The following is a 70,803-nucleotide window of genomic DNA, read 5'->3' as shown; positions in this document are numbered from 1 at the left end:
CATCAGTCTTTTTATTTAAAAAAAAAAACAAAAAACTATTTAAAACAATACATAATAGTTCATTTGTATGGAATACATGTGATATTTTGGTACAAGCTTACAACATGTAATGATCAAGTTAGAGTTACTGGGATATCCATCACTTCAAGCAGTTGCCATGTTTTGTGTTAGGAACATTCCAATTTTACTCTTCTAGTTACTTTGAAATATATATATAAGATGTTATTGTTAACTACAGTTGTCCTCTTTTTTTTTTTTTTTTTTTTTTTGAGACTGAGTCTCACTCTGTCACCAGGCTGGAGTGCAGTGGCCTCTCAGCTCATTGCAACCTCCGCCTCTTGGATTCAAGCGATTCTCCTTCCTCAGCCTCCCGAGTAGCTGAGACTACAGGCACGCACCACCATGCCCAGCTAATTTCCTGTATTTTTAGTAGAGACTGGGTTTACCATGTTGATCAGAATGGTCTCAATTTCTTGACCTCATGATCCTCCTGCCTTGGCCTCCCAAAATGCTGGGATTACAGGTGTGAGCCACCACACCTGGCCCATTTGTCCTATTGTGCTACCAAATACTGGATCTTATTCCTTCTAATTAACTGTATTTTTATACTCATTAGCCAACCCTTCTTTATTTCCCTCTCCTCACTACCTGTCCCAGCGTCTGGTAACCCTCATTCTACTCTCTCTGTCCTGAGGTCGGTATTTTTTAGCTCTTATATATGAATGAGAACATGAGATATTTGGCTTTCTATACCTGACTGACTTCACTTAACGGAATGTCCTTCAGGTATATCCATTTACATCCATGTCATTACAAAGGAAGCATTTTTGTGGTTGAATAATAGTCCATTGTGTATATGTACCATAGTTTCTTTATTCATATTCGTTAATGGATGCTGACAAGGATGTGGAGAAAGGGAACCCTCGTACGCTGTTAGAGGGAAAGTAAATTAGTATAGTTGCTTTGGAGAATAGGATGGAGGTTCCTCAAGAAAACTAATAATAGAATTACCATATGATTGAGCAATCACATGGCTGGATAAATATCCAAAAGAAAGGAAATCAGTATATTTGAAGAGATACCTGCACTCATGTTTATTGCAGCAGTGTTCACAATAATCAAAGGTTTTATGAAGCCACATAACCTTGATAATAAGCTCAAGAGTACAGGAAAGGAAATTTACGTCAATCTCTTATCATAGAATTAAAAGTCTTAATTAAAATATTGGTAAATACCGTCCAGTACACGCTAAAAGAATAATACCATTAAAACCAGGTGGGCTGTGTTCTAAGACAACATGGGTGGTTTTAATGTAAGAAATGAGTATAGTCATCATACTGATGTTAAATAAGAGAAAGCTCTTATGGTCATCTACGTAGAGAAGAAGCACTTGCGATTATTTTTAAAAGGAACACTTACAAAAACTGCTAATCAAAGGGCATAACAACAGTATTTACACACACACAGCAAGCAACATTACTAATGGGGAACAATTGATAGCTTTCCCTGGAAGGGTGGGAAAGAGTTAAGGATATCAGCTATTCACTAATGCTCTTGAGGAAATAACTAATGTAATAAGGCCAGAAAAAAAGAGGGGGTGTTGAAAAGGAAGACATAAAGCTCTGTTACAGGTCGAGTATCCTTATCTGAAATCTTTGGGACCGGAAGTGTTTTGGTTTGGATTTTTTTGTATTTTGGAATGTTTGCATTACAACTACTGGTTGAACATCACAGATCTGAAAATATGAAATCCAAGGTGGTTTGATGAGTATTTCCTTTGAGTATCAGGTTGGTACTCAAAAAGTTTCAGATTTGGAGCTATTTGGATTTTTGGATTTGGGATGTTCAACTTGTACCCATAGTTGACAACATTAAGTACCATTGACCCTTGAACAGCACGGTGGTTAGGGAGACTGACTCCTCCTCAGTCAAAGATCTACACATAACTCCCTAGAACCGTAAGAACCTGCTGTTGAATGGAAGCCTTACTGATAGCAAAAATAGTTGAGTGAGCTGGGGATGGTGGCACCTATCTATAGTCCCAGCTACTCAGGATGCTCGAGGCAGAATGATCATGTGAGCTGTGATAGTGCCACTGCTTTCCAGCCAGGGTGACAGAGCAAGACCTTGTCTCTAAAAAAAAAAAGGAAAACGATCTATTAACATGTATTTCATATGTTAAATATATACTGTATTCTTAAAATAAGCTAATGAAAAAAAATGTTATTAAGAAAACCATGACCAGGTGCTGTGGCTCAGGCCGGTGTGGTGGCTCACACCTGTAATCCTAGCACTTTGGAAAGCACTGAATCCTAGCCACTAGACCACCAGGGAACCACAGTCCCAGCACTTTGGGAGGCTGAGGCGGGTAGATCACTTGAGATCAGGAGTTCGAGACCAGACTGGCTAACATGGTGAAACCCCATCTCTACTATTTTATTTATTTTTTTCTGAGATGGAGTCTCACTCTATCATCCAGTCTGGAGTGCAGTGGCACAATCTCGGCTCAATGCAACCTCCGCCTCCCCGGTTCAAGCAGTTCTCCCTATCTCAGCCTCCCAAGTAGCTGAGATTACAGGTGCTTGCCACCAAGCCCGGCTAAATTTTGTATTTATTTATTTATTTTTTTTAAGTAAAGATAGAGTTTTGCCATGGTGGCCAGGGTGGTCTCTAACTCATGACCTTAGGTGATCCGGTCACCTCGGCCTCCAAAAGTGCTGGGATTACAGGTGTGAGCCACCACTCCCGGTCCCCTCTCTACTGAAAATACAAAAATTATCTAGGCATGGGGGTGGGCACCTGTAATCCCAGCTGCTTGGGAGAATCGCTTGAACCTGGAAGGTGGAGGCGGCAGTGAGCCTAAATCACGCCCTTGCACCCTAGACTGGGTGATAGAGCGAGACGCTGTCTCCAAAGAAAAAAAAAAGAGAAAACCAAAAACAAAGAAAATCATAAGGAAGAGAAAATATATTTACTCTTCATTATGTGGAAGTGGTTCATATGTCTTCATCCTCGTAGTCTTCATGTTGAGTAGGCTGAGGAAGAAGGGGGATTGGTTTTGCTATGGCATGGGAAGAGGTGGAAGGCGAGGCAGGCACACTCAGTTTAACTTTTATACATTGTAATTTCTGTCTGACTTTTTAACAGTTTTATTTTCTTTCTTTTCTTTTTTTTTTTTTTTTTTTGAGACGGAGCCTCGTTCTGTTGTCCAGATCTCGGCTTGCTGCAACCTCCACCTGCCGGGTTCAAGCAATTCTTCTGCCTCAGCCTCCTGAGTAGCTAGGACTACAGGCATGCGCCACCACACCCAGCTAATTTTTGTATTTTTAGTAGAGATGGGGTTTCCCAATATTGGCCAGGCTGGTCTTGAACTCCTGACCTTGAGATCTGCCTGCCTCGGCCTCCCAAAGTGCTGGGATTGCAGGCGTGAGCCACCATGCCCAGTGCATTTTTATTTTCCTAAAAATATCTCTGTACAGTACCAATCCTTCTTCCACTGTCTGCTTCAGTTTCAGTGCCTGTATCATAGAAGTGTCCATGTTGTAAAAGAAGTCAAAAGCAGTCTTGAATAATTGGAACCCAACTGCTGGATTGTCTAATGTCAATTTGTTGTCTGGGCACTGCTTCTTCTGTCTTCTTCCTCACTGTCTAACACTGGTTCAGAAACACTCATCTCCATCAAGTCGGCTTCAGTTGATTTCCTCAGGTGTGGTGTCTGTTCGCTCTTGAATTCCTGCAATATCCATATCTTGAAACTTTTTGCCCTCTACCTTTTTTTTCCTGTATATCCACAATCTCTCTGATGATTTCCTCAGTTGGCTCTCTTGTAAATGCTGTGAAGTCGTGCACAACATGTGGACAGCAGGAATTTGTTTTGAGCTTGATTTCTTTCACAGCTTTTTCTGTACTAATAATAGCATCTTCAGTGGTGTCGTTACTCTAGACTTTCATGATGTTTTCTCTGTCGGAGTTGTCTTTCACAGCGTTAACAACCTTTTCCGTAGACTTGCTGTGTGTAGTGAGCCTTAAAGGTCTTATGACCCCCCCGTACACCCTCTTAGGATCTAGAGGCAGAATTAGAGACGTGTTTCAGGACAAGTAGACCACTTGAATGCCTTTGATGTTGAACTCATGGGGTTATGGGTGGCCAGGGTTCCTTGTCCAATATCAAGAGAACTGTAAAAGGCAGTCCTTTACTGGCAAGTTAATTCCTGACTTCAGGAACAAAGCATCAATGGAAGCAGTCAGAAAAAGGGTTTCTCATCTAGGCCTTCTGTTTGTGCAACCAAAAGACTGGCAGCTGGTGTTTGTCTTTTCTCTTCAAGGCTTGAGGGTTAGCATCTTTAAAGATAACGGCAGTCCTGATCATAAACCTGACTACATTTGCACAGAGCAGTAGGGTTAGCCTGTCCCTTCTTGGACTTAAATCCTGGTTTATGCTGCTCTTTTTTGCTAATAAGTGTTCTTTGTGGCATTTTTTCCCAGAATAGAGTACTTTTGTCTGCATTAAACACCTGTTCAAACAGGCTGGGCATGGTGGCTCATCCCTGTAATCCCAGCACTTTGGGAGGCTGAGACAAAAGAATAGCTTGAGGCCAGGAATTCGAGAGCAGCCTGGGCAAAAAAGTAAGACCCTGTCTCTACAAAAAAATAAAAAATAAAAAATTAGGTGAGGTGGCGAGTGCCTGTAGCCCCAGCTATTCAGGAGGCTCAACCTACATATCAAGCAATTTAGACTTCTTCTTGTATTATGACTTTGCTTCTTGGGAAAACAACTAGCATCACTAGTGGCAGTTTGTGTGGGTCCTGTGGTGTTATTCAAGGTTTACAGGATTCACTAAATGATTTTTACTGCAATACAAAATTTCTTGGAGATGCTTACATGGAGATAAGTATGTCCTAAGGCACTTGAAGCAAATAAAACACTTGAGCTCACCAAAATAGCAACAGGAGGTGGCTATGAAATTATTATAATAGTATTGTATGTACTATAATTAATCTTATGCAGTTATAATTTTAAGACTGCATCTTTGTTTACATTTCTGACTGCAAATGAAACCACCTACAGTCTGTATATGCTTAAGTCTTGATAAATTTTAACTTTTTAAATAGCTTTGTGTATATTTTATGGTAGTAAATTATAAAATAGACTAGTATTTGCATGTCTTATGCATTCATGACATATGTAACTTATTCTTAAGTTTTTGGATATTTCTGGGCAATGCAGTTCGTGCAAGTTTTTTTCAAATTGTTATAACTTTCTAAAAAATTTTCTAATTTATTGAAAGAAAATTTTATATTAGTGCAGTTCAAACCTGTGTTGTTCAAGGGTCACCTATACCTTGAATGTTCTTTATTAACTATATGTTTTGGAGTTTTTTTACTCATTACTAGATTATTTATGATTTATGTTTGAAGAGAAATTTTTCTTAAATTGATTTTATGATTTACTTTTTAAGACTTACAATAACAGCACTAGGAGAAAAGCTGAATGATTACTGGAATGAAATGAAAGTGAAGAAAAATACAGAATATCCTCTAAATTTGCCAGTTGAAGATATACAGTAAGTACATTTTCAAAAAATATCAATCAACTCACTTAGATATCAAGATGTGGTATTAGAGAGTAGAGGGATTGTACAATGTTTCACAAACTTAGGACTGTAACTTATAGTAAGGAATAAATTCTGCAACATGAATTAGCACACTGCAAAATCAGTGAATAGAATGTAAACATGTATACATGTACACAAAGCATTCATAAAGCAATGTTTACCCATATGTGATGCATGTTAATGTTACTTCATTTTAAGATGCTATGAATGGATTATATAATAGTTTGAAAAACACAGGTATAGTGTATCATTAGGATGATGAGACTGAAACCCATCTTGAGTTCATATTCTCATTCCACTTAAGTAGCCGTGTGACATTCAACATATTACTTGGCCTCTTGTAAGCCTCCATTTTCTTGTGTATAAAATGGGAACATTAAGAGCATTTGCCTTCTTGAATTATGTGAATTAAATAATATGCCTGACAGGCACTTAGTAACACATCATGTGATAATAGTCCTATAAATGAATGAACAATATCTATGTGTTCTTTATTTGTGTATTCTTTATACATTATTATACATAATTTATACATTATATATTACTCATAATTTATACATTATTACAAAGATAACCAAGATATATAATGAAAAACAAGAAAGATGCAGCTCAGTTTATAGGCTTCCCATTGTACTTTTCAATTTTTTTATATTTAAAAAAGTTTTAATTGGCCGGGCGCGGTGGCTCAAGCCTGTAATCCCAGCACTTTGGGAGGCCGAGACGGGCGGATCATGAGGTCAGGAGATCGAGACCATCCTGGCTAACACGGTGAAACTCCGTCTCTACTAAAAAAAATACAAAAAACTAGCCGGGCGAGGTGGCGGGCGCCTGTAGTCCCAGCTACTCAGGAGGCTGAGGCAGGAGAATGGCGTGAACCCGGGAGGCAGAGCTTGCAGTGAGCTGAGATCCGGCCACTGCACTCCAGCCTGGGCGACAGAGCGAGACTCCATCTCAAAAAAAAAAAAAAAGTTTTATACAGATGGGGTCTCACTATGTTGCCCAGGCTGGTCTCAATGTCCTGGGTTCAGGTGCCTCGCACCCAAAGTGCCGGGATTATAGGCATGAGCCGCCATGCCCAGCTTGTATTTTTTTAATGTGTCAATATACACATACATACTTTATAAGCATAGAAAATTTCTGTCAGTATTTTAAAAATTAACAGTGGTAATCTCCTGAGATAAGGAGTTTATAAAGTATAAAGTTATGCTTTATAAATCTGTGGATTGTTTTGAAGTTTTGGGGTTGGTTGGTTGGTTGGATTTTTTTTTTTGTTTTTTTGTTTTTTTTTTTTTGAAATGGAGCCTCACTCTGTCACCCAGGCTGAAGTGCAGTGGTATAATCTCAGCTCACTGCAACCTGCACCTCCTGGGTTCAAGCAATTCTGCTTCAGCTTCCTGAGGAGCTAGGACTACAGGCGTGCAACATCATGCCCGGCTAATTTTTGTATTTTTAGTAGAGATGGGGTTTCACCATGTTGTCCAGGCTGGTCTAGAATACCTGACCTCAGGTGATCTGCCTGCCTCGGCCTCCCAAAGTGCTGGGATTACAGGTGTGAGCCACTGCACTCAGCCTGTTTTGAAGTTTTTTATAAATATCTAAATACTTTTTTCAAAGCTAGATTTTAAAAAGCAGGCCAGGTGCGGTGGCTCACACCTGTAATCCCAGCACTTTGGGAGGCTGAGGTGGGCGGATCACTTGAGGTCTGGAGTTTGAGACCATCCTGACCAACATGGTGAAACCCCGCCTCTACTAAAAATACAAAAATTAGCCGGGCATGGTGGTGCACACCTGTAGTCCCAGCTACTTGGGAGGCTGAGGCAGGAGAATAGCTTGAACCTGGGAGGCAGAGCTTGCAATGAGCCGAGATTGCACCATTGCACTCCAGCCTGGGCGAAAAGAGTGAAACTCTGTCTCTAAAAATTAAAAAGCTATTGACATTAAGGTGAAGTTTTCATATGTAAAATAAGTCTACATAGGCTGGATACAGTGGGTCATGCCTGTAATCCTAAGGCAGAAGGATTGCTTGAACCCAGGAATTGGAGACCAGCCTGGGCAATGTGGTAAGACCCCTCTCTTAAAAAAAAAAAATAATAAAGTAGAAGCAAAAAAAAAAAAAAAAAAGAAGAAGAAGAATATATACAAGTTGTTTACAGGAATTATTTTAATTTTTTTTTTTTTTTTTTTGAGACGGAATCTCTCTCTTGTCGCCCAGGCTGGAGTGCAGTGGCGCGATCTCAGCTCACTGCAAGCTCCACCTCCTGGGTTCATGCCATTCTCATGCCTCAGCCTCTCCGAGTAGCTGGGACTACAGGCACCCCCCACCACGCCTGGCTAATTTTTTGTATTTTTAGGAGAGACGGAGTTTCACCGTGTTAGCCAGGATGGTCTCGATCTCCTGACCTTGTGATCCACCCGCCTTGGCCTCTCAAGGTGCTGGGATTACAGGCGTGAGCCACCGCGCCCAGCTGTGACTTTTAAATGAGAAAAATGTGAAAGCATTTTGTAAACTAGAAGTATACTAATTTTAGTTATTTAGAAATATAGAGGTCAAAAGTGTCTGGTTGAAAGTTACTTAACGGTGGCTCAAGCCTGTAATCCCAGCACTTTGGGAGGACGAGACGGGCAGATCACGAGGTCAGGAGATCGAGACCATCCTGGTGAACACGGTGAAACCCCGTCTCTACTAAAAAAAATACAAAAAACTAGCCGGGCGAGGTGGCGGGAACCTGTAGTCCCAGCTACTCAGGAGGCTGAGGCAGGAGAATGGTGTAAACCCAGGAGGCGGAGTTTGCAGTGAGCTGAGATCCGGCCACTGCACTCCAGCCTGGGCGACAGAGCGAGACTCCGTCTCAAAAAAAAAAAAAGTTACTTAAATTATAACAACAGAATTCTGTTTTCTGGACTTCAGTGATTTATTATGCTAATAAATACAGTATAATGTATACAGACATTGTAGACACTAAACAACAAAGTTCAGGGCAAGGCATTTGGAGTATTAAGTTATTATGAAAAAATGTAATGCTATTAAGACATTTAAGTCACATTGTTCAAGTTGGCTTGTGACTTTTAATCTTTTGAAGGTAACCAAAATGGTTGTGTTTTATTTTTTGAGAGATAGGGTCTTACTCTGTTGCCCAGGCTGACCTCATACTCCTGTGCTCAAGCAGTCCTCCTACCTCAGCCTCCTGAGTATCTGAGACTAAGGTGTGTGCCAGCACACCTGACTCATAATAGTTGTTTTTAAAATTTATTTCTAAAAAAAATCTTGTAGAGACAGGGTCTCACTGTGTTGCCCAGGCTGGTCCTAAATTCTTGGGCCCAAGCAACCCTCCTGCTTTGGCCTCCCAAATTACAAATTACAGGCGTGAGCCACCGTGCCTTGCTTTTTGTTTGTTTGTTTTTTTTTTTTTTGATCACCCTGTAGCCTACGCTGGAGCACAGTAGTGTGATTGCAAACTCTGCCTCCTGGGCTCAAGCAATCCTCCAACCTCAGCCTCTTGAGTAGTAGGTGCACATTACCACGCCCAGTTAATTTTTGTGTTTTTTTGTAGAGACAGGGTTTTACCATGTTGTCCAGGCTGGTCTCTAACTCCTGGGATTATAGGAATGAGCCATTGCACCCAGTGTAATTTTGAAAGAGTTAATGTCATAATTTTTAGGAAAGAAATTCAATAACGGCATCTTGTGGTAGAAATGACATGGAACATGTGATGCAGTATTTAAAGTCCATATTTCTGTGTTAATATTTTGTTCTTGTTTTGGGACAGGAAGCGTCCTGATCAGACATGGGTTCAGTGTGATGCCTGTTTAAAGTGGCGGAAATTACCTGATGGCATGGATCAGCTTCCTGAAAAATGGTATTGCTCCAATAACCCTGACCCACAGTTCAGGTACCATAGAGTTGGTAGTACCCTTTTTGGAAAGATGGAAAGTATTGTTCACAATGTATGAATAGGCGCTGGTGACATGTTATTCCTATGTGATTTTTCTGAATAGAAATTGTGAGGTTCCAGAAGAACCTGAAGATGAGGATTTGGTACATCCCACTTATGAAAAAACCTACAAAAAGACGTGAGTGTTGTAGTGATGTATGGTGGGTAATAATGCCCAGATCATGAACATTGATGCCTTGGCAACATTAGTGGATGCTTCTCCAAGGTCAAGCTCGTGCAACTGAAAAAGTTTATAATGTGGAGTGCGTAATATTAAGGGCTTTAAAAACAAAAACTTATGCTCTGGATACCTGCTGTTTCTTTCATGCTTATTGCTGCCATATGTGCCAGATGTTTTGTGTAAGAGCAGTCTGCTGTTTTGAGCTGTACACAGGAATCATTAGTGAATACTGCCCCATTCAAGCTTATAGAGAAGGTTTAACAGAAGAGGTGAGACGTGAATTTTATCAGGTGTTGGTGAGTGCCATAGAAGCTCTGGTCCAGTCCTGTAAGGAAGCTCATAGGGAGAGTGGTTCTGTCTGGTGGGTGGGAGAGCAGAAATAGATCAGGAAAGTTCACGAAGGAGATCATTTTTGTAATAGGCCTTGAAGGATGGGAACGATGAGAATGTACAGGGAACAAACATTTGCTCAGTTTGGCTACAGTATGTGAATGGGAATAATGGAAAATGAATGTGATACTTTGGGAGGCTGAGGCGGGTAGATCACCTGAGGTCAGGAGTTCGAGACCAGCCTGGCCAACATGGTGAAACCCCTCTCTACCAAAAATACAAAAAATTAGCCAAGTGTGGTGGCGGGTGCCTGTAATCCTAGCTACGTGGGAGGCTGAGGGAGGAGAATCGTTTGAACCCGGGGGACAGAGGTTGCAGTGAGCCAAGATCGCGCCACTGCACTCCAGTTTGGGCAACAAGAGTGATACTCCATCTTTAAAAAAAAAAGAAAGAAAGAAAATGGAGGCGGGACAGATGCTGAATAAGGATAGTCAGCCAGTGGAGACTTCAGGCTAATCTACCACACACAGAAGGCCAAGTTACTAAGCCTTTCAGATGGCTTTGATTTGTAGTGTACTATTCTTTAATGAAATCCAGCAATAGTATTAGAAGTATAGAAACCCATGTGGGCCTGGTGTGGTGGCTCACACCTGTAATCCCAGCACTTTGGGTGACTGAGGTGGGTGGATCACTTGAGGTCAGGAGTTTGAGACCAGTCTGGCCAACATGGCGACACCTGTCTCTACTAAAAATACAAAAATTAGCTGAGTGTGGAGGCATGTGCTGTAATCCCAGCTACTCAGGAGGCTGAGGCAGGAGAATTGCTTGAACCCAGGAGGCAGAGGTTGCAGTGAACTGAGCATACCACTGCACTCCAGCCTGGGCGACAGAGCGAGACTCTGTCTCAAAAAAAAAAAAAAAAAAAAAAAAAAAAAGGCCGGGCGTGGTGGCTCACGTCTGTAATCCCAGCACTTTGGGAGGCCGAGGTGGGTGGATCAGTAGTTCGACACCAGCCTGGCCAACATGGTGAAACCCTGTCTCTACTAAAAATACAAAAAGTAGCTGAGTGTGGTGGTGGGTGCCTGTAATCCCAGCTACTTGGGAGGCTGAGGCAGGAGAATTACTTGAACTTGGGAGGCAGAGTTTGCAGTGAGCTGAGATTGCACCACTGTACTACAGCCTGGGCAAGACTCCCTCTCAAAAAAAAAAAAAATAACCTATGTGATGTTCTAGTTCAAAAGTCTGTGATTCTGGACTGAGTTATCTGGTCTTAGTGGAGGAAAAAACACCAAAGAGCTGCAGTTTATACCCGTGAGGATAGAAAAATTCAGGCTGAAATTAGGGTGCTACCGAGATAAAAGGTAGAAAATATTTCCCAAAGGGCTTACTGCTGATTATATTGAAATAGAAGCAGAGTTCAGAGTACCTTAGTAACTGCATAAATGGCAGGTATATCGTTGGGAAATGGGATTAAGAAATAACAACATGTTTTTCATGTTTATTTTAAAGCAACAAGGAAAAATTCAGGATCAGACAACCGGAAATGATCCCTCGGGTAATTAAGCCTTCATTTTTTTTTTTTAAATAGTGATTGGGACTGGGTGTCGTGGCTGACACCTGTAATCCCAGCATTTTGGGAGGCTGAGATGGGTGGATCACCTGAGGTCAGGATTCAAGACCAGCCTGGCCAACATGGTGAAACCCTGTCTCTACTAAAAATATAAAAATTAGCTGGATGTGGTGGCACATGCCTGTAATTCCAGCTACTTGGGAGGCTGACACAGGAGAATTGCTTGAACCTGGGAGGCGGAGGTTGCAGTGAGAGAGATTGGTGCCATTGCACTCTAGCCTGGGCCACAGAGCGAGACTCCATCTCAAAAAATAAAATACATAAAATGGAGATGGAGTCTCATTATGTTACCAGGCTGGTCTTGAACTCCTGGCCTCAGGTAATCCTTCCATCTCAGCCTCCCAAGTGCTGGGATTACAGGTGTGAGCCACCACACTTGTCCAAACTTTTCATTTTATAGCTGTGTCTGATGTTGTGTGATGCTTAGTTTAATCAGTAGTGAATGATAAAGTTTAATACATATCAAAGGGATTTGGTTTATTTAGTTCATTTTCTTCTCTTTTCTTGTACTTCTCCTTGCCCACCTTTCCAACTCTTCGTAATCCAACATCATTCAAACCGTTAGTTTTATTGTTTAGTTGGGTATCTTCTGAGGAAAGGGAAACAAATGTTTAAAAATTGTACTGTTAGATAAGCAGTTAAGGAAAACGTCTCAGGAACACCCAGGAAGCCATATTCTGGTCCTAACCTGGACAAAAACCATAGTGTTTTTCCCAGTGTCGACTGCTGTGCCTGGCTTCTCTTTTCTGTCTTAATACTTACTGTGTTAAAGAGCTTTGGTTGAGTATAGATGCTCCTGGGCTTACCATAGAGTTATATCCTAGTAAGCTTCTTATAAGTTGAAAATGTTTTTGGCCAGCCGTGGTGGCTCATGCCTGTGATCCCAGCACTTTTGGAGGGCGAGGTGGGTGGATCACTTGAGGCCAGAAGCTAGAGACCAGCCTGGGCAGTATGGCAATACCCTGTCTCTACTAAAAATATAAAAAATAACTGAGCATGGTGGCAGGCGCTTGTAATCCCAGCTGCTCAGGAGGCTGAAGCATAAGACTTGCTTAAACCCAGGAGGTGGAGGTTTCGGTGAGCCAAGATTGCACCACTGCACTCCATCCTGGGGAACAGACTGAGACTCTGCCTCAAAAAAACAAAAAACACACCCCAGAAACACAGAAAATATTATCAAAAATGCATTTAATACACTTAACCTATTGAATATCATAGCTTCGCCTAGCCTACCTTAATTGTGCTCAGAACTCTTATATTAGCCTACATTGGACAGTCATCTAACAGTCTGTTTTATCATAAAGTGTTGAGTATCTCATGAACTTTATTGAATACTGAAAGTGAAAAACAAAACCAGAATGATTGCTTAAGTACTCAAAGTACAGTTTCTGCTGAATGGGTATTGCTTTTGCACCATCATAAAGTTGATGCCATTGTAAATCGGGCCATCTGAATACAAGTAGGCGGTTGTGCTTCTTGCTTGAGAAGTTTGGGTCTTAATAAGTCCAGCAGCAAAGAGGTCACCACATGGTAAATCTTTTTGGCTTTGTGGGCCACATAAAGTCTCTGTTGCATCTTCTTTGTTTTGTTGCTTTGTTTCTTCACATCTTTTAAAAATACAAAGCCATTCTTAGCCTACTAGCAGGCTGGTTTTAGTTCATGGGTTGACTTGTTGAGTCCTGTTATATAGCACAAGGAATTTACATGTTTAGAATTGTTTTTCTGTCTTCTGGGATAAGGGGGAAATGGAAGATTATATCTTGTGTTTTGGGCATGTCACACTAGAAATAGTTCCTCTGAGATGATGATTTTTCCCTCCAACAGATTAATGCTGAACTGTTGTTTCGGCCAACTGCTCTTTCAACTCCAAGCTTTTCTTCTCCTAAGGAAAGTGTTCCAAGAAGACATCTTTCAGAAGGAACAAATTCTTATGCGACAAGACTTCTAAATAATCATCAAGTTTCACCCCAGTCTGAACCTGAGAGCAACAGGTCAGTGGCTAAGATTGGTTTTCCATTTGGGGAATATTAAACAGAACCTTTACTTGACACTTCTGTAACAGTGATGCAGTTCAGGATCACTGTAGGTTACATTGTGAATTGTAGGTTCCATGAATGTGAAAATCTTAAGGACACATTGTCTTGCTTTTGTTGTCTAAACTTAAGCTAAACCCTACTTCTGCCACCTGTTAAATGAGTTAAAAAGTATTAATTGACCAGCCTGGCCAACATGGTGAAACCCCGTCTCTACTAAAAATACAAAAAAATTAACCAGGCATGATGGCGGGCTCCTGTAATCCCAGCTACTCCAGAGGCTGAGGCTGCACTCCAGCCTGGGCAACAAGAGGGAAACTCCGCCTCAAAAAAAAAAAAAGCATTAATTGTATTGATTGTAGAGTTTGATCACATTGTCACCTCTTTGAACTTCTATATAGTATGACAATTCCTGTTTTTAAGATGATCAGGACTTAAAAAAAAAAGTGAAGCAGGCCGGGCGCAGTGGTTCACGCCTGTAATCCCAGCACTTTGGGAGGCCGAGGCAGGTGGATCATTTTAGGTCAGGAGTTCGAGACTAGCCTGGCCAACATGGTGAAACCCTGTCTCTGCTAAAAATACAAAAATTAGATGGGCGTGGTGGTACATGCCTGTAATTCCAGTTACTTGAGAGGCTGAGGCAGGAGAATCGCTTGAACCTGGGAGGAGGAGGTTGTAGTGAGCTGAGATCGCGCCAGTGCACTCCAGCCTGGGTGATAGAGCGAGACTCTGCTCAAAAAAAAAAAGAAAAAAAGTGAAGCAATTAACAGTATGACACTATAGTGACCCGGAAATCCTTTGCAACACCTGTGGCATGCTGTAGGCACTTAATTTATTGGAGGAGTGGAAGGAGAAGGAAAGGACAAAAAGAAAGTGATACATGAATTGAATAGTCAGCCATCTTGACTGGGATTGATCAGCGAAGGCTTTGTGATGAGGTGGTACTTAGGTTGGTTCCTGAAGTTCTGAAAACAGTAGTCTTGTAGATGGCCTCTTCCAAGTTAATAGAATGAAGAAAAGTGAAGAAGAATGAACGTGATGTTTACAAACTAGTGGATCAGACTGACTATAGTGATGTTTGTTATTCAAAGAGGAACATTGAAACAAGCTTCTCTAAGATAATGGGACCAGATTTTTTTGAGATGTTTTGTAGCTTTTATCAAATTCTCAAAGGAGTTTTTGACCCCAAGGAAGATTATAACTAACTAACTGCCTTTATGCATATATAAATCAAAAAGGGCATATTTTAGAATAGTTTGCTGTTTGTTTATTTTTTTGAGTCAGAGTTTTGCTTTTGTTGCCCAAGCTGGAATGCAGTGGTGCCATCTCAACTCACTGCAACCTCTGACTCCTGGTTCAAGCGATTCTCCTGCCTCAGCCTCCTGAGTAGCTGGCATTACAGGCACATGCCACCATGCCCGGCTGATTTTTTGTATTTTTAGTAGAGATGGGGTCTCACCATGTTAGCCAGGATAGTCTCGAACTCCTGACCTCAGGTGATCGGCCCGCCTTGGCCTCCCAAAGTGCTAGGATTGCAAGCGTGAGCCACAGCGCCTGGCCAGTTTGCTCTTTATAACCTGTGTATTGGCTACTCATTTTGGAGCTGGATTGCTACTTTATTAAGAACTCATATTTTACAGGTCTCCTTAATATTTTTGGCTTTTCTTTGTAAGGATGGTTTTATAGTTTACAGATAAGAGATTAAAAGTATTTTTAATGATTTTAACTTTTAGATTCAGGGCACGTGCAGGTTTGTTACATGGGTGTATAGCATGATCCTGAGGTTTGGGGTATGAATGATACCATCGCCCCACTATTGAGCATAGTACCCAATGTGTAGTTTTTCAGCCCTGCCCACTTCCCTTCCTCTCTCCCAACTCTAGTAGTTCCCAGTGTCTGTGGTTCCCATCTTTATGTCCATGTGTACCTAGCACTTAGCACCCACTTGCAAGTGAGAACATGCAGTATTTGGTTTTCTGTTCCTGCATTAATTCGCTTAGGATAAAGACCTCCAGCTGCATCCATGTTGTGGCAAAGGACATTATTTCATTCTTTTTTATGGCTGCAAAGAAAATTTTTTAAAAGTTGGCTGTCATCAAAATGGAAGACAAGAGTAAAGAGGGAAATTTTTAATTAAACAATTTTTTTTTTTTTTTTTGAAGCAGAGTCTTGCTCTGTCACCCAGCCTGGAGTGCAGTGGCATAATCTCAGTTTACTGCAACGTCTGTCTCTTGGGTTCAAGCAATTCCCCTGCCTCAGTCTCCCGAGTAGCTGGGACTACAAATGTACACCGCCACGCCCTGCTAATTTTTTGTATTTTAGTAGAGATGGGGTTTCACCGTATTACCCAGGCTGGTCTCAAACTCCTGAGCTCGGGCAGTCTGCCCACCTCGGCCTCCCAAAATGCTGGGATTACAGGTGTGAGCCACTTCGCCCGGCCTATTAAACAGTTTTTAAAGCCATATTTATTCTCAAATTTAGAAACCAAAGTTTGTTGAAAGGGTGTATCCAAACTAAGTCTTAGGAAATACAAATAGGAATTGGCTTGGTAAGAAAAATAATAGAGTAACTCCAAATTAAACAGGGCAGAGTAAGCAAAAAGTAATTGATATAGCAAACCAACGGAAGCTGAAACCTAAGGCTACTGGAGGATGTTAGAAACCAGTTTACTTCACAGGTCTCTAGAAAGTCTCCTAACTTGGAAGCACTGGGGACTGCTGAAGGTGGAAGATAGAGAGGGACGAGAACCAGAGGCTTGATTGGAAATTTAAAGTCGAGACTACTTCCCAACCTGCAGAGTCTGGCGAGTGCTCTTTTTCTGCCTCTGTCAGAAGATAGGGGATTTACTTTATGGAGCATTTTTTATTGCTGAAGATGTAGATGAGCCATTGTTTTAAAACAGAATAAGTAAGGGAAAGTTTGGATACTGAGTGATGAGAAATCCACCCCCGCTCCTCACTGTGCTCCAGGAGAGAAGCCCTAAATGATGATGGCCATTTGAGCACCCTTTGAATCACCAGCTCAGCCCTCACTGCTGCTAGTCGGTTTCACTCGTAGGTATACACAGATAGCCATGGATAGCCATATGTGTCATCTCTCACATGGGACAGCAAACGGAAACAAAGGGAATAGAAGAAAACATTGTGAAATTTATTGGCAGAAAGTGGTGTAGACTTGAATAAATAAATCATTTAGAACGAAAAGCTTAACAGCTTGAAGACAGAGAAAGAAGAAAAGATACAGTATCTGTACTAGAAAGCCACCATCTGAATAAGGGAGTTTCGGAATGGAAAGTAGGCACTGGTGGTGGTGGTATGGTGTAGTAAACATAGCTGCCTTCCAGCATGGGAAATCATACCAGAAAAACTGCATTTCCACTAGCTATAGAGCATAATGTCTAGAAAGAGAGCCACTCAGAGACATAGGATCATGACATTTTTTAACACAGGGAGTAAAAGATTTTTTCAGAAAGAAACAGATTATATATGTCCAAGAGATGAGGAATTAGGCAGAAACACTTGAATGGCAGATGAAAATGGAATGATGCTTTTAAATTTCTGAGAAAATAATTTTTCACCTTGGAAGCCTGTATAACAGTTAAGCTAGCAGTAGACTTGAGAGGGAAATAAAGATGTTTTCATCATGCAGAACTTGGCATTTGTTATGTTCTGTGTACCCTTCATTAAGATGCTGTTGCTGGCTGTGCTCCCTGTGAGACAGTCTAAAAAGGAGGAAATCCTTCCTGAGATCTAGGAGGTCTAACACAAGGCCCAAATAGCAAACCGGTGCAAATATTCCTCCAAGTGTGGAAACAGGCAATCAAATGGTGATAAATAAATGTGAACTGTGCACGTATTAACATGAATAAACAGAAATGATGCAAATGAAGAAACTGGGACAATTTTTAATTCAGATAAAAATGTTTCATACGGAGGGATAAATACTGATTTGTTTTATGGCTTAACCTCTGATCACTGATTACTGATAAAAATTATTATGGGCAAATGAAAATGGTGATGCCATTCCCTGAGCTGAAGAACACGAAGAAGGGGCTGGGGTGGGTAGCATTCTGTTCTGAAAATGTATACATTGAAATGCCTGGAGGTCGTCAAATGCAGAGATGTTTGGCAGTAAATAGATCTGGTACTTCAAAAATATCTCAATAGTCCATTGTCTTGATCTGTAAAAAGAGAAAATAATCTCTACTTCATTAAATCAGTGGTTGCTACTATACAATGCATCACTTTAAAAAATGAGCCTGGGTATTTCTTAGTATTTCAAAACTTACAAGCTGGGCGCAGTGGCTCATGCGTCTAATCCCAGCACTTTGGGAGGCTGAGGTAGACAGATTGCTTGACTTGAGATCAGCCTGGCCAACATGGGGAAACCCCGTCTCTACTAAAAATATAAAAATTAGCTGGACATGGTGGCAGGTGCCTGTAATCCCAGCTCCTTAGGAGACTGAGGCAGGAGAGTCACTTGAACCTGGGAGGCAGAGGTTGCAGTGAGCCGAGACTATGCCATTGCACTCTAGCCTGGGTGACAGAGTGAAACTCCATCTCAAAAAACAAACAAAAAAATTGTTATAATACTGCATTTATTAGAATAATTACTTAAAGGTCATCTATTTTGTCTGTATTTTATAATCTTATATTTTATATATAAAATTTTTTTCAGCCTGAAACGGAGACTTTCTACTCGTTCCTCAATTTTGAATGCAAAGAATCGGAGATTGAGTAGTCAGTTTGAAAATTCAGTTTATAAAGGTGATGACGACGATGAAGATGTCATCATCTTAGAAGAAAACAGTACCCCCAAACCTGCAGTAGATCATGATATTGACATGAAATCAGAACAGAGTCACATTGAGCAAGGTGGTGTTCAGGTCGAGCTTGTGGGTGACAGTGAACCTTGTGGCCAGACTGGTTCAACCAGCACCTCATCATCCGGATGCGACCAGGGAAATACTGCAGCTACCCAGACTGAAGTACCGAGTTTAGTTGTTAAAAAAGAAGAAACCGTTGAAGACGAGATAGACGTAAGAAATGATGCAGTGATTCTGCCCTCCTGTGTAGAAGCTGAAGCAAAGATACATGAAACCCAGGAAACCGCTGATAAATCTGCAGATGATGCAGGCTGCCAATTACAAGAACTGAGAAACCAGCTACTCCTTGTCACCGAGGAGAAAGAGAATTATAAAAGACAGTGTCATATGTTTACTGATGAAATCAAAGTGTTACAACAGAGGATACTAGAAATGAATGACAAGTATGTTAAGAAAGAAACTTGCCATCAGTCCACTGAAACCGATGCTGTATTTTTACTTGAAAGTATTAATGGCAAATCTGAAAGTCCAGACCATATGGTATCTCAGTATCAGCAAGCTTTGGAAGAAATAGAAAGGCTGAAAAAACAATGTAGTGCTTTGCAACATGTAAAGGCTGAATGCAGCCAGTGTTCCAATAATGAGAGTAAAAGTGAAATGGATGAGATGGCCGTGCAGCTTGACGATGTGTTTAGACAACTGGACAAATGCAGTATTGAGAGGGACCAGTATAAAAGTGAGGTGAGTTATATCATCCAACATGTAGTCATGGAGTCCAGGGCCATTTAAACCTTAAGAAGCTGCCAGTTGGCTGGGAGCGGTGGCTCATGCCTGTAATCCCACCACTTGGGGAGGCCAAGGCGGGTGGTTCACTTGATATCAGGAGTTCGAGACCAGCCTAGACAACATGGTGAAACCCCATCTCTACTAAAATACAAAAATTAGCTGGGCGTGGTGGCAGGCGCCTCTAGTCCCAATTGCTTGGGAAGCCAAGGCAGGAGAATCACTTGAACCTGGGAGGTGGAGGCTGCCATGAACCAGGATTACACCACCACACTCCAGCCTGGGCAGCAGAGTGAGACTCTGTCTCCAAAAAGAAAACAAACAAACAAACAAACAGAAAAAAACCTACCAATTGCTAGATTGGAATACTTTCACTTAAAAATAATTATGTTTTTATTGAGTATCTGTTATTCTACTGGTTCTCACCTGAGGAGAGGGCTTCCTGGAGACATATGGAAATGTGTTAGGGGCATTTTTGGTTCTTTCAATGTCTTGAGATGTGCATTCCTGAAAAATAATGAGGGTAGCCAGGTATGGTAAATATCCTGTTCAGAATACCAATATTAACTTAATGCCTCATTAATACAGTTAATTATGTTTTTTCTTTTTTGGGCATCAATTCTACTTTTAAGTATAGTTAATATTTTAGTTATGGAGTCATTCATTTTTCTAGATTATGTCTTTCAAGATTCCTGAGAGAAATTGACTTATCCCTTTAAAAATCTTCATTGATGTATACGCGTGTGTGTGTGTGTATATATATATATATATATTTTTTTTTTTTTTTTTTTTGAGACAAGAGTTTCACTCTGTTGCCCAGGCTGGAGTGCAGTGGTCCGATCTCGAGTCACTGCAGCCTCCACCTCCCGAGTTCAGGCAATTCTTCTGCCTCGGCATCCCCAGTAGCTGAGATTACAGCACATGCAACCATCTCTGGCTAATTTTTGTATTTTTAGTAGAGACAGGGTTTCACCATGCTGACCAGGCTGATCTCGAACTCCTGACATCAAGTGATCCACCCACGATGGCCTCCCAAATGGCCTCCCAAAGTGTTGGGATTACAGGCGTGAGCCCCCGTGTCTGGCCTGAATTGCTTATGTTCTATCAGTACTGAGTCATCTGGCTAAAGGGTGCCTGGGAAATGCAGTCTTTATGCATGGGTTCTTTTACTGAAGAAAGAAGGAGAAAAACGATAAATACTGGTAGACAAATGATAAATATCAGTAGCCTCTTCGTATGCCCCTACTTCAAATTCAGGTAGCTCCTTTTAATCTATTTTATACATTTTTGTGTGTGAGGCTTTTTTTTTTTTTTTTTTTTTGAGACACAGTCTTGCTCTGTTGCCCAGGCTGGAATGCAGTGGCGTGATCTCAGCTCACTGCAAGCTCAGCCTCCCGGGTTCATGCCATCCTCCTGCCTCAGCCTCCGGAGTAGCCGGGACTATAGGCGCCCACCACCACGCCCAGCTAATTTTGTTTTGTATTTTTTAGTAAAGATGGGGTTTCACCGTGTTAACCAGGATGGTCTCTATCTGACTTCGTGATCTGCCCGCCTTGGCCTCCCAAAGTGCTGGGATTACAGGTGTGAGCCACCGCGCCTGGCCGTGTGTGAGGCTTTTGAAAGGATTTTCCGGCCAGGCGCACTGGCTCACACCTGTAATCCCAGCACTTTAGGAGGCTGAGGCGGGCAGATCACCTGAGGTCAGGAGTTCGAGACCAGCCTGACCAACATGGAGAAACCCTGTCTGTACTAAAAATACAAAATTAGCCGGACATGGTGGCGCATGCCTGTAATCCCAGCCATTCGAGAGGCTGAGGCAGGAGAATCGCTGGAACCCAGGAGGCGGAGGTTGCGGTGAGTTGAAATCGTGCCATTGCACTCCAGCCTGGGCAACAAGAACAAAACTCTGCCTCAAAAAAAGAAAAGAAAGGATTTTCCTGCTAAAGAGTTTGGGAACCATGGTGTGGTGCTGTGCTGTCTCTTCCTTGGGACTAGTGCTGCTCATGTAAACACTAATCTTGATGCCTTGGCTCAGGAGTTGAATGACAAAATGCAGATGCTCCTCAACTTATGGTGTCAGTCCTGGAAAGCCCATCATAGGTTGGAAATAGCATTAACTCCAAAATTTATTTCATTACAGCCAACCTCCCAAAATCTTAGTTTAGTCTAACTTACCTTTAAAATGCTCAGAACACTTGTATTAGCCTACATTTGGGCAAAATCATCTAACACAAAGTCTGATTTATCACAACATACTGAGTATTTCATGTAGTGTATTGAATCTGTGCTGAAAATGAGAAACAGAATGGTTGTATTGGTATGCAAAGTGCGGTTTCTATAGAATGCATGTAACTTTCACACCATCATAAAGTTGGAAAATCATAAAGTCAAACCGTTGTAAGTCAGGGACCATCTGTTTATAAAAAGCATAAACTCGCTATTGTAACTTAATTATAAGTTGATGAGTATGCAAGAAATAAAAGCCACTGTGACATTAACATAATTTAAGCATTCTTATCTTGGTTTTTCTGTGTGTGTTTTTTTGGTTTTTTTTGAGGCGGAGCTTTGCTCTTGTTGCCCAGGCTGAAGTGTGGTGGCGTGATCTCAGCTCACTGCAACTTCTACCTCCTGGGTTCAAGCAATTTTCCTGTCTCAGCCTCCCGAGTAGCTGGAATTACAGGTGCCTGCCACCACACCTGGCTAATTTTGTATTTTCTGTAGAGATGGAATTTCTCCTTATTGGTCAGGCTGGTCTTAAACTTCTGACCTCAGGTGATCCGCCCACCTCGGCCTCCCAAAGTGCTGGGATTACATGTGTGAGCCACCGTGCTGGCTGGTTTTTCATTTTCTAGGTACCACTTTTTTAAAAATCAAGTGATAATATGTTGTATTCTCTCCATGTAAAAAGATAGAGAAGTGAAGCTGTAAACGAATGAAGCTTTGTTTATAGAAAACTACTGGTTTTTCTTTGTGTATTTGTTTTTTGATAGTTGATAATGTTATCAAGCAGGTTCTCTATATTTCTTAGCTTGAAATTTCACTTTGCCATTAGCATTTTTAAGTTTTACAGTTATAAAGTTAATTTATATTTTTTGTTAGGTTGAATTGCTGGAAATGGAAAAATCACAAATCCGTTCACAGTGTGAAGAACTCAAAACTGAAGTTGAACAGTTAAAATCTACAAATCAACAGACAGCAACAGATGTTTCAACATCAAGTAACATTGAGGAGTCTGTAAATTATATGGATGGGGAAAGGTAATATTAAATGAGGCATTTTTGTGGGGCTGCAATTATGGTTAGATACTATTTATTTTTATCTGCTAGCACCCATCAGATAGATACTGTTCTGTCAGAAGAAGTTATTGATTGTTTGCTCTGACCCTGGTGTTATATGATAGATACAGAAGAAGTGACACTTCATTATCCTTCCTTTCCAGTTTCTGACCATTTAGGTTCTATTTAAGTGGAATAGGAATTTAGAAGGAATAAAACATTTGATTGTGCAGAGTGGTTTTAGAATGTTTTTTGAAGGAAAATAAAAATGGGCACGATATTGAAGAATAGGGGGAATTTGGCCATGAGTAGAAGACACAAGACTGTTACTGAAATTCACTCCTTCAACCTGTTTTTCTTTTATTGTCGTACTTGGTAGCATTTCTTTATGGCTTGCTGTCCTTATTTTCACGATATGCTCTCTCTAATCTTTTAGGAAATCACAAAATTACTAAACATTGCCATAGTACAGATGATATTAGGAAGAAGTCCTATTAAAACAAGTAGGCCAGGCGTGGTGGCTCACACCTAAAAACTCAGCACTTTGGGAGGCTGAGTTGGGCGGATTACCTGAGGTCAGGAGTTCGAGACCAGCCTGGCCAACATGGTGAAACCCTGTCTCTACTAAAAGTACAAAAATTAGCTGGGCGTGGTGGCAGGTGCCTGTAGTCCCAGCTACTTGGGAGGCTCAGGCAGGAGAATCGCTTAAACCCAGGAGGTGGAGGTTGCAGTGAGCCAAGATTGCACCACTGCACTCCAGCCTGGGTGACAGGGCAAGACTCTGTCTCAAAACCAGGCATGGTGCCTCATGCCTGTAATCCCAGCACTTTGGGAGGCCAAGGTGGGTGGGTCACTTGAGGTCAGGAGTTCGAGACCAGCCTGATCAACATGGTGAAACCCCGTCTCTACTAAAAAAATTAGCTTGGTATGGTGGCACGCACCTGTAATCCCAGCTACTTGGGAGGCTGAGGCAGGAGAATCACTTGAACCTGGGAGAAGGAGGTTGCAGTGAGCCAGGATTGCGCCACCACACTCTGGCCTTGGCCAACAAGAGCAAAACTCCATCTCAAAAAAAAAAAAAAAAAAAAGCTGGCATGGGAACGATTAAAGTATTTTCAGAGGTCTAGTGAACTCTTACGGTAAAAGCTCACAAAACGAACATGCTCAAAATCACATTTTCTGCATTGTCAACCTAAGGAAGAACATCTTGATCCATTCATAGATTTCCATTTGAGAAAAATCAGTATCTAAATTAAATATGGACTTACTATATTGTAGTGGGATGGGGAACAAGAACAACTGTAACACTCATTTTATGTGTTTGCCATAATATTTGAAACAAAAGCTGCCTTACAGTTTAGGTGTTTATTGCTTAAATACTTTTGGGCATTTAATAAAAGTCTAGAATGCTGATACTCATAAACTTGGAAGGCGTAATTATCTTAATCTAGGGCTTCCCACTGTTTTCAGAAAACCATTGCTCTCTGTAAATGCATGGTAACTTAATGTAATAGGATCAGAGCAGTCCTGCAATTATTATTATTATTTTTTTTGGAGACAGAGTCTTGATCTGTCACCCAGACTGGAGTGCAGTTGCATAATCTCGGCTTACTGCAACCTCTGCCTCCCAGGTTCAAGCAAATTCTCCTGCCTCAGCCTCACCAGTAGCTGGGACTACAGGTGTGCACCACCACGCCCAGCTACATTTTGTATTTTTAGTGGGAGACGGGGTTTCACCATTTTGATCAGGCTGGTCTTGAACTCCTGACCTCAGGTGATCTACCCGCCTCAGCCTCCCAAAGTGCTGGGATTACAGACGTGAGCCACTGAGCCCAGCCTAAAAAAAAACTTCTTTCACATTGTTTAACACAACATTTTATAAGCTTGTTTGACCACAGAACCTTTTATTACCTCTTATACAACTATGAATATCTTATAGAACATGTTTTAGATAATTGTGGCTTAGCATGGTGGTTCATGCCTGTAATCCCAGCACTCTGAGGTGGGCAGAATGCTTGATTGAGCCCAGGAGTTTGAGACCAGCCTGGGCAATATAGTGAAACCCCATTACTATAAATAATAATTTAAAAAAATTAGCCGGGCATGGTGGTGTGGGCCTGTGCTTCCCGCTACTCGGGAGGCTGAAGTGGGATAATTGCCTGAACCCTGGAGAGCAGTGGTGCCATTGCAGCTCACTGCAGCCTTGACCTCCTGGGTTCAGATGATCCCCCATCTTACCCTCTTGAGAAGCTGGGACCACAGGTGCCACCACCAAGCCCGGCTAATATTTTGTGTTTTTAGTAGAGTCAGGGTTTCACCATGTTGGCCAGGCTGGCCTCGAACTCCTGGGCTCCAGCGATCTCCCTCCTCGGCTTCACACAGTGCTGGGAATACAGGCATGAGCAAGTGCACCTGACTGATAAAAGTAAATTGAGTTCTCTAGGGGAGGTTTTGCTTTTCTTTTTGTTTAATTGTATATTATTCTACAGAGATTTGATTTTGGTATTTTACTTTTTAAGGTCTACATGAATATTAACTTGTAATGCTCATCTAATATGTTACATATTTGTATTTGCAGCCTCAAACTCCGATCTCTTCGAGTTAACGTAGGACAGCTGCTGGCTATGATTGTGCCTGATCTTGATCTTCAGCAAGTGAATTACGATGTTGATGTAGTTGATGAGATTTTAGGACAAGTTGTTGAACAAATGAGTGAAATCAGTAGTACTTAAAGTATATATTATGTAAGATAAGATATTTGCTCAATTCTTTTGGTTGTACAGCTTTTAAAATATAAGTATGTTTGTTTTATAGATATGATAGGCAACAGACTGAAAACCATAATCTTTACTGTATTCTATGCATTCAAATGTGGTCACAGATACTGTGGACACATTATCAGATGTTTTGAAATACCTGTGAATTGTTGGCATTGAGCAGCTGAAGCTAACTCATGACTCTGTTTGGAATGTAAATATTTGTAATTAAGCCTGCACATATTTTTTTATTGCCCTAGAGTACTGAAATGTTTTTCACCAAGAGCTTTTCAGGTTGCCCCTAAGCTTTGTGCAATTTTTTCTGGTTCCCCAAAGTGTATTTTTCTCTAAGTCGAGGGCTATGCCATAATACAAATGGAAATGTTACCTTTGATTTTCTTATAAAGGAGTTTATTAAATAGGATTTTTAAATAATGTAGTAACACTCCTGATACAACTCTGGTTATAAGTGAATTGAGCATTAATGTTTCTTTTGTATAAATTCCTATCCTGAAATATTTTATTCATGAAAATAAGGTAAGCAAAGACCAACTCCATTTTGCCAGGATTTTCTTGTGCTGAGATTGCCAATCACGGTTAAACACAAAGTGTTTTTATCTAACAAAGAAACAGTCTTTAACAGAAAAAAGGTATTGAAATATTAAATGGCCACCAAGTTTACTTTGAAGCCCATTTTTGGCTGTTTAGTCAGCGTGAAGTGGGCATGATAATTTTTTAATATTTCTTTTTGTGAAATTTCCTGTACAGCCTTTTGTAGGATTACTACAGGTTAATGTGAGTTGAGGAAGAGAGTCTTTCTCGAACAATACTACATACCTTTTATTATATTACAAACCTAAGTGTTTTATATCCTGGAGTCAAGGAACAAATTTCCTTAGGATTATAGTATTACATGCCATAAAATACTATGCTTTATTGGTCCCATGTTTTGTGCAATTTTAAAGAGATGGCTTTCTATTAAGTATAAACTATGTATATATAAGAACCATATTTTCCACAACTAAAATGTGCATTATTTTTTCCAAAGTTTTATCATTGCTATTTATTTTTACCTTTGTTTTTGAACATTCAATCTGTTCATTTTGTATGTATGCTTAATACATGTCTGTCATATACAATATTGAATTTTTACTGTATAGTAATTCTGGAAAGAGCAAATAAATGAAGATTGTTTTTATTTGCCTGATAAAGTAATTGAAAGTGTATTTTTGGTATGAAGCTGGTTTTCTGTCACAATTGTAATTTCCCAAATTTTAAAATATCTTGTAATAAAATAAAAAATATATGATGGCTAACTGTTCAGATACTACTTTTAAAGAATTAATATTAACCTTAAATTATTTTAAAGCTAAAAATGTATTCATTAGACCCTCAACTGGAGCTCATTTTAACTACTTTAATTGCAGGTTATTTTTTGAAGACTGTTACCATTAAGACTGAGGCTGAGCTCCTCTTTCCTCAGAGTATGTGTATTCTGTTTTCAAAAGCCTTTTCTCAGCCAGGTGCGGTGACTCATACCTGTAATCCCAGCACTTTGGGAGGCTGAGGCGGGCGGATCACCTGAGGTTGGGAGTTCGAGACCAGCCTGACTAACATGGAGAAATCCCGTCTCTGCTAAAAATACAAAAATTAGCTGGGCATGGTGGCACATGCTTGTAATCCCAGCTACTCAGGAGGCTGAGGCAGGAGAATCACTTGAACCCGGGAGGTGGAGGTTGCAGTGAGCCAAGATCGCACCATTGCACTCCAGCCTGGGCAACAAAATCGAAACTCCGTCTTAAAAAAAAAAAGACTTCATTGTGTAAGTCATTTACTCTAGAGAAACCTTGCCTAAATAATAGCAGCTATGTAAATCATGTGTAAGTTTTGTGAATATCTAACTCATGCAGTGGTTCTTTTTGGAATTTGCTATTTTTCCCTTCCTTTTGGCCAGCTTCTGTATATATTCTTGCAAAAATACTTCCTGTGGCTATCTGGCTTGATGGGAAAATTAATCATGGGATTAGTAAGAGAAACTTGCTTGCTAAATTGATTCTTCGGAAGCACTTAGATGTTTTTTGCTCTTTATGAAGATATTGAAGTATTGCCAAGATATGAGACTTCAAAAATGTGGCTGACAGTTTCAGACAGAACAACTGTTGTTTAACGGAACAGTGTGGGCTTTCATGATGTATGTACCTTTCTTTTATGTTGCGTGTGAGCGACAGTATTGCTTCAACTAACGTTTATTACTTTAAAACACAAAAGGTATGAGGAAGTAAGCCAAAACAGTCCACGGTCTTCAAACAGGACCTAGGGTGGCAAGAGCAGTGAAGGCTGAATGAGCACACAGAGCAGGAGGGCATGGCATGTCCCTGTGTGCTTCCTTTGGGCCTCAGATTGTTCATGTGGCAGGTCCAGTTGATCATGCTGCCTGTGATCTCAGACGCTTGATTCTTGCTGTCACAGAGACCTCTTAAGCTTGGGTCATACGTCATTGAGAAATCATTTAAGCTCTCACCTCCGGCTGCATAGTAGAATCACTTGGGGAGTGTTTTAAACTCCCAAAGTCAGGCTGCACTTCACGTTAAGTCAGTGTCCTTGGGGTTAGACCCAGATAACTATTTTTCAAGGTCTCCCGGGTTAATTCCAGTGTGCCATCAGAGCCGAGCACCGTTGATCTGTGTCTTCTGTTGAGTATTTATAAATGTTGAACTTGAGTGGTTCATGAAACAAACGGGATCAGCATATCCACTTTTTCACTGGGGCAAGCAGGGAGAGGGAGGGGAAGCAGAGCGGTGCCCCTATTAGAGATGTAAATGAACAGTGAAAAAACTTTCCCCATGGCCTCTAAAGGTAACCACTGTTGGCTTTTGTGTGCATACATGCACACATTCATGTGTATGTATTTTATTTACATTAAACTGCATATATTTGTATCGAAATTTACACAACGGGATTATACCATATAATTGATAACTAAACATTTCCATACCATTCTTTCAAAAAGCTTAAGTAACATTTTGTCGCAGGAATATGCTCCTAATGGTTACTTTTCGTTAGAAAGAATATACTGGCCGGGCATGGTGGCTCACGCCTGTAATCCCACTTTGGGAGGCCGAGGTAAGTGGATCACGAGGTCAGGAGATCGAGACCATCCTGGCCAACATGGTGAAACCCTGTCTATACTAAAAATACAAAAATTAGCCGGGCTTGGTGGTGGGCTCCTGTAATCCCAGCTACTTGGGAGGCTGAGGCAGGAGAATCACTTAAACGCAGGAGGCAGAGGTTGCAGTGAGCCGAGATCGCACCACTGCACTCCAGACTGGCGACAGCGAGACTCCATCTCGAAAAAAAAAAACATACTGTGAAAATTAATACATACCACACATGATTTTCTGTTTACATCCAGAGTGTAAATTGTTAACAGTGAATATAATAGGTCAAAGAATGTATGCCGTGTACATTTAAATAAATGTTGCCATCCAAAAAAGGTTACAGGAATTTATACTTAGGATGAATAATAAATATGACTTTTCCTCAAAATCTCTCAAACTTAATTTGATATGTGAAAATACGACAGCTGACATTTGTCTCAGTCCTTATATTGGCCATTTTAATTTTCTGTGTTCTATACATGTTCTTTGCCTATTCTTTTCTACTGGGTTCTTGCTGTAAAGAAGCTGAAAGCTTGCCTTAATTTGGCCACACATCACCCAAAAACTACCCAGACACTATCCATTTCTTCCTATTTCAGAAAATTCACAGTAGGTTGTCTTTTTATTATTTTTTTATTATTTTTATTTTTTGAGACAGGGTTTCATTCTGTTGCCCAGGCTAGAGTGCAGTGGTGTGATCATGGCTAACTGCAGCCTCAACCTCCGAGGCCCAAATGCTTCTCCTGCCTCAGCCTCCCGAGTAGCTGGCACTAGAGGTGTGCACCACCATGCCCACCTAATTTTTCTGTTTTTTGTAGAAACAGTTCCACCATGTTGCCCAGACTGGTCTCAAGCTCCTGGACTCAAGCAATCCACCCTTCTGGGCCTCCCAAAGTGTGATTACAGGCATTTGAGCCATTGCACCTGACTGGTTAAGTCCTATTTTCTGCAGTGTCTCATAAACAGGAAGTCACTGAAGTGGCTTGAAAATCTAAATAGAATCCTGTCTTTGCATATTTGTCTGTTGAATGTTGGTCATAGCTCACAAAGTGAATGCTATTAATACCTGATTGGTGTAGAGGAAAAAATAAATGTGTTGCTTTTTAGAATTGTTTCTGGATCACAGAGTTAACTTTCATATACTAGCCTGTAGGAAGAAAGTCTGGTTAAGAGTTAAGAAACCTTTTAGAGCCACAATTTCTTAGAGAGTCATTAGGACTTAATATCTTGGTAACAAGACAGAATAAAATCCCAACCTGGCTAACAATATTTAGGTTATGTATGTGCTTGATATGTGAATATCTAGAATTTGGCTGTAGTTTTGTTTTTTTTGTGGTTTTTTTTTTTTTTTTCTTGGAGACAAGGTGTCACTGTTGCCCAGGCTGGAGTGCAGTGGCATGATCACAGTTCACTGCAGCCTCAACCTCTCAGGCTCAAGTGATCCTCCCACCTCAGCCCTTACGAGTAGCAGGAACTACAGGCACATGCCACTGCACCCAGCTAATTTTTGAATATTTTGTAGAGACGGTTTGCCATGTTGCCCAGGCTACTGCAACTTCTAGCTTGAAGCAATCTGCCTGCCTTGGCCTCCCAAAATGCTGGGATTACAGGCGTGAGCCACCATGCCCAGCTGGCTGTATCTTCATAATAAAATGTAATGGTGTTTTGTATTCACAAAAGAGTCAAGTCTTCCTAATCTCCCATGGGGTTCCTTTTGGAAGTGAGGCCCTTGGTTTGTACTGTGATCTGAACCAAGACTCAAGGTAATCTGAGTATATAATTTTTTTTTTTTCCTAGGCAATTTCCCTTGTTTTGTGACTCCCTTGGTGGGAATCTCTCTCAAAATGTGATACTCATGGAGGCAATTGAGGTACCAGCAAGCTTGTCCAACCCACCTTGCTTGGTGGTTTTGTTTTAGATTTTTTTTTCCCCCAGGCTGGTCTCAAGAAATTCTGGGCTCAAGGGATCTGCTCACTGTGGCCTCCCAAAGTGTTGCGATTACAAGCGTGAACCACTGCTTCCGGCCTTAAAAAATACATATTTTTGAGACAGGCTCTTGCTTTGTCATCCAGGCTGGAGTAGCAGTGGCGCGATCACGGCTCACTACAGTCGTAACCTCCCGGGCTCAGGTGATCCTCCCACCTCAGCCTCCTGAGTAGCCAGGACCACAGGCAGATGCCACTATGCCCAGCTAATTGTTGTATTTTTTTGTAGAGACAGATTTTTGCCTTGTTGCCCAGGCTGGTCTCAAACTCCTGGGCTCAAGCGATGCACTCCCCCACCTCTTAATCTCTTAAAAATGCAGGGATTACGGGAATGAGCCCTAATTTATGGTTTTGTTTTGTTGTTGTTGTTGTTTTTCTATACTCTGTATACTCCAGGGTATTTCAGATGTAAGGTATTTCAATACATCTAATAAATTTCCTGGTCTAGACTTGGTGACAGCCATTTCTCCAAGAGCTCTGTTTCGTTTTGTGGGAATTGCTATTTGAAGACCATAATCTAGGCACAGATACAGTAATTGTTTTTAGTTAGGCCATTTCTTTTTCTTTTTCTTTTACTTTTCTTTTTTTTTTTTTTTAGACAAGGTCTTGCTCTGTTGTCCAGGCTGGAGCACAATAGCATAATCATAGCTCACTACAGCCTCAAACTCCTGGGCTCAAGTGCTCCACCTTCCTCAGCCTCCCAAGTACCTGGGACTATAGGTGCGTCCCACCATGCCTGGCTGATTTTTTTTTTTTTTCTAGATACAGGATCTTGCTGCATTGCTCACGCTGGTCTTGAACTCCTGGGCTGCTTCAGCCTCCCAAAGTGTTGGTATTACAGGCATAAGCCACTGTGCCTGGCCTAGTTTGGGCATTTCTAGGCCTTTTTAGTGGACTGAACTAAAAGAGACTATAGTCTCTAGCCATAGTATGACTGGAGGTAAATTTTCTTTGGGGTAGTATAAAATTTCTGTGTTTGCCAATCACTTGAAATAATAACTCCTTGTGTGCATCACAATGTTTCCTCATCCATGTTGCTGCCTTTGTCAGTCAGTGTAGAGTTCTCCAGAAAAACAGAGCCAATATGATAGATGCAAGAGATTGATCAGGATGAGTGGCTTAAGTGGTTATGGAGGCTGAGAGGTCCCATGATCTGCTGTCTGCAAGATGGAGACCCGAGAAAGCCAGTGGTATAACAGTCCCACTCCTAAGCCCTGAGAACCAGGGACACCAATGGCGTAAGTCCTGGAGTCGAAAGGCCTGAGAACCAGGAGCTCTGACATCTGACGGTGGAAGATGGATGTTCCCAACTCAAGAAGAGACAGAATTCACCCTTCCTCCACTTTTTGTTCTTTTCAGACTCAACAGGTTAGATGATGCCCCAGATACTGCCCAGGTTGGTGAGGGCAGATCTGTACTCAGTCTACTGATTCAAATGCTAAAGTCTTCCAGAAACACCCTCATAGTCAGAAATAATGTTGACCACCTATCGGGTTTGTCTTAGCCCGGGCAAACTGACACGTAAAATTAACTATCACAGTCAGTATTTCTTTTGGATTACTGAGTAGAATGCTGTGGTATGAATATGGCACAGTCTGATTACCTTTTCTCCTGTGGGTGGACATTTGGTGTCTTTCCAGTTTGGTGCTATTATGAATAATGATTCTTGTATGAGTTTGCTTTTGTTTTCCTGATACATATGCCAAGGAGTGGAATTGCTGAGTCATGGGGTAGGCATATCATTAACTTTATTAGACACTGCTGAACAGTTTTCTAAAGTATTTACATCAGTTTATACTTCTACCAGTAGTGTGCCAGAGGTCCTGTTGTTGCCATTCTCCTGTAGTGATTTCTGTCATTTCTCCTATTTTTCTTTTTTTCTTTTTTGAGACTGAGTCTGTTTCTATCACCCAGACTGGAGTGCAGTGGCATGATCTTGGCTCACTGCAACCTCCGCCTCGTGGGTTCAAGTGATTCTAGTGCCTCAGCCTCCCGAGTAGCTGGGATTACAGGCGCCGCCACCATGCCTGGCTATTATTATTATTATTATTATTATTATTATTATTATTTTGAGATGGAGTTCTGCTCTTGTCGCCCAGGCTGGAGTGCAATGGCACAATCTCGGCTCACTGCAATGTCCACCTCCCAGGTTCAAACGATTCTCTGGCCTCAGCCTCCTGAGTAGCTGGGATTACAGGCACCTGCCACCATGCCCGACCTATTTTTTGCATTTTTAGTAGAGATGGAGTTTCACCATGTTGGCCAGGCTGGTCTCGAATTCCTGACCTCAAGTGATCCGCCCACTTCAGCCTCCCAGAGTACTGGAATTACAGGCGTGAGGCACCACGCCTGGCTTCTCCCTATTTTTCTTATTCTGGTATTTCCTCAACATTTTTTTCCAACCCTTTACTGAACTTTTTATTTCTGTTATCAAAACTTTTTTTTTTTTTTGAGACAGAGTCTTACTCTGTCGCCCAGGCTGGAAAGCAGTGGTGCAATCTCAGCTCACTGCAACCTCCGCCTCTCAGCTTCCAGCGATTCTCTTGCCTCAGTCTCCCGAGTAGCTGGAATTACAGGCACACACTACCACTCTGGATAGTTTTTGTATTTTTCGTAGAGAAGGGGTTTTGCCATGTTGGCCAGACTGGTCTGGAACTCCTAGCCTCAAGCAGTCTGCCTGCTTTGGCCTCCCAAAGTGTTGGGATTACAGATGTGAGCCACCGTGCCTGGCTCAGATTTTGATCTTAGAATGTTCACACTTACAAATGGAAATTAAAGTGTGTTGAGAAGTTTTTTCTGAAGCTGAGTTAAGAGTTAGTGCTTTTATATCAATTTTCATTATTAAAAAGTTCTCAGGAACCAAATAACATTGGTCCCCTTAAATGGAGGCAGTTCTGCCCAAAATGGATGCTTGGGGCCCAAGCTGAAGGCCAGTGGTTGTTGAGGAATCTAGTTAGAATTGTGTTATAGGAATTCCTTTCTTTTTTTTTTTTGAGATGGAGTCTAGCTCTGTCACCCAGGCTGGAGCGCAGGGGCACCATCTCGGCTCACTGCAAGCTCCGCCTCCCGGGTTCACGCCATTCTCCTGCCTCAGCCTCCCCAGTAGCTGGGACTACAGGTGCCCGCCACCACTCCCGGCTAATATTTTGTATTTTCAGTAGAGACAGGGTTTCACCGTGTTAGCCAGGATGGTCTTGATCTGCTGACCTCGTGATCCGCCTGCCTCAGCCTAAAGTGCTGGGATTACAGGCTTGAGCCACCGCGCCCGGCAGGAATTCTTTAGTCCAACATTTGTGGTGCTAACTTTGAGGTTTTGAGCAAATAAATAACTTCTTTCTTTTTCTTTTTCTTTTTCTTTTTCTTTTTTTTTTTTGAGAAAATATTTGAGATAGCCCAGGGCCTCTCTCTGGAGCCGCATCCCCTGCCCGTGTTGGCTTATTAAGTTGGCACTGAAGTTGGATCTCTAAAATGTTCGCCAAGAAAGCCAACTCCTTCGTGTACTTTTAGTACTTAAAGCATGTGTTTTTATCTTTTAAATCCACAGTTCAGCGTCGTGACACTTCAAGAGGTGGGCAGATTATTCATTTGTGAATGAATAGCATTTATGAGAAATTTGGAGAAATTTGATGTTGGAGAGACACGAAGAATCCCGAGCTTTCCAAAACAGACTGAGGTTTATGAAAATGCAAGCTCCTGGAGGAGGGGCCTCTGCTGGATGTTCGGAATCATGGGGCTGGTAGGGCCGGGAGTCTGTACTTTCATAACAGCCAAATTATCTAAAGTATGTAGTCATTCCCAGTCCAAAATCTGTAAATTCTGGAGAGAAAAATCTAAAAACTGCATATTCGGATTATGTTATTCTAGCTTCCTGTAGAAATCAGGCTTCAAGGAGCATACAGCCATTCTTATCAACATGAGACACCGATTTTTAGGCAATATCTATACCTTTCATAAAGCTAGCTAAAAGCATCAGCCAGTATTTACATAAGAATCCATGTCTGTTCTTTTTTTCCAAAAATCCTAGAGCAGTTGTTTCCTCAGATAAACCTGTGTGTTTCTTTTAACCAGTAAAAGCAGCGCATCCATTGTTTCCTGGCCTTCTGCGAAGCCCACAGATAAATTAGGTCTCATCTGGAAACTTCCCATTTCAAAAGGCCTGCGGTATCTGTGCCTACCGATCAATTTACCGCCTCACTTTAAAATGTGAGTCTGTTCTTAGAAAGGGTTTATAACTGCATCTACTATAATAATAAAATGTAAGCAACCTTGCGCTAGGTACTGAACAATTTCATAGCTTTGAACTCTCCCAAATGTTCTAGAAGCCAATATAGAAACCCAGAGATCTGTTTTTGTTTGCAGAAGGGGCAAGAGAACCGATCGTGTTCGCCCTCCAAGTGCACAGCGCCAGCATAGGGTCGGTCTAACACACAGCCCAGGCTCTGTAAACGTTTGCTAAAAGAACGAATCAACAAGGAATAAGTAATGGATAATAGTAATAAATAATAATGAATCCATTCTTCCCTGCGGTCGTGGGTCTGGCGGGAATAAATTCCGGCCCGGATTCCGACCCCAGGGCCAGAGCGGGACTCGCCTCCGCGCCTAGGAGGGGGCGGGGCTTCCCTGGGGCTACCGCCCACGTCGGGCGGGACCTGAGGGGCGCTTGAGGGGCGGGGCGTCCATGAGGTCCCACCCATGCGGGGGGCGGGGCCTACGGCGCGCGGGAAGCGGCGCGCGCTGCGTGGGAGGTGACGGCGCCACTGCCCGTCCGGGTCCGTGCAGGTACTGCTTCCCGGGGCTGGCCCGGGCGGCTCTGCGGCTCTTTTGGTCGGGTCGATCTGGGGCCAGAGGCCCTCGCCTAGGGCGGGCCCCTGGGGCCCGGGATAGCTCCGGAGGGCGCGCGTTCGGGCGGCGAGGCCCCGTCCACCCCCGGCCCCGCGCGGCCTCCTCCCGGCGGCCTCCGTCCCAGCTTCCCGGGCCCAGCGCCAGGTCCCTGGGAAAGGCGGAGTTCTGCTCTCGCCCCGCTGCCCCGGTCCCCTACCCCGTTTGCCCCCCTCTTCCGGGAGGCCCCTCCCGGGGCGGGCCCCTACCTGGGCTCTCAGGGCGCGCCCCTAGACCCTACTAAGCGGGGGCAGGCCATGCAGATGGCCGGGGCCCCTAGGTAGCCTCCACCTGGATGTTTGGTTTTGCTTCTCTGGACTTAGCGGCGTATCATAAACTTGTGGATGTCAGGACCCAGCGAAGCATTTTAGGTGGAGCTAGCAAGGTGTTCTTGTCAGATGGCAACGTTAACATCCTTTCCCACTGCAGTGTGCATTTTAAATGGCTCCTGCCCTATTCAGCGCTCAGTAACCCTTCCCTGCTGCTAACACTGTTGTTTAATCGATCACCAGCATTTTGCAGCTTTCCTCTGTCTTGAAGTGGAACGGTGCCCGAGAAACGTTTTGCCCCTTCAAGACTCAGGAGGATGAAAGTCATCACTTGTGAAATAGCCTGGCACAACAAGGAGCCCGTGTACAGCCTGGACTTCCAGCATGGGGCGGCCGGGAGGATCCACAGACTGGCGTCTGCGGGCGTGGACACCGCTGTCAGGGTAAACTGGGGCAGAGATAGCCATCTGGGAACACTGCTTGAAGCAATAGTTTTCATTCTTTTATTTAAAATCAATGTGGGCTGGGCGCGGTGGCTCACGCCTGCAATCCCAGTGCTTTGGGAGGCTGAGGTAAGAGGATCACTTAAGTCCAGGAGTTCGAGACTAGCCTGGGCAACAGAGCCAGAAATGAAAAAGTAACAGGACGTGGCGGTGTGCAGCTGTAGGCCCAGCTACTTGGGAGGTTGAAGTGAGAGGATCTCTTGAGCCTTGGAGTTTGAAGCGAGCAACGATCACACCACTGCACTCCAGCCTGGGTGACAGAGCCAGACCCTTCTCTTAAGTAAATGAATGAATGAATGAACATATGTCAACAAATTCAAACTGCTTTGTCATCTAGCCCAGAATGCTAAATTGCCAGGGCCTGTGGTGAACAATGAAAAAGAGAGCTGCTTTTTTTTTTTTTTTTTTTTTTTGTGATGGAGTCTCGCTCTGTTGCCCAGGCCAGGGTGCAGTGGTGCATTCTTGACTTACTGCAACCTCTGCCTCCCAGGTTCAAGCTATTCTCCTGCCTCGGCCTCCCAGGTAACTGGCACTATAGCCACTCATCACCACACCCAGCTAATTTTTGTATAAAGTAGAGATGGGATTTCACCATGTTGGCCAGGCTAAGCTCGAACTCCTGACCTCAGGTGATCCACCCAACTTGGCCTCCCAAAGTGCTGGGATTACAGGCCTGAGCCACCATGCCCGGCTCTGCTTTCTTATTTGATTCATTTTCCCTAGATTATTGTAACTGGACGTTCATTGTTTTGGGATTCTGATCCTGGTTCCTATTGGGTAACAAGTTGCTCTAGAAAGAAGGCGGAACCGTAGACATTTATGTTTTAGATAGGGATTTCTTTCTGAAAATAAAGCATAGTATTTTTTTTTTTTTTTTTTTTTTTGGAAACAGGGTCTTACTGTGTCGCCCAGGCTGGAGTGCAGTGGCCTGATATTGGCTCACTGCAGCCCTGACCTCCAGGGCTCAAGTGATCCTCCCACCTCAGCCTCCCGGGTAACTGGAACTACAGGCATGTGCCATCACACTTGGCTAATTTTTAAAATTTTCTGTAGAGACCAGGTCTCACTATGTTTCCAGGCTGATCTTGAACTCCTGGCCTCAAGTGATTTACCCACCTTGGTCTCCTAAACTGCTAGGATTACAGTTGTGAGCCACCGCACCCAGCCCATAGTATTGTTTTAATACAAACAGTATAATATGTGGCCATTCTATGTTTTTCAAATGAATGTTTTGGTATCAACAGATCTGGAAGGTAGAAAAGGGACCAGATGGAAAAGCCATCGTGGAATTTTTGTCCAATCTTGCTCGTCATACCAAAGCCGTCAATGTCGTGCGTTTTTCTCCAACTGGGGAAATTTTAGCATCGGGAGGAGATGGTGAGTATTGCTGTTCTTCAGAGATTCTTTAGGAACCAGACAGATACCTGTGTGTCTCCTGTCAGATAGTGAGATTTGAGCTGAATATGCTTTTTTAGTGGGGGTGGGATAGAGTGTCGCTCTTATTCCCCAGGCTGGAGTGCAGTGGTGCAATCTCGACTCACTGCAACCTCCGCCTCCCGGGTTCAAGCAGTTCTCCCTATCTCAGCCTCCCAAGTAGCTGAGATTATAGGCACCTGCCACCACGCCCGGATAATTTTTTTTTTTTTTTTTTAGTAGAGATGGGGTTTCATCATGTTGGCCAGGCTGATCTCGAACTCCTGACCTCAGGTGATCCACCTGCCTCGGCCTCCCAGATTGCTGGGATTACAGGCATGAGCCACCGCGCCTGGCCTGGATATGCTTTTTATTTCAGATATGGCCGACCTTCTCAATCTGTCATTTAGGTAGTTCAGTAAAATAATGTTCTAGGGAGTGCGGTAGAGTTGGAGAGGGAGGACAGCAAGATGACACCGGGAACACCTGTTTGAAAACAGCTGCTTTCCTGCTAGCTCCCACTGGGCTGTTCCGAGACAAGATGGAGAGGCACTTACCTTTCCATCATATCCCAAGCGAGGTGGCTGTTCTGGTTTTGTTTGATTGTTAGTTTAATATCTGCAGTGATCAGAGTCAGTTCAGTGTCTCTGTATAATTAATTAATTGGCTTTAGGACTGTGTTATTAATTGGCTTTGTGAGTTTTTTTTTTTTTTTTTAACCAGTCATCTTTTATTTGGGTTTATTTTTTATATTTTATTTTTTGAGAGAGTCTCACTCTGTCACCCAGGATAGAGTGCAGTGCCACGATCTCGGCTTACTGAAACCTCCACCTCCCAGGTTCAAGCGATTCTCCTGCCTCAGCCTCCCAAGTAGCTGGGATTACAGGCACCTGCCACCAACCCTGGCTTATTTTTGTATTTTTAGTAGAGATGGGATTTTGCCATGTCGGCCAGGCTGGTCTTGAACTCCTGAGCTCAGGCAATCTGCCTGCCTTGGCTTGCCAAACTGCTAGGATTACAGGCGTGAGCCACCGTGCCTGGGCTATTTGGGCATGAATTCTAAAGTGGGATATGAAAAAATTCAGCAATGGCCAAGTTCCTCATGGAGGGGTGCCATGCTCGGAAGCGCAGCATGCCCTCCCGCTGGCCCCTCTTCAATGGGCTCTGAGTAGCTGCTTGTGTTTGATCTCCCTGTAAGAAAAGTAGTAGCTGAAAAGCACATAAGCTGCCAGCACTGTGGAAAGCCCCGCGATGCTCCCTTTCCTCACAGTGACATACTTGTTGTAATACCCATAGTAGCCTCTGAAACGCTCCAGCAGTGCCCGTCGGGGTAAGATCCCACATCAGTACCCAGCTTGGCAGCTCCTCTGGTCTGACATCCATGCGTTTTCTCCCATTTCCTGCTGTGCCTGATGCTGCTTTGGAGTCCTGGTGTCTGCAGTGCCGGGCTGCTGGAGGGTGCTGGGGAGGGAGCATACCGGGAGTGTCGTTAATGAATGGCCTTGTGATTTGTGCTTACTTGTTTGATGGGAATAGATTGATTCTTGTTTTCTGCCTGTGCTTAAATGGGATAAAACTATATAGAAAAAGTAAACCAGGCTGGGTGCGGTCGCTCACACTTGTTGTAATCCCAGCACTTTGGGAGACCAAGGCAGGTGGATCATTGGGGTCAGCCTGGCCAATATAGTGAGACTTTGTCTGTACTAAAAATACAAAAATTAGCTGGGCATGGTGGTGCACTCCTATAATCCTAGCTACCCGGGAGGCTGAGGCGGAGAATCGCTGGAACCTGGGAGGTGGAGGTTGCACTGAGCCAAGATAGGATCATTGCACTCCAGCCTGGGCAACAGAATGAGATTCTGTCTCAAAAAAAACCAAAAAGTAAACCTTCCTTTTTACCGTACTTTAAAACAATCTAGAAACTATTACAAACTAAAACAGAAATCTAAAGTTTTATTTTTGCAGAAGGAGGAAAAGAGACCTGGTTGAGTTCAGTGCCATGATGCCCAGAGCGCCTGACGGTGTGTGTGTGTGTGTGTGTGTGTGTGTGTGTGCGCGCGCGCACGCACGCACGCTGATTTGTAGAGGGAAAGGTGGGGAGCAGGAGCGTCACCTAGGGGTGGCTGCCTGCTGTCTGCCCTGAGGTTGCACATGGCAGCCCCCATTTTCCAAAGTGCCTTGGCCTTGGAGGCCCAGAAACCTGCTGTTGTCAGCACGCGGAGAGTGCTCATCCATCAGGGCCAATGGCGTCTTAACCAGGCTCCCAGACTAATGTGTGTAAACAGGATTCCAGTTAACTTAGCATGGGAATGCAGGCTGGGTGCGGTGGCTCACGCCTATGATCCCAGCACTTTGGGAGGCTGAGGTGGGTAGATCACCTGAGGTCAGAAGTTCGAGACCAGCCTGACCAACATGGAGAAACCTCGTCTCTACTAAAAATACAAAATTAGCTGGGTGTGATGGTACATGCCTATAGTCCCAGCTATTCAGGAGGCTGAGACAGGAGAATCGCTTGAACCTGGGAGGCGAAGGTAGCGGTGAGCTGAGATTGTGCCATTGCACTCCAGCCTGGGCAACAAGCGTGAAACTCCATCTCAAAAAAAAAAAAAAAAAAAAAAGAATGGGAATGCGCATGTCCTCACAACCTCATTCATTCACTCTCCTGCTGTGCATGTTTCTAAAGGAAGCCAAGGGATGGTCAGAAGGTTATGTGGTAATCGTGGAGTCAGAATGTGGGGAGTCATCAGACTCAGACAATGGGTGACCTCAGGCTAAAGTACCTGATATGTCTATAATGATATTAATAGCTGACACTTCCATAGGGCTTACTATCTGCCAGCCATTGTGTTGTAAGTGTGTTATACACATTGACCAATTTAATCCTCACAACAGCCTGGGAGGTAGATATATTGTTTTCCCCATTTTTGAGACAGAGTCTTGCTCTGTCACTCAGGCTAGAGCACAGTGCCAAGATCAGGACTCACTGCAGCCTCTACCTCCCAGACTCAAGTGATCCTCCCACCTCAGCCTCCTGTGTAGTGGGACCACAGGTGTGTGCCGCCACACCTGGCTAATGTTTTTGGTTTTTAGTAGAGACAAGCTCTTGCTGTCTTGCCCAGGCTGGTCTTGAGCTCCTGGGCTAAAACAACCCTTCCGTCTCAGCCTCCCAAAGTGCTGGCATTACAGGCGTGAGCCACCCCATCCTGCCTATTATCCCCATTTACAGGTAAGGAAACTGAGACATCAAGATGCTAAGTGACTTGCTGAAGGTTTCTCAGCAGGAACATTAGCCAACCGCTGCACTAGGGGTTCTTTGCTGTTTTGTTTTTCTGTTCAGCTATTTATAGATTATGCCTTCAGTTTTGTTAATGTAGCCAGTGTCGTTTTGCAGTGGCATTTTGCTGGCCTAGGGACCCTTCTGTTTAAGGTGATTTTGTATAGCTCTGATCTATTATGAATTTGATTTTGGAGTTTTCGCTGAGAAGGCAAACCTACTTTCCCTGTTGAAATGCTTGGAAGTAAATCATCGTGGCCATAATGTCCACTGAAGAACATAAATGTTGTTGTAATACCCTGAACATCCTGATGTGCGGCTCATTGTTTTGTATTTTTAGTAGAGACAGTTATCCGGGATGGTCCCGGGAGGCGGAGGTTGCAGTGAGCCAAGATCGCGTCACTGCACTCCAGCCTGGGCGACAGAGCGAGACTCCGTCTCAAAAATAAATACATAAATAAATAAAAATCCTGACGTGAAGGAGTGCGGGTGAAGCGTGGATCACTGTAATTGAATCGCCCCGCAGATGCCGTCATCCTGTTGTGGAAGGTGAATGATAACAAGGAGCCGGAGCAGATCGCTTTTCAGGATGAGGACGAGGCCCAGCTGAACAAGGAGAACTGGACAGTTGTGAAGACTCTGCGGTAACTTGGGAGGGACCCTGGCAGTGATCTCTCTTTACGCCAAGTGCATTAAATGGAATATACATTTTGACTTTTTTTTGGTGTGTTTCTTTTGAGATAGGGTCTCATTGTCACCCAGGCTGGAGTGCTGTACTGTGATCACAGTACCCTGCAGCCTTGACTTCCCGGGCTCAAGTGATCCTCTCACCTCCCAAATAGCTGGGACTACAGGCACATGCCACCACACCCTGCTAATTTTTACATATTTTGTAGAGACGGGGTCTCACTATGTTGCCCAGGCTGGTCTAATTTAGAAGTTTTATTTATGTGAAACAGTCCTAAGACAATAGTTTTAAAGGATGAAAGCATAATTAAAATGGATTTTCTTAGTTTCTCCTATGAATTTTTCTCAGTAAAAAGGATTCAATTTTAAAGATACAGCTATCCTTTTTTTTTTTTTTAAGATGAGTTTTGCTCTTGTTGCTCAGGCTGGTCTCGAACTCCTGACCTCAAGTGATCCACCCACCTCGGCCTCCCAAAGTGCTGGGATTACAGGCGTGAGCCACCGCGCCCCGCAAGATACAGTGATCCTTGAAAGTAGTTTTTTTATAGCTAATATAGTGCCAGTGGAAATTTTGGAATCTCATTTTATGCATAGTTCTGGAGCTTGCCCTTATATTTTTGATAACTTGTCCTTTTTTGAGTTAATAATTGCTTCTTGTTTTGTTTTGTTTTGTTTTTTGGATGGAGTCTCATTCTCATGTGGGCTGGAGTGTAGTGGCATGATCTCGGCTCACTGCAGTCTGCACCTCCTGGTTTCGGGGGATTCTCCTGCCTTAGCCCCCAAGTAGCAGGGACTGCTACGGGTGTGCGCCACCATGCCTGGCTTTTTTTTTTGGCTAATTTTTTTTTTTTTTTTTTGAGACAGGGTCTCACTCTATCGCCAGGCTGAAGTGTAGTGGCACAGTCTCAGCTTACTGCAATCTCTGCCTCCGAGGTTCAAGTGATTTCCCTGCCTCAGCCTCCCGAGTAGCTGTGTCTACAGGTGTGCACTACCGCACCTGGCTAATTTTTTGTATTTTAGTAGGGATGGGGTTTCACCGTGTTGGCCAGGATGATCTCGATCTCCTGACCTCGTGATCTGCCTGCCTCGGCCTCCCAAAGTGCTGGGATTACAGGCATGAGCCACCGCACCTGGCTGATTTTTGTATTTGGAGTAGAGATGGGGTTTTACCGTTTTAGCCAGGCTGGCCCTGAACTCCTGACTACAAGGCAGTCTTGCCTACCTCGGCCTCCCAAAGTGCTGGGATTACAGTTGTAAGCTGCTATACCTGGGGAGTAATTGCTTTTTTCCTCTTTGTTTTTGGGTTCTAGAGGCCACTTAGAAGATGTGTATGATATTTGCTGGGCAACTGACGGGAATTTAATGGCTTCTGCCTCTGTGGATAACACAGCCATCATATGGGATGTCAATAAAGGTAAATGATATGTTTTTGTTATTAGCAGGAAGAAATATTGTAAGTGTCTATAAAAGCCTAAAAGCCTAACTTGCTTTAACTTTTTTTTTTTTTTTTTTTTTTGAGGCAGGGTCTCGCTTTGCCGCCCAGGCTGGTGTGCAGTGGTATGATCTTGGTTCACTGCAGCCTCCACTTACTAGGTTCAAGCAATCCTCCTGCCTCAGTCTCCCAAGTAGCTGGGACTACAGGCACATACCACCACACCCAGCTAATTTTTGTATTTTTAGTAGAGACAGGGTTTCATCATGTTGGCCCGGCTGGTCTCAAACTCCTAACCTCAGGTGATCTGCCTGCGTCAGCCTCCCGAAGTGCTGGGATTACAGGCATGACCCACCGCCCCTGGGCCTAACTTGCCTTAACTGTATTTTTTATTTTAATTTTTGTGGAAACAGAGTTTCGCTCTTGTTGTCCAGGCTGGAGTGCAGTGGCACAATCTTGGCTCACTGAAACCTCCACCTCCTGGGTTCAAGCAATTCTCCTGCCTCAGCATCCCGAGTAGCTGGGACTATAGGTGTCTGTCCCCAGGCCCGCCTAATTTTTGTATCGTTAATAGAGACGGGGTTTCACCATTGGCCAGTCTGGTCTCGATCTCCTGACCTCAGGTGATCTACCTGCCTCGGCCTCCCAAAGTGCTGGGATTACAGGCATGAGCCACCACACCCGGCCTACTTGCTTTAACTTTAAAAGCAACACAAAAAATTGTTTTAGTGAACTAGAGTAGGTGGTTGGCTCAACAGGATAGGGTTTAGTACCATATGCCATGGATTGTCAGAGGGTAAGAGGCTTAGTGGTGCTGCGAGTTAGTGATACTGAGGCCAGGCAAATCCCACAGAGTGGGGCCAGCAGATAAGATGACAGGCCCGAGCCCTGCCTTTATGGAGGTTAGGATCTCGGAAAGATTAACAAGTCACTTATAATTTATAGGGCATTGCATGCTAGTTGATGGGGTAGGTGGGATCAGGTTTCCATTTTAGAAGATCAAGGAAAGCCAAGGACATTCTGTTCTCTAGTTGGGGAGACAGTGGACATGGGAAAAGTTATAGTGGTGTAAAAATAGCTGTGAAATGCCAAAAGCAAGTAGTGGCTAACTCCTAACCATTTTTATCTCCCGCCATCCTTTACTCAAACTTTGTTTTCTCCCAAACCTCTTCCTGCCAATTCTACAACTCAAGTACCTGGGTAGGGCAGTTGGTACTGGCAGCCCCTGCAGCAGCGTGTCAGCCCAGTTCTCATTCAGTCTATAAAAGTTGTTGCTCTTTTTAGTTCCATGCTGTCCAGCCAAGCCATCCTCCATCCTCCATTCTGTCTTGTTTCATTTTTTTTTTTTTTTTTTTTGAGATGGAATCTCCCTCAGTCGCCCAGGCTGGAGTGCAGTGGTGCGATCTCGGCTCACTGCAACCTCCGCCTCCCAGGTTCAACAATTCTGCCTCAGCCCTCAAAGTAGCTGGGATTACAGGCGCCCCCAACACCCCAGCTAATTTTTGTATTTTTGGTAGAAATGGGGTTTCCCCATGTTGGCCAGGCTGGTCTCAAACTCCTGACTTCAAGTGATCTGCCTGCGTTAGCCTCCCAAAGTGCTGGGATTACAGGCATGAGCCAGGATTTTAGGTTTTACTGTAAGTGTGATGGGTTGTTACTGAACCTCACCAAAAAACTCAAAAAAAAAAAGAATGACTTGTCAGGCACAGTGGCTCACGCCTATAATCCCAGCACTTTGGGAGGACTGCTGAAGCCTAGGAGTTAAGACCAGCATGGGCAACATGGCAAAAACCTCTCTCTACCAAAAAAAATGCAAAAATTAGCTGGATGTGGTAGTACATGCCTATAGTCCCAGCTGCTAGGGCTGCTGAGTCTCTTGGGCCTGGGAAGTTGAGGCTGCCATGAACTCTGATGGCGCCACCGCACTCCAGCCTGAGCGACAGAACCAGACCCTGTTTCAAAAAAAAAAAAAAAAAGAAAAACAAAAGGGAATGGCCAAGACTTCATAACTCCGTCTTTTTGTAACTCCCTTGTCTTTTTATGCAGGCAATCTCTGTGTGCTAAATATTTTCCCCAAAGTCCCTTTTTCAACCCTGTTCACATTGTCTGCTCTGGGCCCTCCTCATCTCTCTCATGGTCTACTCTGTCACCTCCTAACTAGCAACCCTGTTTGTCATCTTCTAAACCTGTTTCACCTTTAAAATGCAGGTGACTCCTCAGCTCGAATACCCACAGCCTTTTCCTTACACACAAGCTCTCTGGAACACTCCTCGTTTCCTCCTTATCTTCTGTTCTTGGCCCTCCTGTGTGCCCATTAGCAGTTCTCAGCTGCCTCTCACTGCTCCATATTCTCTTCACTAAGCGGTCTTAACCCGGGGATTCCCTGACGATACCTTCTTCCACCCTTCATCTCCTCTTCATCCTGCCTGACCTGGGAGCTGAACTTAGATCTTCTCCTCAGACCCTCTGCCCTGTGCTGTCAGCTCCCCTCCCCGGGTCCACGTGCGTGATGCTTGCCTGTTGATGGATCTGTCTGATCTGTGAGCTCCCCGAGGGTGGGGACTGCATGAAGTCATCTCTGTGGCCCCAGAGCCTGACACAGGGTTCAGTGCGAAGTCTCTCACTTCCTGCCTGCTGAGTGATGCATGGTAAAGGGAGTAATATTTAAGTCGTAGTTTATACTATTTGGGCGCAAATAGGTTTTGATAATGCTGTTTCGGTGTGTGTGTTTTTTTGTAGGACAAAAGATATCAATTTTTAATGAACATAAAAGTTATGTCCAAGGAGTAACCTGGGACCCTTTGGGTCAATATGTTGCTACTCTGAGCTGTGACAGGTAAATTCAGCTTTAGCATTTACTTGGAATTTCTTTGTATTTACTTGTGATTTTCTGAAGAGAGGTATTTATTGCCATTTAACCAAGATTTATCATAGTCTAGCTTTGATTCTTTTGTTCTTGTTTTCATACTCATTCTTACAACATAATCAGAAATTGGAAATTGATTAGGACAAGTGCCTTCCATGAAGTTTGTACTTAGTAAATCTTTTTTTTTTTTTTTTTTTTTTTGTTTAAGACAGAATCTCACTCTGTCACCCAGGCAGTTGTTGTGGCACAATCTCATAATCTCAGCTCACTGCAACCTCTGCCTCCTGGTTTCAAGCGATTCTCCTGTCTCAGCTTCCCTAGTAGCTGGGATTACAGGCACATGCCACCATGCCCAGTTAATTTTTGTATTTTTAATAGAGACAGGGTTTCACCATGTTGGTCAGGCTGTTCTCAAACTCCTAACCTCAAATGATCTGCCCGCCTTTGCCAATGTGCTGGGATTATAGGCATGAGCCATCACACCCGGCCCTGAACTTAGTAAATCTTTATTATTATTACTATTTTTTTTTTTGAGAGAGAGGCTCACTGTGTCACCCAGGCTAGAGTGCAGTGGTGCAATCACAGCTCATTGCATCCTTGACCTCCTGGGCTCAAGCAATCCTTGTACTTCAGCCCCCCAAGTAACTGGAACTACAGGTGTGTACCACCACACCCGGCTAATTTTTATATTTTTTGTAAAGATGGGATTTTGCCATGTTGCCGAGGCTGTTCCTGAACTGTTGAGCTCAAGCCATCTGTCTGCCTTGGCCACCCGAAGTGCTAAGATTACAGGTGTGCTACAGTGATTTTTATTTTTATTTTTATTTTTTAATTGTTTTTTGACACAGAGTATCACTGTGTCCCTCAGGCTGGAGTGCAGGGGTGCGATCTCGGCTCACTGTAACCTCCACCTCCCAGATTCAAGTGATTCTCCTGCCTCAGCCTCCTGAGTAGCTGGGATTACAAGTGTGTGCCACCATGCCTGGCTAATTTTTGTATTTTTAGTAGAGACAGAGTTTCACCATATTGACCATGATGGTCTCCAACTCCTGATCTCAGGTGACCTGCCCGCTTCGGCCTCCCGAAGTGCTGGGATTACAGGCGTGAGCCACCTCGCCAAGCCCAGTGATTTTAATGACTCCATTTAAATCGATATAAAAAATAAACTATTTTTGTCCTTTCTGAAAAGAAGTCTTGTTGCTGTTTTTACTGGCATAATTGCATTTAATTGTATTGTTGGAATAAATATTTTTAAAAAATGAGGAGTGCCTCCTATATTACTTAATAGTCCTTTTGAATATTTATCTAAGTACTTTTAATTAAAACAAATTGAATATAAGATGGCCTTGGACTACAAGTGGTAGGGAGGAGTTAGTGTTTATTTTTCATAGAATTTCCTGTTGTATTCTAAATGCCATTTGTGTTCTGATAAGTGTGTTTTATTCAGACGGTCATCAGTAAAACAATCTGATTAGCTAGTGGGAGTAATGTGACTTACCAAAATTTTTTTTTTTTTTTTTTTTTGAGTCAGAGTCTCGCTCTGCTGCTCAGGCTGGAGTGCGGTGGCATGATCTCAGTCACTGCAACCTCTGCCTCCTGGGTTCAAGTGATTCTCCTGCCTCAGCCTCCTGAGTAGCGAGGATTACAGGCGCCCACCACCACACCCAGCTACCTTTTTGTATTTTTGGTAGAGATGGGGTTTCACTATATTGGCCAGGCTCGTCTCAAACTCCTGACCTCAAGTGATCCACCCGCCTCCGCCTCCCAAAGTGTAGGGATTACAGGCATGAGCTGCTGCGCCCGGCCTGTAATATCCTTTAGGTTGTTAATGCTTGCTTCCTTCTTAATTACCCAGTTGTGAATATCATTGGTAAAGAGTTTTGCAGACTGAAAGTTGTTGAGGCGGTAATAGGCTGTTGGTAGTAAGTTGTTTCTGTGTGAAGCATAATTCATGTACTAGAAGTGGTAAATCAGACATGTTCTTTCTTCAGGGTGCTGCGAGTGTACAGTATGCAGAAGAAGCGTGTGGCTTTTAATGTTTCGAAGATGCTGTCTGGAATAGGTGCTGAAGGAGAGGTATAAAATATTTTGCTATTCTTTTTCAGCAGCGCTTTAACTGAGACTTAGGAAGTCGTGAGCTCCTCCCATACCTTTGCGGCCAAATCACTGGCCTCAAGGAGCCAATTCCTGAACTACAATAAGGTTTCCTTTTGGACAGTCAAGGCTCAGTTACTGTGGTGGGCTAGTCTGTATGGAAATGGGGACATCTGGAGACCAGGGGAGAGCCACTAATGGAGAATAGGACAGTGGTTTTCCACCCTGGCTGCACCGTGGAATCACCTGGGAAGAATTACAAATATGGGTGCTGGCTGGGTGCGGTGGCTTATGACTGGAATCCCAGCACTTTGGGAGACTGAGGCGGTGGATCACTTGAGATGAGGAGTTAGAGACCAACCTGGCCAATATGGCCAAACCCCATCTCAATGAATTACAAAAATTAGCCAGATATGGTGGTGCAGGCCTGTGATCCCAGCTACTAGGGAGGCCGAGGCATGAGAATCACTTGAACCTAGGAGGTGGAGGTCTCAGCAGTGAGCTGAGATCATGCTACTGCACTCTGGCCTGGATGACAGAGGGAGACTCTATTTCAAAAATAAAATGAAATAAGGCTGGGCATGATGGCCCACGCCTATAATCCCAGCACTTTGGTAGGCTGAGGCGGGCAGATCACCTGAGGTCAGGAGTTTAGGACCAGCCTGGCCAACATGGTGAAACCCCATCTCTACAAAAAATATAAAATTAGCCGGGCGCATACCTGTAATCCCAGCTACCCAGGAGGCTGAGGCAGGATAATTGCTTGAACCTGGGAGGTAGAGGTTGCAGTGAGCTGAGATCGCGCCATTGCACTCCAGCCTGGGTGACAAGAGCGAAACTCAGTCTCAAAATAAATAAATAAAAATAAAAATATGGATGCCGTGGGCCCAGCCTGAGTGGCGTGATTCACTTGGCTGAAGCTAAGCAGGGCCTCTGTGATTCTCAGGTGTAGCAAGGGCTGGTCACTGCTGATCTGGTAAGATCCCTACATGAGGCAACAGAAGATAGGCAGGTCGAGCGTTGGATCTGTCTGGCAGCAGGCAGCTTACTGTCTTGGCAGGTAGGTGGAGAGCTTTGCTAGCAGACAGCAGAGACCCAGCCAAAACACTGGTATTTAGGAATAGGAAGGATTTTGACTTTGAAAGACTTGGCAAATGAAAATAAGACCCTATTTCTAAAGGAATCAAGGCTACTGAGGCAGGCAGCGAGGTGCAGGGGAGCAAGCTGGTTACTGGCTCCACACGGGGACAAGATGCAAATGCACCCAAGGAACCAGGGTAAGGCAGTGTGAGCTGGGCACTGACAGGCACTGACAGGTCACACCTGTGAAGTAAGAATAGTAATACTGGCCAGGCACGGTGGCTCACGCCTGTAATCCCAGCACTGTGGGAGGCAGAGGTGGGCAGATCACCTGAGGTCAGGAGTTCGAGACTAGCCTGGCTGACATGGTGAAACCCTGTCTCTACTAAAAATACAGAAATTAGCTGGGCATAGTGGCGCATGCCTGTAGTCCCAGCTACTCTGGAGGCTAAGACAGGAGAATCACTTGAACCTGGGAGGTGGAGTTTGCGGTCAGCCGAGATTACGCCATTGCACTCCAGCCTGGGCAACAAGAGCGAAGCTCTGTCTCACAAAATATATATATGTAAAAAATATATATTTTTGTATATTATATAATATATATTTATATATTATATATTTTATATATTATATGACATTTTTATATTTTTGTATTTTATATATTACATACAGATTTATATATTTTATATTACATAGAAATATATATTATATATATTTGAATATATATATTCAATATATATGAATAGTAATGCCTGCTTCCTTGTAGTCTTGAGAATTAAATGCTTGTTTGTTGGGACAGTGTCTGGCTCTGTCACCCAGGCTGGACTGCAGTGACACAATCTCTGCTCACTGCAACCTTCACTTGCTGGGTTCAAGCGGTTCTCCTGCCTCAGCCTCCTGAGTAGCTGGGATTACAGGTGTGCGCCACCACACTCGGGTAATTTTTGTATTTTTAGTAGAGATGGGGTTTTGCTATGTTGGTCAGGCTGGTCTCAAACTCCTGGACTCAAGTGATCCACCTGCCTTGGCCTCTCAAAGTGCTGGAATTACAGGTATGAGCCACCATGTCTGGCAAACACTTGATGTTTATAAAATGTCAATAAATAGTAGTAAAAACTGTCCCAGACAGGTGTTCAAGAAATGTTGTTTTAAAAGATTAATGGTTACCAGTTTAATAATCCACAATTTTCTTTTTTTAAAGGGTGCATTAATAGCTGGATGTGGTGGCGTGTGCCTATAGTCCCAGCTACTCAGGAGGCTGAGAAGGGAGGATTGCTTTGAGCCCAGAAATTCTAGGTTGCAGTGACCTATGATTGCGCCACTGCATTCGAGCCTGGGTGACAGAATGAGACTGTCTCTAAAGAGTGCGTTCAGTTGGGAATTCTAAATGAATGCGCACAGATAGAAAGCAGAGGTCTCCTGGTCATCTTCCTACCATCTCCCAGTCTCAAGCCCCAGACACGCCACTGTTGACCCTGTGGTTTGTGTTCTTAAGAGTTTTTAAAAATAATTTTAGAACACATAAAACACACATATATACATATAGCTTTACCTCACAAAAATGTGTGGTCAGTTTTCATGAATGTTTACCCTTGCGGTGTTGTACAATTATCTGATTTGTAATGTTTCAGTTTCATTTATGATTATATCAACAATAAAAATGTAAAGAAAACCATAGCCACATACAGCAGTTGGGAAGCCTTTATTGTGAGTGTAAAGATTTGGAAAAATGTTTAAACTTTGTGTGTAGAAAAGAAAGAAACAAACACAATAATAAAAATAAATGTTGTGTGCGACAGGCAAGAAGCTACCGGATGTTCCATGACGACAGCATGAAGTCTTTCTTCCGTAGACTGAGTTTCACTCCCGATGGATCTTTGCTCCTCACGCCAGGTGTGTTTTGTAGTTTTGGACTTAAGGGAATGAGGGCCGAGCGGGGATGTCTGCTCCTGTTTTACGCTGCTGCTTGTCAGTTCAGTGAATGCTGGTTAGAGTGAGGGTCCCCAACTTACCTGCCCATTGGAACCTCCAGGAGAGCTTAAAAAAAAAAAAAAAACGCTGGCTCCTGTGTCCCAGCCCCAGAGATTATAGTGTAATTGGTCTGGGTGGTGTGGCTTTTGGAATTTTAAGATTTCCAAGTGATTCTAACGTGCAGAAACCTTTGGGAGTTATGAGATTAAAATGATAGGCATTTTCTCTTAGATAAATTTAACTTTTGGCCGGGCATAGTGGTTCACACCTCTAATCCCAGCACTTTGGGAGGCTGAAGTGGGTGGATCACTTGAGGTCAAGAGTTCATGACCAGCCTGGCCAAGTTGGTGAAACCCCCTCTCTACTAAAAATACAAAAATTAACTGGGTTTGGTGGCGCGTACCTGGAATCCCAGCTACTTGGGAGACTGAGGCAGGAGAATCGCTTGAACCTGGGAGGCGGACAGTGCAGTGAGCTGAGGTCGCACCACTGTACTCCAGCCTGGGAAACAGAGTGATAACTCATCTCAAAAAAATAAAATAAAATAAAATAAAATAAACTTTACTATGTAAACCTTTTAATGAATGCTTTTCCATTCATTAACATGTATATGGAAGTCATAGTGCTAAAGCCAAAAATAAAGCTCCTTTATTGTTTTTATTCTCCGCAATAAAGAAGCGCATTTGTGACAGCATTAGACACATGGACAAACTTGTGGAAGCAGCAGTGGTCAAAATCAAAAGGTCAGCCAAGTAGCAAGGACAAGATAGGTTTATTGTCCCTAGGAAGGCAAGGGGCTCAGCCTAGCAAGATAAGGCTCGGCAGTGTTGTGGCCACAGTGTTCTCAGAGGAGAATGTCTGCTCATTGCCATGGCTCCAGGACCATCCTGTGCATAAAGATGACAACATAGCCCAGGGTTGGGCCAAACGGGAGGGCACCGGCCAGCTTTGCCACTGAGTCCCACCCCAGCGGAGCCAGGGAGTGCCTGAGAAGGGTGTGAATCACACATGCAGCTGTGTGGGTAGGGCTTTAAAGAACACTGCGGAACATGTGGGAATGACACTTTGGCTCAAGAAGTCTCAGGCCCAAGAATAAGTAATTGTTTAGGTTATATTTACTAAAGTTAGTTACTAAACATTTATTAGAAGTTATTCACTACACCCAGTAAAAATCATTTTTCTTTTTGAGACGGTGTCTCGCTCTGTTGCCCAGGCTGGAGTGCAGTGGTGCGATCTCCGCTCACCACTGCAACCTCCGCCTCCTGGGTTCAAGCGATTCTTCTACTTCAGCCTCCTGAGTAGCTGGGATTACAGGCATGCGCTACCACTCCCTGCTAATTTTTTTGTATTTTTAGTAGAGACAGGGTTTTGCCATGTTGCTTAGGCTGGTCTCAACTCCTGACCTTGTGATCCGCCTGCCTCACTCAGACTCCCAAAGTGCTGGGATTACGGGCATGAGCCACCGCGCCGGGACTTTTTTTTTTTTTTGAAGGAGTCTCACTTGGTCACCCAAGCTGGAGTGCAGTGGCACCATCTTGACTCACTGTAGCCTCCACCTCCTGGGTTCAAGCGATTCTCCTGCTTCAGCCTCCTGAGTAGCTGAGATTACAGGCGCCTGCCACCATGACTAGATGATTTTCGTATTTTTAGTAGAGACGGGGTTTCACCATGTTGGCCAGCCTGGTCCCAAACTCCTTATCTCAGGTGATTTGCCCACCTTGGCCTCCCAAAGTGCTGGGATTACAGGTTACAGGTGTGTGAGCCACCGTGCCCGGCCCCAGTATCAAATCCTTTACTAAGTGGCCACTCTAAAAATATTTTCAATTAAAATCAAGCAGGGTGGATGTCTGTTATCAACATTATTATTCTTTGTGGTGTTAGTGTGGGAAAAACAGGAAAATGAACTTACAAAGATCGGAAAAGAAGAGACAAAAAACTGCAATAGGATTGTATTTCTAGAAAATCCAAGAGATTTTAAAAATACTATTAGAATTTTTAAAAGAATTTGATAAGATGGCTGGATAGTGTAAAATATATAAAAATCTGCTATCTTTCGTCTATATTGGCAGGGAGTACTTGGAAATGGAAGGAGGAGAAATATTTTATTCATTGTAGTGCAAAGCCTGCAAAATACATGGAGTAAATGTATTTATTTATTTATTTATTTATTTGAGACAGGGTCTCACTCTGTCACCCAGGCTGGAGTATAGTGGTGTGATCATGGCCCACTGCATCACTGCAGCCCTGACCTCCTGAGTTCAGGGAATCCTCCCATCTCAGCCTCCCTAGTAGCTGGGACCATGGGCATGTAGCACCATGCCCGGCTAATTTTCTTATTTTTTTGTAGAGACAGGGTCTTGCTGTGTTGCCCAGGCTGGTCTTAAACTCCTGGGCTCAAGCAGCCCTCCCATTTCAGCCTCCCACAGAACTGGGATTACAGGTGTGAGCCACCACACCCCGGCAGAAGTACATTTAATAAGGAAGGGGCAGGACCTTTATGGAGAAGCCTAGAAGGTCTTATTGAAGGTTATAAAACAAGTTCTGAACAAATGGAAAGATATATCATGTTCTAACAATTAACATACCAATTTCATTTCCAAGTAGAATTGCATTAAAGTTTTTTTTTTTTTTTAATTGGATGAAATCTCAGCTTTGTTTAGTAGAATAAATGCTGAAGAATAGCCAAGGAAGTATGAAAAAAACCCAGTGATACTTGGTTGGGAGGGCATTTGCCTCGCCACATGTCAGAAGATACTCTAACACTACTTTTATCCAATCAGTATGGTGTTGCTAGAGGACCAAACAAATAGATTAGTGGACCGGAACACAGAGTCCAGAAGAAGATCTCAGGATATAAGGCAATTTAATATATGACCTCAGGTACTGTTCCAGTGGAAAAAAAATCTGTTATTTATTTGTAATTAATTGTATGTTACTTAAATACTTCTCAAGAGAATTAGACACTGAAGGCAAACAGGACAAGAATATGTCATTAAGAAGGCTGGGAAGTGTTGAGATTGGACAAAGACCTATTCCTCTTTTTTTTGAGACAGAGTTTCACCCTTGTCACCCAGGCTTGCGTGCATTGGCGTGATCTTGGCTCACTGCAACCTCTATCTCCTGGATTCAAGCGATTCTTCTGCCTCAGCCTCCCGAGTAGCTGGGATTACAGGCGCCTGCCACCATGCCCAGCTAATTTTTGTATTTTCAGTAGAGACAAGGTTTCACCATGTTGGCCAGGGTGGTCTCGAACTCCTGACCTCAGGCGATCCACCTGCCTCAGCCTCCCAAAGTGCTGGGATTACAGGCGTGAACCACCGCACCCAGCCTCCTCTTTTTTTTTTAATTGACAGATGAAATTGTATGTAGTTGTGTACGACATGTTTCGAAGTATATATATGTTGTGGAATGACTACATCTAGCTAATTAGCATAGCATGATCTCACATAATTAGGATTTCTGTGGTTTGAACACTTTATATCTACTCTCTTAGCATTTTTCAGGAATATAATACGTTGTTATGAACCATAATCACCATGTTGTACAAGAGATGGATCTTGCAAAGGGAGGACTCTATTATTGAATTGAGTAGTGCTGGGGTAGCCAGCTATGTGGAAGAAGATAAAACTGGACCCCTTGCCTGGATATAAAAAATAAATTCCAGGTGAATTCAGTACTTAAACACAAAAGGTAAAAATAGAAAACTCTTGTAAGGAAATATAAGAGGACATTCTAGGAGTGGAGAAGACCCAATTAAGACTGGAAACTGGCTGGGCGTGGTGGCTCAAGATCCCAGCACTCTGGGAGGCCAAGGCGGGGTGGATCATCTGAGGTCTGGAGTTCAAGACCAGCCTGGCCAACATGGCAAAACCCCGTCTCTACTAAAAATACAAAAATTAGCCAGGCGTGGTGATGCACACCTGTAGTCCCAGCTACTCAGGAGGCTGAGGCAGGAGAATTGCTCCAACCCAGGAGGCAGAGGTTGCAGTGAGCCAAGATCGTGCCAATGCACTCCAGCCTAGGCAACAGAGTGAGATTCTGTCTCAAAAACAAAACAAAACGAAACAAAAAAAACTGTATGTTCAAGTATGCTTATTGCAAGCATTGTTTATAGTGGTAAAAAACCAAAAGCAAATAAATACTCATTAATAGAGGTTAGGTGAATGAATCTTGCAGTAAATATTATGCAGCTACAAAAAAATAATGCATCAGTGCTATGCAAGTTAATTTTCATGAGTAGTGGATTGAAACAAGCAAAATAAGGAGAAGTGTCAACAATACCCTGCTTTGTAAAACAAATGGACTAAATAAAAAAAAATCCTCCGCCGGGTGTGGTGGCTCATGCCTGTAATCCCAGCACTTTGGGAGGCCAAGGCGGGCGGATCATGAGGTCAGGAGATCGAGACCATCCTGGCAAACACGGTGAAATCCCGTCTCTACTAAAATTATAAAAAGATTCGCCAGGTGTGGTGGTGGGCGCCTGTAGTCCCAGCTACTCAGGAGGCTGAGGCAGGAGAATGACGTGAACCCGGGAGGCGGAGCTTGCAGTGAGCCGAGATCGTGCCACTGCACTCCAGCCTGGGCGACAGAGCTAGACTCCATCTCAAAAAAAAAAAAAATCATAGAGGTATATATGTGATTGAGTTGTAACTGATTGTAATGATTTTGTGAGCATGGGGGAAATATACAGATGACATAATGGTTTGTTGAATGTTAAAATGGATTTCTTGGGGATGGAAGAATGGAGTGGCATGGAAAGAGGGGCCTGGGTGCAGTGGCTCATGCCTGTAATCCCAGAACTTTGGGAGGCCAAGAAGGGCAGATCACTTGAGGTCAGGAGTTCGAGACCACTCTGGCCAACATGGTGAAACCCCATCTCTACTAAAAATACAAAAATTAGCCAGACATCGTGGCAGGCACCTGTAATCCTAGCTAGTCAGGAGGCTGAGGCAGGAGAATTGCTTGAACCCTGGAGGTGGAGGTTGCAGTGAGCCAAGATCATGCCACTGCACTCCAGCCTGGGTGACAGAGCAAGACTCTGTCTCAAAAGAAAAGAGGGCTGCTATGTAGAATGTATTAATAATAATAATAAAAAAAGACTATTGATACTGTCTACTGCCCTCCCTGGTAGATATGAAATGGTCATATGTAAAGGTGTGTGTGTGTATATGTATCAAGAAATAACATAAAACGGAGATGTTTCCAAGAGCAGCAGTGTATGATGGTCACTCTGACAGGGCTGAATTGTTTTCAGTACAGCACGGGGTGAGTGGAGAAGAGCTCTCAGATGGGGACTGTTCCGTAGAGCAAAGTCAGGTTCTGAAGGAGGCTGGAGGTTTCAGCAGAGGGCAAGGTCTCCTGGCAGCCTCATGCTGGATAGGGAAGTTGGGGAAAGGCTAGTCTCAGCCTTTGGATGGCATCCAAGGCTGGAATCCAGGGAATAGAGATGAGGGTCCTAGGGAGAAAGGAGCCTGGGCAACTGAATCTAGTCACGGTGCTTCAATCGAGGAATTGCCTGGAGGCTCAAAGGTGCCCTGTGGCAAAGGCTCACTATGTTCTCCCGCCCAAGATCAGAACCAGGTGCCCGGGGACTGCCCACAGGTAGGTGGAGATGGCAGGTAGGTAGAACTGGAGTAAAGGCCGAGACCAGACAGTGCTGAAATATTTGTTTTTGTGCTCAGTCACAACATTGTCTAGAGAATATAACTTTAGGGGGAGCTATTTTGTAAACCGGAACTGAAGGCTCTTTGAGTTTCCGTTGGTGAACAGAACAGAACAGTTTGCTAAAACGGTGACTTTTCTTTCCTCTCCCTCCCTTTCCTGCTCCCCAGCTGGATGTGTGGAATCTGGTGAAAATGTAATGAATACTACTTATGTTTTCTCCAGGAAGAATCTTAAAAGGTATGCAGTCAAGGAAATGTTTGAAATATTTACCTTTATTTTAGACGGAGTTTTGTTCTTGTTGCACATGCTGGAGTACAGTGGTGCAATCTCTGCTCACTGCAACCTCTGCCTCCCGGGTTCAGGTGGTTCTCCTGCCTCAGCCTCCCGAGTAGCTGGGATTACAGGTGCCCGCCACCACCCCCAGCTAATTTTTCTATTTTTAGTAGAGATGAAGTTTCACCATGTTGGCCAGGCTGGTTTCAAACTCCTGACCTCAAGTGATTTGCTTGCTTCAGCCTCCCAAAGTGCTGGGAATACAGGCATGAGTCACTGCACCCGGCCTGTATTTTTTTTTTTTTTTAGTAGAGATGGAGTTTTGTCATGTTGGTCAGGCTGGTCTCGAACTCCTGACCTCAGGTGATCTGCCTGCCTCTCCTCCCAAAGTGCTGGGATTATAGGCGTGAGCTACCACACCCTGCTGAAATGTTTACCTTTTATTTTTGCTTTCGCTGAGTCACAGGGCCTTTTCCTAACACTGCAATTAATCCATTAGGCCCATCGCTCATCTTCCGTGTCCTGGAAAAGCCACTCTTGCTGTTCGCTGCTGTCCGGTCTACTTTGAACTGAGGCCAGTGGTGGAAACAGGTATCCTCAGTGCCTCAGGGGTGCATTATGTTTTCTCTCCGAAACAGGTCACCAGAGTAGGGTGGAGATTCGGATTCTGTCTTATGGGGAAAGGTGGGTATGCGGGTTTGGTTCAGTTCAGTTATTTTTAAAATATTTTATTTTTACATTTAAATCTTTTTATTTATTTATTTTGAGACCAGGTTATGAGACTGGTTCATTTTTGTATTTTTGGTAGCGACAGAGTTTCACCATGTTACCAAGGCTGGTCTTGAGCTCCTGGACTCAAGTGATCCACCTGCCTCGGCCTCCCAAAGTGCTGGGATTACAGGTGTGAGCCCCCGTGCCTGGCCCGGTTTAGTTATTCTTAAAAGCTGGAGCAAAGACTGAGGTTATCAAAATACATGTCAGTTTGTTTTGTTTTTCTTTTTTCAGGATTTATTTTCCAAGGCACTTTAAAAGGAATAGACATACTCCTTTTGTTTGTCTGTGTCTCTCATTATCACTTTTCTTTTTTCTTTTTTTTTTTTCTTTTCGAGACGGAGTCTCGCTCTGTCGCCCGGGCTGGAGTGCAGTGGCCGGATCTCAGCTCACTGCAAGCTCTGCCTCCCGGGTTTACGACATTCTCCTGCCTCAGCCTCCGGAGTAGCTGGGACTACAGGCGCCCGCCACCTCGCCCGGCTAGTTTTTTTTTGTATTTTTTAGTAGAGACGGGGTTTCACCGTGTTAGCCACGATGGTCTCGATTTCCTGAACTCGTGATCCGCCCGTCTCGGCCTCCCAAAGTGCTGGGATTACAGGCTTGAGCCACCACGCCCGGCCTTTTTTTTTTTTTTTTTTTTGAGATGGAATCTTGCTGTCTCGCCCAGGCTGGAGTGCAGTGGTGCAAACTCAGTTCACTGCAACCTCTGCCTCCCAGGTTCAAGGGGTTCTCCTGCCTATCCTCCAGAGTAGCTGGGATTACACGCACACGCCACCACACCCAGCTAATTTTTGTATTTTCAGTAGAGACGGGGTTTTGCCATGTTGGCCAGGCTGATCTCAAACTCCTGACCTCAGGTGATCCACCCACCTCCGCCTCCCAAAGTCCTGGGATTATAGGCGTGAGCCACCACGCCCAGCCATTTTCTTTATGTTTTCTTGTGCTTGGGGTTCATTGAACTTCATAGACCTATCAGTTTCTAGTTTTTATTACATTTGGGAAGTTTCAGCTATTTTTCCTTCAAATATTATTTCTGTGATCCCCTTCTCTTATTCAAATACTTCCCATTACACATGTATTATATTAGGTCCTTTGAAATTCGTTCCTGGTCTTTGATACTGCTTACTTTTTTTGTTTTTTTCTTCTTCCGGTGTTTGATTTTGGAAGCGTGTATAGCTGTGTTTTGAGTTTGCTAACCCTTTCTTCTGCATGCTCTGCCCTTGGTCCCATCGGGTGTGTTTTTCGTTGTTGTCGTGGTTCTCATCTCTAGAGGTTCACTTTGGGTTTTCCTTACATATTCTGTGCCTCTCCACGCTCCATCTTTCCTCTTGCTGCTTTCTTTTTTTTTTTTTTTTTTTTAGAAGAAGTCTCTCTCTGTTGCCAGGCTGGAGGGCAGTGGTATAATCTCAGCTCACTGCAAGCTCCGCCTCCCAGGTTCAAGTGAATCTCCCACCTCAGCTTCCCGAGTAGCTGGGATTACAGGGGTGCGCCACCACACCCAGCTAATTTTTTTATTTTTGGTAGAGACAGGGTTTTGCCATGTTGGCCAGGCTGGTTTCGAACTCCTGACCTCAGGTGATCTGCCCACCCCAGTTTTCTCTTGCTTCTTAAGCCTGTAGAATACAGTTATAATAGCTCTTCTAATGTCCTTGTATACAGGTTGGTTTTGATTTTTTTCTCCTCCTTGTGGGTCATATCTCCCTGTTTCTTTGTTTGCCTGGTACTTTTTGATTAGATACCAGACACTGAATTTGACCTTAGTGGATGCTCGATGTATTTTACTCCTAGAAATATTCTCTTTTTTTCCTTTGAGATAGAGTCTTCCTGTGCCACCAAGACTGGAGTGCAGTGGCACAATCTCAGCTCACTGCAACCTCCGCCTCCTGGGTTCAAGCGATTCTCCTGTCTCAGCCTCCTGAGTAGTTGGGACTACAGGCACCCACCCACATGCCTGGCTAATTTTTGTATTTTTGATAGAGATGGGTTTTTGCCATGTTGCTTAGGCTGGTCTCAAACTCCTGAGCTCAAGTGATCCACCCAGCTTGGCCTCCCAAAGTGCTGGGATTCTAGGCGTGAGCCGTCGCGCCCGGTCAGAAGCCTTGTTTCTGTGGTTTTACTTTGTCTCTGTCCCTGACCCCCAGGTGTGGAGCTGATGACTCTGCCCTACCGCCTCGTGTTTGCTGTGGCCTCGGAGGACTCCGTGCTTCTGTATGACACCCAGCAGTCCTTCCCTTTCGGTTACGTGTCTAATATACATTACCACACCCTCAGTGACATTTCATGGTGAGTGGCTGCTAACGAGGGAGAGTGAGTTAAGCAGACCATGGCCGTACCCTGGAAGAGACCCTGGGGTTAGGGAGCCTTTCATTACTAAAGATGACTTTGGGGGACATATTCACCAATTTTGTTTCTTATTTACTTTTTTGAGACCAAGTGTCACTCTGTCGCGCAGGCTGGAGTGCAGTGGTGAGATCTCGTTTCACTGCAACCTCCACCTCCCAGGTTCAAGTGATTTTCATGCCTCAGCTTCCCAAGTAGCTGGGATTACAGGTGTGCACCACTACGCCTGGCTAATGCTTGTGGTTTAGTAGAGATGGGGTTTTGCCATGTTGGCCAGGCTGGTCTCAAACTCCTGGGCTCAAGCGATCCTCCTGCCTCAGCCTCCCAAAGTGCTGGGATTACAGGCGTGAGCTACCGCACCTGGCCCAATTTTATTTTTTAAAGGAATCAACATTAAAAGGAAAAGCCGTTGCTAGTTTACCATAATACTTGCTTCTTATTTTCACACTGGTGGGTTTTGATGGCATTCAGATTGCCTTGTGGGGTTAACCGGACTCTGATAAACTGCGCGGAGACCCTATAGACTCCCTGGCCATCTGGGGATTCCTGAGGCCCTCTGGGAAGAAGCTCTCCCCTGCATGTCCCTGCTGCCCAGGACAGGGAAGTGCCCTGAGCTGGGCCTGTCTAGAGAATGTCACTCAGCACTGCCCTTCCACCACCTTTGGGTCCCCAATTCAGCCCCCGCGGCTTGCTTGGCCCAGTGTGAGGTTTTTTTTTGAAATGGAGTCTCACTCTGTCACCCAGGCTGGAGTGCAGTGGCACAGTCTCAGCTCACTACAACCTCTGCTTCCTGGGTTCAAGCAATTCTCCTGCCTCAGCCTCCCGAGTAGCTGGGATTATAGGCGCCCGCCACCATGCCTGGCTAATTTTTTTGTATTTATAGTAGAGACAGGGTTTCACCAGGTTGGCCAGGCTGGTCTTGAACTCCTGACCTCAAATGATCCACCTACCTTGGCCTCCCAAAGTGCTGGGATTACAGGTGTGAGCCACTGTGCCCGGCTTATTCAAGTGCAAGTTGCTAGTAGCACAGATAGGTTGCAGCCACTTAGCAAATCGTGATGAAACTGCATGAGTGAGTTGCTATCACACACGCTTTTCCAGTGGTATCTTTTCCCTGGTTTTTGCCTTCAAACAAGCTTGTGATTTTGCTTGAACTTCCCTCTTCTAACTAGATGTGAGAGTGTTGGTAAGGTCTGTAACTTTTCCCTATTTTGGGGACGAAGGTCCAGCGATGGCGCCTTCTTGGCCATTTCTTCCACGGACGGTTACTGCTCGTTTGTGACATTTGAGAAAGATGAACTTGGAATTCCTTTGAAAGAGAAGCCAGTTTTGAGCATGAGAACTCCTGATACAGCAAAGAAAACCAAGAGTCAGACACATCGAGGGTCTTCGCCGGGACCCAGACCGGTAGAGGGAACCCCTGCCAGCAGAAGCCAAGACCCCGGCAGCCCCGGCACAACCCCCCCTCAAGCCAGACAGGCCCCAGCCCCAACAGCCATCAGAGACCCTCCCTCCATCACTCCTGCTGTCAAAAGCCCCTTGCCGGGGCCTTCAGAGGAGAAGACCCTGCAGCCCAGTAGTCAAAACACAAAAGGCCACCCATCCCGGAGGGTCACTCTGAACACGCTGCAAGCCTGGAGCAAGACAACGCCCCGGTAAGACCTTGTTGGAACAAGATGTCATTGCAAAATGAAACATGAAATGCAAACAGAACACTCCCACCCTGCTGCAGGTGAAATTTCAGGCGGCGAATACTTCATGCCAGTAGGTTGCCAGAGAGATTATTAACTTCAAATCCGTGAGTGTCATTTCTTGCATATAGGCCTGTTTGTTCCTCCAGTTCCTGCCTGTCAGATGAAGCCCAGGCTTGTGATCTGGCTGCAGCCTGTCATCCAGGACTGTGGCCACTCTCTCTCCTGAGTCCGTGGCCTTCATCTGTAGCCCAGTCCTGAATGTCATCTTCCCAGAGCACACTCTGCCCTTTGAGGCCTCTGTCCTTTCCTTCTCTGGGGACACCCTGTACCTCTCTTCCTCTGGGTGGCGCCAGGAGTCCTCTGAAAGACCCATTTGAGTGTACCCTCTCTGTCTGCAGTCTCTGTGGCCCTTCAGCCTTCCCTGTCACCACACATCAGATTCCGTAGCAGGTGCTTTGATGCCTCAGTTTCCCCTGCTGGTTATGAGCCCCCAAGGACAGGTAGCAGGTCCTGTTTTTTATTTATGCTGTCCTGCCCAGGATGTAGGCAGTTCCAGGAGTGTCTTCCTGAGACTCCGTTTGATGTCTCCAGCAGCCTGGTCCGTGAGAAACGGGGTCCTGATCTGATAAATAATCCCCAGGGAGGTGCAGAGTCATTTCTTCCCTGCTTACGTCTGTGTCTGGCACGCACGCCTGTGGCTGCCACTCCTACTGGATACAGAGCCGCTTAGCACGTCCTTCGCCGTCAGGCGGCACAGCCTCCCGTTTCCATCCTTCCCTGCAGCTGATATCCGGTTACTCCTCTGATCCTGTGTAGTTCCTTCTCCACCACGCCCTCTGCCGCCCAGCCTTCCCATAAACTGAGTCAGGAGTAGGGCTGGGGAGTGGCATGCAGAGGGGAGTGGTGGGGACGGCGAGCTGGACAGAGCGCGCTGTGCCTCTCAGCCTCTCCTGTGCCCACAGGTCTTCTTCGGCAAGTTCATAATATGTGTATGGGTTGCTGGATTTACCGCCCCCTTAAAATCTCTCATTTCTTTCTGCAGATTAGCAGTTTTTTAACAATTTTTCTATTTGTTTTTATGTGATGGAAGGTATTCCTTGAACTATTTTTGGTATTAAGTTATTTTCCCCCTCTTGATTTCTTCTGAATTATTTACCAAGCTTCTTGAAGGTGTAATCTTTTACAAACGAGAATAGTTGTTGAAAATTAAGACTCTGGGTATTTATTTATTTATTTATTCATGTGAGACAGGGTCTCGCTCTATTGCGCAGGCTGTAGTGCGATGGCACGCTTTCTGCTCACTGCAGCCTCCGCCTTCTGGGTTCAAGTGATTGTCCTACCTCAGCCTCTCAGGTAGCTGGGATTACAGGTGTGTGCCACCATGCCTGGCTGACGTTTTGTATTTTTAGTAGAGATGGGGTTTCGCCATGTTGGTCAGGCTGGTCAAAAACTCCTGACCTCAAGTGATCTGCCTGCCTCGTCCTCCCAAACTGCTGGGATTACAAGTATGAGCCACCTTGCCCAGCCCAACACTCTGGATTTTTAAAAAGTATGGTCTGTGTTTTGGCACTTTCCATGTGTAGAAACCATATCTGACTGCCTTTTACAGCAGCCAGCAGAGTGTTCACAAAACCATGGATAATGAACAGACCATGGGTTTTGAAACTTTTAGATGACTGGTTATGGTTTGACTATTATAAATGTGATGGTTTAACTTAATACATGAATGTAACCCTCAGTTATTAAACAAGTGGTCACATCTTACTATTTAATGCCTTGAACCATATGTTCAGCTGAAAATCTAAGTATTTCCTTTGGTAGTTTTGAAGGTTGGTGTGGTACATAAACAATTCCTGTGATACTAATGAGCCATGCACTCCTCTACTTTTTTTTTTTTTTTTTAAATGAAGGAGAATAAACTTAACTTTTTTTTTTTTTAAATGAAGGAGAATAAACTTAACACCCTTAAAGACAGACACTCCACCAAATTCTGTAGCAACCAGTATGATTTCCACCCCTTCTACAGAAGAAATTCAGTCAGGTACGTAATATTGTTACTGGTTTAATATAATTAAAGGTGGAATATCTTTTCTTTTGTTCTTTTGGAAATTAATGCCATCTAATTTTAAGTCAGTTCTGAGACAGCAAGGATGCATCTTATTGGAACCATTGTTTAAACCCACTGGCTGCGTGTTTACCCCTCAGCAGGGAGGCACCTGGCCAGTGAGAGCATCCTGGTGAGCCAGGGAGTGGGTTCAGTAGGAGATCGTTTAGATCAAGTGTCTCCACCTGATGGGTATTGACCTTTTGGGCCAAGTAATTCTTAAATTCTTAGTTGTAGGGGACTGTCCTGTGTATTATAGGATGTTTAGCAGCATCCCTGGGTGCTACTTCTTGCCCATGACATTCTTTTTTTTCTTTTTTTTTTGAGATGGAGTCTCGCTCTGTTGCCCAGGCTGGAATGCAGTGACATGATTTCGGCTCACTGCAACCTCCACTTCCCAGGTTCAAGCGATTCTCCTGCCTTGGCCTCCCGAGTAGCTGGGACTACAGGCATGCACCACCACACCCGGGTAATTTTTGTATTTTTAGTAGAGACGGGGTTTCACGATGTTGGCCAGGCTGGTCTTCAACTCCTGACCTCAAACGATCCACCTGCCTCAGCCTCCCAAAGTGCTGCAATTACAGGCATGAGCCACTGCGCCCGGCTTGCCCATGACATCCTAAAATGCCACTGGGCATTGCCCACTGTCCCTTGAGAGGCAAAATCGCCCTGAGTTGAGAACCACTCTATAGGTCGTTCCCTTATATCAGTATAGGATCTTGCCAGGCAGCTCAGTTCCATGTCTTGGCTCTGTGTTCTGTAAATATCAGCCCTTGACTTCCAGAATTCTTCATTTACTTGCCAACCTGTGTTTGTTAATGTTGCAGAGACGCCTGGAGACGCTCATGGCAGTCCCCCAGAGCTAAAGCGGCCCAGACTCGATGAAAACAAAGGAGGCATGGAAAGTCTGGATCCTTGATGGGACCTCAGCTTCTGCTTGACACTTACCAGGCCCCCAGTGTGTGCAGGGAGGCGGTGAAGCTGGAGGTGGCTGAGACCAGGGCTTCCATGGAGTGGGACAGACACTGTAAATGGATTTCTGTAACAGAAGTGACACGTGTACTGATTTTTCTCCAGAAATGTGGATGCCGTTGTATTCAGTGTCCATTTTTAACTCGGGGACATGAACGTTTTAACATTGTAAATCCTCTTTTTGATGAGTTTCTGAAACTGGAGTGATTCAACGTTATCCCATGTGAAAATCAGTGAGTCCTCCCTGGCATCCTCATGAAAGTGCACACACTTCATGGAGGGACTCCTTTTAAATAAGAATTAGGAAGATGAGAAAGTAATTTGAGATTTTACTCTGTTGAATTTTAGAGTATTTGAAGTGATTGTTAGATTTCACTTCTAAGGAGTTTATTGATTAAACTTTGGAAGGTAGTTGTGTTTGTTTTCTGATTTTAAAGGTAATGATGCTTTTTCTATTAGTAACTAAGTGAAGTGAAAAAGATGGGAATCACCCATCATCTTCCCACCAGAAGTAACCCTCGTTAATGTTGTTGTATATTTCCTTAGCATTTTTGTGGATCTATTTATTCTAAAGAGAGAGTTGAGATTTTTTTCATATACAATTTGGTATCTAAATAGGTTAGTTTTTTAGATTGGTTTTTCAAAGCAAAAAAAGTACCTTTTTTGTGTTTTGAGACAGGGTCTTGCTCTGTTGCCCATGCTGGAGTGCAGTGGCGCTGTCTTGGCTCACTGCAGCCTCGACCTCCTGGGCTCAAGCGATCCTTCCACCTCAGTTTCCTGAGTAGCTGGGACCACAGACATGTGCCACGATGCCGTGCTAATTTCACACACACACATACACACACACACATATATGTTATGTATATATATATGTACACACACACATATATATTATATATGTATATTTTTTTCTTTTTTTTTTTTTTCGAGATGGAGTCTTGCTCTGTCTTCCAGGCTGGAATGCAGTGGCATGATCTCGGCTCACTATAACCTCCGCCTCCTGGGTTCAAACGATTCTCCTGCCTCTGCTTCTCAAGTAGCTAGGATTACAGGCGTGCGCCGCATATCCAGCTAATTTTTGTATTTTTAGTAGAGATGGGGTTTTGCCATGTTGGCCAGGCTGGTCTCTTTTTTTTTTTTTGAGACTGAGTCTCGCTCTGTCGCCCAGGCTGGAGTGCAGTGGCCGGATCTCAGCTCACTGCAAGCTCCGCCTCACGGGTTTACGCCATTCTCCTGCCTCAGCCTCCCGAGTAGCTGGGACTACAGGCGCCCGCCACCTCGCCCAGCTAGTTTTTTGTATTTTTTAGTAGAGACGGGGTTTCACCGTGTTAGCCAGGATAGTCTCGATCTCCTGACCTCGTGATCCGCCCGTCTCAGCCTCCCAAAGTGCTGGGATTACAGGCTTGAGCCACCGCGCCCGGCCGGCTGGTCTCTTAACTCCTGACCTCCGGTGATCTGCCTGCCTTGGTCTCCCAAAGTGCTGGGATTACAAGTGTGAGCTACTGCACCTGGCCTACTTATACTATTTTTAGGGGAGACAGGGTTTTGTCATGTTGACCAGGCTGGTCTCGAACTCCTGGGCTCAAGCGATCCTCTCACCTTAGCCTCACAAAGTGCTGGGATTACAGCACTGTACCCGGACCCAACAAAGTATCTTTACTTAGCAATTTATGTCTGCCTTTGCTTTCTCTAGGCCGGGATGATCATGTGTTCTCTTTATTAGAAGTAAGCATGAAAGTTGTGGGCTCAATGTACAAAGTGATGCTGTCGACCGAAGGTGGCAGTCACATACACTGGAGTCTTGCCTTAGCTCAGGAGATCCCTGGCTATGTGGATGAGAGGGTTGAGGCCTCGTTTAGAAGCTAGTGCTGCTGCCTCCCCTCTCCCCTTGAGAGATGGTGTCACAGTTGAATTTCCTAATGTGCGATGCTGTCGCTGTGACATAGGAAGGCACTAACCTCAGGGCCATCTTCACAGTCTGAAGCTGGCCAGAGAGTTCGGTACCTGCAGTCCAATCTGATGGAAATTGCGCTGAGGACTTGAGGAGGCACTTTTTTTTTTTTTTTTTTTTTTTTCTGAGAGAGAGTTTTGCTCTTGTTGCCCAGGCTGGAGTGCAGTGGTGTGATCTTGGCTCACTGCAACCTCTGCCTCCCGGGTTTAAGTAGTTCTTCTGCCTCAGCCTCCCGAGTAGCTGAGACTACAGGTGCATGCCACCACACCTGGCTAACTTTTGTATTTTTAGTAGAGACGGGGGTTTCATCATATTGGTCAGGCTGGTCTCGAACTCCTGACCTCAGGTGATCCGCCCGCCTTGGCCTCCCAAAGTGCTGGGATTACAGGCATGAGCCACCGCGCCTGGCGAGGAGGCACCTTTTTAACGCTGGTCACCAGCAACAAAGAAATTAATTGGAAAGAAGCATCACTTTATTGCTTAATCCACAGCCTAGTAAGCTAGAGAGTCTGCCTCTGTTTTAGATGGAGGGTGGTAATCTAGAGATAATTTACATTGTAGAGAATGGAAAGGTGAACACATGTATACTTGTAATGCAGATGTGGCTCACATTCAAGATGAAAAGGTATTAAAATGTCAAATGATATCTGTTTGTTTGTTTTTGGAGATGCCGTCATGCTCTGTCGCCCAGGCTGGCATGCAGTCGCCTGAACGCTGCTCACTGCAGCCTTGATCTCCTGGGCTTAAGAGATTCTCCTGCCTCAGCCTCCTGAGACCACAGGTGCACACAACTGCACACGGCTAATTTTTCAAACCTTTTTTCTAGGGATGGGGCTCTTGTCATGTTGCCCAGGCTGGTCTCAAACTCCTGGGACTCAAGCAATCCTCCCTCCCCAGCCTCCCTAAGTGTTGGGATTACAGGCGTGAGACGCCATGCCTAGTCAAATGGTATCTGTTTTGACGGGTGGTTCTCAACTGTAGCTGCATATTGAAATCACCCAAGAGTTGACATAGCAGTACCTGGGTTATCGCTCCGGAGGATCTGGCCTCATCGGTCTGGGGCATGGTCTGAACATTAGGATTTCTTAAAGCTCCGGGAGTAATTCTGATGCATAGCCAAGGTTGAGAAATCTAAGGGAAAAAACTTTCCCTGGATACGGTCTGTTCTGGTTAAATGCATTTCCACTGAAAGCATTTTATTTTATTTTATTTTTTTGAGGCAGAGCCTTGCTCTGTCACCCAGACTGGAGTGCAGTGGTGCCATCTTGGCTCACTGCAACCTCCACCTCCCGGGTTCAAGTGATTCTCCTGCCTCAGCCTCTCGAGTAGCTGGGAGTACAGGCTCACGCCACCACGCCCGGCCAATTTTTGTATTTTTAGTAGAGATGGGGTTTCATCATGTTAGGTCAGGCTGGTCTCCCACACCTGACCTCATGATCCGCCCGCCCCGGCCTCCCAAAGTGCTGGGATTACAGGCGTGAGCCACCGTGCCCAGCCGAAAGCATTTTCTTGATTTTCTCTGCCCGGTCACTGATTGACATCCTCCTTTACTGGGGCTGCTGGACTGAAGGACAGTATGTAGGAGGTGCCGTCAGCTCTTCTGAAGAGACGGCTTTCAGTGTCATGCAGCTGCTGTGAGGTGAGATGTGCAGTTGTTGATCTTGTGCAGACAGATAAGTGACCATGGGTCCTCTGTCCTTAGTGAGCAGCCCACTTCCTGGCCACACCTGGGGAGGAACAGTATTAGGTTTTGCTGGGCGTGGTGGCTCACGCCTGTAATCCTTGCACTTTGGGAGGCCAAGGTGCGCGGATCACTTGAGGTCAGGAGTTTGAGACCTGCCTGGCCAACATGGTGGAACCCCGTCTCTACTAAAAATACAAAACTTAGCCAGACGCGGTGGCATGCACTTGTAATCCCAGCTACTGGGGAGACTGAGGCACGAGAATCGCTTGAACCCGGGAGGCAGAGGTTGCAGTGAGCTGAGATGGCACCAGTGCACTCCAGCCTTTTTTGAGATTGTCTGAAAAAAAAAAAGAAAACAATATTAGATTTTACACATCTGTTTCTTATGCATTGATAGTGGGGGTTCGGGTTGGGGGCAGGGTGCGCCTTCAGCCTGAAGTGCGCATTTATTGGAATGATGGCCCGCCTCTTCTCAGCCATCATCCTTAAATATAAATCAAAATTGGCAATAAAAGACCAAGTGAAGTCACCTCAGTGTCATAGTGTAAAAGTGCCTGCGACCATCTGGGCAGTGCACTGGGAAAGCCTGAAGGCTGGGCAGGGTTCCGCCTGACAGTGGGTGCTGTGGTGAAGATCCTTCTCACTGTTCTGGATCTGTACTTGTTTCTGTTTTGAGCAGTGTTTCCAGATGTCTCCAGTAACACTACTGTTGAATATTAGTTCCTGCTGCTGGGGGTGCCTAGAAGAAAATCAGGCTCAGGCTTGGGGAGACTGCTTGGGAGAATTTGACCTGCGTTCCCTGGAATCTCGGATGGTGACGATAGGTCGGGCGTTTGAAGGAAGAAAGCTGGAGGCGCAGTGTGAGCAGCAGAGGCTGAAGCCTCCATTTCATGCAGAGGCACGTACGGTGGACAGGGGTATGTGGTGCCTCGGGTTATCGTGGATAACGGGCCCAGCCATCCTTGGCAGGTGCCCGCAGGGCCAGGGTCCTCCAGCAGGGAGAGGCAGGAGGATGTGCCACGGGGCAGGGGAGAAAGTCTCCTGTGGTCCTCGTTTACTTCAGTTTCCTCCCTTACATCCACTTCCGTCGTCTTTGCTGAAAGCACATCTGTGTAACGATGCCCTTGGCCCTCCTTACCTAAATAGTTGTCAGCGTTCACTTAAACAATATAGGTCCGAGTCCTTGGCTCTGGAAACATCAAGTAGGGAGAGGGAGGAGGTGGAGGATGAGCTGCTCCAGCCCCTTCTTCCCTGGCCTGGGGTCTCCCAGGACTACTGCAGCTTCCCTGGTTATTTGGCTACAGTTCAACCTTGGGTGTGTGTGTAGGACAGACAGACCTTGAACAAATTACTTCATGAGTCTGTGCCTGTTTCTTCACCAGAAAAATCTCTACAGCTAGAAAACCTTGCACTTTGCTTACTTTGGTAGGGGAGACGGGTAAGAGAAAATGTCGGGGAGTCACTGAAGCAGAAACGAGAAACTGAAATAACGCGGCTGGAAGTTGAGCCAGATCGCACCTCCCTTCTCTGGCATGTGGAAGTAACAGACACTTGTTTTCGTGCACAAATTCTCAGTGGCCACTGGGGGTCACTGTCCCCACTGAATCCACTCAGCAGTTGTGCCTCCTAGGCCTGAAGGCCCCATCTCTCCGCGCTGCCTCCTCTAAGTGATCCGTGTCCCTGTCCAGTCTTGGGAACAGAGTGGCCTTAGACTCCGGGTTCCGCCCCTGGTGGCCAGACCCGCAGTGGAGCATTGTTGAGCAGACACGGGTGGGAGAGAATGGTGAAAGCAGTATGTGCGTGGCCATGCCTTTGTTCATTCATTCATTCATTCATTCATTCATTCATTCATTCATTCATTCAAGAAATGTCTATCAAATATCCTCTGGGTACCAGAGGCGTTCTAGATTTTTCTAGGAGCAGGATATCCTTGTCATCTAGGGTACCCGGTGTGTTCTCTGGGCAGCCTGGGTGTTTTGGGGTCCCCTATTGCTTCCCCACTTGACATGAATCCCCAGATTGGCTGGAGTTGCCCTGTCCATCACCCGGCCTCCCTGTTACCCTCGCCTTGGGAGTCGACCCCATGCCTGCTTGTGCGCAGCCTCTGGGGATGCGGTTGGGTGGCCCTCCGTCTCTGGTCAGAGATCTTTTGTCCCAGATCGAAGGCAGAGCCACATGTCATCTAGCTGTTACCTTCCATGTTCTGCTTTTAGCAAATTCTGTGGTGGTTTTAACCTCTCAGTTGTGAGAGGTGGTGGTTGTGGAGGGCACTTTCTTCCACTGGCCCTGTACCTTATGTTCTGCCTTAGTGCAGACAAGGTCAGCATGGAGAGGAAAGTATTTCCACTGATGTGGGTCCCCTGTAGAGGTCTGTTTTCCC

The 70,803-nt window shown here is 44.4% G+C and overlaps 2 protein-coding genes across 4 annotated transcripts in view; both read left to right on the top strand.

Annotated features, from left to right (window-relative positions):
• Positions 1 to 26,682, top strand: part of MORC3 (MORC family CW-type zinc finger 3) — a 56,878-nt gene extending 30,196 nt beyond the window's left edge. For both annotated transcript variants that reach the window (XM_023191229.2, XM_023191237.1), the window contains 8 exons: positions 5,460 to 5,564; positions 9,383 to 9,505; positions 9,612 to 9,686; positions 11,568 to 11,613; positions 13,513 to 13,679; positions 18,399 to 19,287; positions 22,429 to 22,586; positions 25,183 to 26,682. In XM_023191229.2, coding sequence (XP_023046997.1) covers positions 5,460 to 5,564; positions 9,383 to 9,505; positions 9,612 to 9,686; positions 11,568 to 11,613; positions 13,513 to 13,679; positions 18,399 to 19,287; positions 22,429 to 22,586; positions 25,183 to 25,336 — 1,717 coding nt within the window. In that variant the 3' untranslated portion in view covers positions 25,337 to 26,682. The remainder of the gene's footprint in view (positions 1 to 5,459; positions 5,565 to 9,382; positions 9,506 to 9,611; positions 9,687 to 11,567; positions 11,614 to 13,512; positions 13,680 to 18,398; positions 19,288 to 22,428; positions 22,587 to 25,182) is intronic.
• Positions 26,683 to 34,547: 7,865 nt separating this feature from the next.
• Positions 34,548 to 65,199, top strand: CHAF1B (chromatin assembly factor 1 subunit B). Of its 2 annotated transcripts, none has more exons than XM_023191259.1 (14): positions 34,548 to 34,706; positions 35,894 to 36,093; positions 37,398 to 37,530; positions 41,367 to 41,484; positions 42,838 to 42,941; positions 45,699 to 45,795; positions 47,817 to 47,901; positions 50,799 to 50,892; positions 56,802 to 56,871; positions 57,407 to 57,498; positions 59,820 to 59,961; positions 61,242 to 61,673; positions 63,659 to 63,753; positions 64,644 to 65,199. In XM_023191259.1, the coding sequence occupies exons 2-14, from the start codon at positions 35,968 to 35,970 to the stop codon at positions 64,733 to 64,735; spliced, it is 1,680 nt and encodes a 559-aa protein (XP_023047027.1). In that variant the 5' UTR covers positions 34,548 to 34,706; positions 35,894 to 35,967; the 3' UTR covers positions 64,736 to 65,199. The 2 variants fall into 2 exon arrangements, with proteins under 2 accessions (XP_023047027.1, XP_023047018.1); XM_023191250.1 differs by lacking the exon at positions 34,548 to 34,706 and adding an exon at positions 35,201 to 35,282.
• The last annotated feature ends 5,604 nt before the right edge of the window (positions 65,200 to 70,803 follow it).

This window comes from Piliocolobus tephrosceles, chromosome 19 (genome assembly GCF_002776525.5).
Source record: "Piliocolobus tephrosceles isolate RC106 chromosome 19, ASM277652v3, whole genome shotgun sequence".
Taxonomy (NCBI): Eukaryota; Metazoa; Chordata; class Mammalia; order Primates; family Cercopithecidae; genus Piliocolobus; species Piliocolobus tephrosceles.
This window is presented reverse-complemented; position numbering and strand designations above follow the sequence as displayed.

Coding starts and splice junctions, on each gene's coding strand:
- CHAF1B (XM_023191259.1), top strand. CDS start 35,968: ATGAAAGTCATCACTTGTGAAATAGCCTGGCACAACAAGGAGCCCGTG. Junction 37,531..41,366: donor TTTAGCATCGGGAGGAGATG/GTGAGTATTGCT, acceptor ATCGCCCCGCAG/ATGCCGTCATCCTGTTGTGG. Junction 50,893..56,801: donor ATCTTTGCTCCTCACGCCAG/GTGTGTTTTGTA, acceptor CCTGCTCCCCAG/CTGGATGTGTGGAATCTGGT.